Source organism: Crocodylus siamensis, chromosome 10 (assembly GCF_052110815.1).
Source record: "Crocodylus siamensis isolate JL-2025a chromosome 10, ASM5211081v1, whole genome shotgun sequence".
NCBI lineage: Eukaryota > Metazoa > Chordata > Crocodylia > Crocodylidae > Crocodylus > Crocodylus siamensis.
In genome coordinates this window covers 24445767-24517855 of record NC_143404.1, presented here as the reverse complement: position 1 = coordinate 24517855, position 72089 = coordinate 24445767, and positions in this window count along the sequence as shown.

The following is a 72089-nucleotide window of genomic DNA, read 5'->3' as shown; positions in this document are numbered from 1 at the left end:
TGTTTGAAGTAGTAAACTAAGTTTTGATCATGACCAAGAAAAAGATACATCTCTTGCTTAGAAGTCTCCAAGAAGGCCAGGGGGAAACTTTGAGACTGAGGAAATATAGAAGCAGTGTTTCAAAGGTCTTAGAGATTTTACTAGTCTGGAAACTAGAACCACAGATTTTTCTTTTGCACATTCTGTGTAAGGGTTGGATGGAATCACAGCTTCTACAATTTGGAATTGCTTAGTTCCCCATCCTTCTTTCAATAAGCATACATAATACAAGAAGGAAGAAATAAGCAGGAACTTACTTACCACATTCCCAAAGGCCTAGTCAGTAAAACTAGTCACCTGGGTGAATAAGCTTCATGCACTTGAAGAGAGGAGTAAAAGTAGATTCTGTACTCTGTAGCTTATTCTGTGGAACTGACTTTCCGTATTACCACTTTGTCAAATTGCATCTAAAATGGTGCATCCCTCTCAGATTATAATCTCAGATTTCAGACTGTGTTTTCCTTTGTGCTGTGTACAATGTTAAGTTCTCACCATTACTCAGTTTGTTACATAATTAGCGTCCATTTATTCTCGGTGTGTTTATGAGAGATCACAGGCAGAGAAATATCTTCTACTATTCCAGATGACTACCGAATTCTGTAAATTAATTTCCCATAAATTCATGCAAATGGTAGATGCACTCCATTTGGTATTACACTCACTTTCTTAACTGAAAGCATCTGCTTCTCTGAGTATAAAATAAAGGGAAAATTCATGGAAAAATCCTATATACTTTAATAACTCTCCACTTGAAAATAGTACATAGCAGACTTGCTATTCTAAAATTATCTTATGTCTTAAAAATTCAATAGAAAGTATAGCACCCTTTTAAAAAAAATTAAGATTTTGAGTGATTTTATAGACCTCTATGGTTAAGAAAATATTGCATTTGCTAGCTCTTCCCCATACAAGGAAAAATACCTGAAAACAGGAATAATGGTATTGCCTATCAAAATATTAATGGAAACAATCTGAACACATACTAACATTACTTAAATTATTCTCTTAAAGATACTCAGTTGAACTTTTCAAAAAAGTTAAGCATTCAACTTGTATTGAACTTCAGTGGGCTATGGATACCTTACTGAATCAGGCTGTCTGGAAATCTGAACCCTAAAGTGCATAGAAAGAAAAATACAATAAGGACTTGAATTTACTTTATCTGTTTTCCACTAGCTAGAGAAATTGTTTTGTGTCCTTTTGGAGTTATTTTTTTTTAAAAGATAGTGTGTAAACATTATGTTTACACAAACTCCTGTATAGTAGCCACTCCAATGGCACAAATAAATCACAATTCCAGATTTCAACAATATCTTAAAAGCAGTCCTTTAAGTGAAGCTAGCAAGGTTATGGCCATTAAAAGGGAAGAGCAATTGAAAGGAGGCATTAGAAAGACCAAACATTGCTTGAAGATAAAACAGTGAACTGCCAAATTGATGCTGCTGGCAATGTTTTGTGTTTAAGAAAGCCAGTATGTGTAGAAAAGTTTGTTTCTAAAGAATGTAATTGAATGTAAGGGTAAATATCGATCCTGAATCCTAAAAGGCATTTCAAATATAAAAGCATTTTTATTCAAAAAGCCCTATATAACTAAGAGATTTTAAAGGCAAAAAAAAATAAAAAAAATCCTACTGTCGAAACCTCTCTTGAAAACAATAGAATTGATAATGCTATCCTTTCCTTAAAGTTTTATTATAATTATATTTTAAAACATCCCATAGAAAGAATATAACCTTATGATTGGCTGTATAATACTTTTGCATAAAAGACAATCATTGAACATGAAAGACTGGCAAGAATTTAATTATAATGGGAATTAACTATATTAGCACACAATAGTTATGAATCTAGGTTAAAAAGCAAGGCTCTCCTAATACATTTAGCTTGCATACTGATTTTCTGATACATGAGAACTCTTTACTTCTTCATTGACGGTGATCAAATAATACAATCCTCGCTCAGGCAAAATATAAAGCTTTCTTCATGCAAGTACCATCAGATTTTCCTTCAATAAGGTCTCACCAAGGGCTGTTGGATTTTACTCTAAGAGAATAATTTGGGTCCTTTAAAAAGCTGTTTTACAGTCTCTGGCTACCCATCAACAAGACAAAGAAAGGACAGGAGACTCATTTTACTGACACCGTGGGGTCAAACTCCAATAACAAATAAACCCATTTTAAGGTTTGTTTACAGGTTTAGCCATAGAAAACTTGGCTGACTGTTCCCCACTGTTGAAACAGATAATAGAAGTGGGCACATAGGAATTCTAAAGATATTACTCTTCAACCTGACTTAGCATTAAAAAGGTTAGATTTCTATATAGACAAATTTGGTATCTACCAGCCACTATTATACCGGGTGCACTACATTTTTTTTTTCTTTCATCTTTGGATCTGTTTGGGTCAGTTTTAATTTACATGCAATTTTCCATAGTCTAGTTTCTAATGCTACTTGTTGCAAGTATAATGAGTAATGTGTGAATGTAATCAGTAATGCGTGTAACAGCAGATGGAACCAAGGTAAGGTTTCTGGAGCTGTGATGACTGCTAAGTTGGACTACAAGTCCCAGAAAACTGTGATGACTATTAATTTAGATGACAACCCCTAGAAACCTTCAGGGAATGGGGACAGGACAGGGGGGAAAGGAAGAGAAAGCAAGCAGGAGAGGAAGTTGCAGTCGGAGTGAAAAACAAGCGAACAAAAAAAACTTTTGCAGCCCTGTGCATGGCAGTCAGTCAGTCCGACACTGGGTGAGTGCACAGTGGAAGTGGGGATCCAACTGGCGTGGTCATGCAGGACTGTATGAACTGCAGGACCTGGATTCGGATTTAGGGGTAACTACAGACTGATGCTGCTTGAGCACCCTGAAGGTAAAGGCTCGTTTGACAACACCTCCAGAGGCGTGGGGAGAAATTAAGGCACTGAGTATACATGACCATGGTTGTTGATGTTTCTTTATTAATCTATTTCCTTCCTTTGGCCTGTTGGTTTGTGACTCTTACCCCTATGATTTTCTGTATAAAAGTGGGAACTCCCCCCGTTTGTTGTGCCAAATTCTGGGGCTTTGAGGGTAGCACAAAGGGAGCACTGAGCAAGGAAACAACGCAAGCCTGCAGTAAAGGTATAAGACGGGTCCCTTTTTTTTCTTTAAGGAAACATTGTGCAGTTCAGAAGTTGTTATTTAAGGCAAAATACAGCTGTTTAGAAAATGTTTATTCTGAAACAATAATAGAGATTTTCAATAAAATAGTGGCTAAAACGGTAAATATTTTAATTTGAAATGCTTTAGTGGTCCTCATGCTCCCATTTGTGTCAGTAGGCCATGTCACCTACTTGGGCTACATGCTTCACCATGACAGAAGTTGTGGATTATTGATTCCCTGGCTATGGCACAACATAAACAGTTGTTGTCTTGTAAGCACAATGTAAAGAGGAGAAAGTGATATGAGGCAACAGAAGTATATGTCTCATGATGTATTTTGCCTACAAATTTGCATCAACGCAAAGAAGACACTTTTGACAACAGCTAAAACTAATATTTAAATATTTAATTGAACAACACTCAATGGAAAAATGTGGAGCCATTTTACATTTGACATGCATTAAGACTATATACTAACTTCAAGCACATATGCAATATGTATGCTTTTTCCCAATTTCAGCTATTCATTGGTAGACTTTCTCCCATGTATGCCCCTCCTCTTGCAATATGAACAGGCAATTCATTGGGCATATCCACTTTTAGCTGTGCTCAAGGATATTTTTTCTATTACAACAGAGGTCACTGGTCATTCACATGTCCAAATTTAAAGCTATAGACTACAAAACCCTATACTTTGTAACAGTGATATTTTCAAAAGAGCCTTCACTCCTGGGTATTATTAGTGCTTTGCCACTTTTTGCAGCTAATTGTACTTACAAGAAATGACACATTTCATAATTTAAGACACTTAGAAGGTTTCCACTGAACAACACATTGGATGTAGTACATTATGTAAATCTTGTAGCTGTCCAACTGATCCATCACCCTGTCTATTTCAGTATTAGGTGAGTACTGGTGCAGAGCGGGCTGTCAGGTACTCCTCAAGAGACAGTTATCCATTTAATGTTTTTGGCTCCAAATTATATCTGATATTTAATTTAGCACCTCAGATATCTTCATTTAAGAAAACTCTGTCAAGCTAATTGGAATTAAACAGCAGGGTATTCATTCATTTCTCTACTACAAACAGTCAATTTAGAGTTGAGGTGAGAAATGGCAGCTAACAACCTTTCAAGAAACAGAAGAAAAATAACAAGTATCATAACTCTGAATGTGATAGCTATTTTTTCTTCTTCTGCTCTCAACACCTGGTTTGTTTAGCACCAGTAGCCATAGCAACTCTTTCAGATTGCCAAGACTGTGACACTGCTCTAAGGTTCCCCTTTAGCAGAGCTCTGACAGTGTTGGCTATTGTGCAGGTTTGATACCAAAGCCATTTGCATTTGTAAAACACTAGCTTACTCCAAATGACCCCCTGCCTCTATCTGCAATCATAGAACATTATTTTTCTTAACCCCCCCCCCCACACACACACAAACAAAACCCCTCAAAAAACCAAACCCAAACAAACAGGTTAGTAGAAAGTCAAATACTCATAAACATAAAGATAGCACAACTTTTTCTCAATCACCACATGGAAATCTCACTTTTCTTCCTAGAATTTATAAGGCTAAGTGTTGAAGCTTAAGCCTCAGAGACATTTATCAGAAGGAACAGACTCACAGAGAGAGGGAAAAGAGAAATGACAGACGTCTGAAGTCTTTTGCACATGTCAGAAGCAATCAACTTCAGTTTAGGATCCCATAAAATATACTTTAGCTTTACTACAAACTTCCAGTAATGAGACAATAAGTCATATGAACTGGCTGCTCCTGCATAAAAAACCCACCAAAAAAGAAAGGGAACAGCCAGCCAATCTTTAGAGATTTGTCTAAATCAGCTCTAAACCCTGGACTGAGCTCCTAGAGCCTTGGAATTATTTTAAATATCCCCTACTTCCCCTTCTTGCTTTACTCCAAACAGTACCCTCTACTTATTTCATTTTTTTCTTTACCTAAACTCTTTCCATGTTATTTGTGTGTGTATGTATGTTCACACATGAAGATATAATCCCTATTAAAGCTCCTTCTAATTTATTAAAGCTCTTTCCACATTATTTCCTCTGGCTAGGAGAAATCATCAATCCCTGAAAAATACACTATTCCCCCGACCCACAAAGCCCAAACCAGAAATAAAACAAATCATGTTACAAGAATTAACTAAGATGACCAATCAGTTTTCTTTTTCGAAGTAAATATTATTCCCATTAAACAAATACAAATTTAAGCAGAGAGAATAAGTGACATACCCAAGGCCCAAGAGATTGGGCAGCTCAAAGCTGACATTTAAAGACAGAGCACAGCTGTGCTGCATACTTAGACCAATAGGTCATGCTCTCTTTAACATCAGTGGGTGCTTATATATGTGCTCCAAACGAGGGTGTGGAGGGGGCCACTGGAGCCACTCTGATTGATGCACCCAGACTGCCTCAAGTATCAGCATTCCCATGCTTAAAAATGGCAGCTAGGGCACTTTATCTAAATCTCATTCGATGACTTTTAAATAAAGTGCACCCACCACTATTTTTAATTGAGAGTACACTGATACACAAGGCATTGGAGTCTTCTGGAGTGCGGTAATTACCACGCTCCAGCAGACTTGATTAATCAGGTCTGTTCTGATGCACTGTAATTACAGTGCATTGGAGCAGCCTCGCTGCTCGTGTATAGATGCCCAGTGGGCTATTTTTCCTTATGGCCAATGGCCAAAACAGATGATTAGCAATGTAGCCAGCTCAGAAGCTAGTATTTGACAAGTGACCATTATAGAGCTTATAGCAGCTTTACCACCACCACTGGGAAATAAGTTAGCATTCCCTTCCCCAGGATTTTGCATTTCAACTCTGAAAAGTACAAGGTATTTATGGACCTGACAGCCAGCATAAGCTGTAAGTTGAAAGAAAATAAAATACTGTATTGTTCAGTTTGTAATTCTACTCTGCATATAATTCAACTGCTCATTATTCAGATTCAGTTTTAGGAACAGCAGCTTTTGCTGCCAGTATAAATTGATAACTACAGATAACATCTTTGAATTGCTAATGTTTTTCCAAAATCCAGTAAGAGATTCAAACAAGGGGCCAAAGGTTAAGTGCCTGAAAAATACATTTTTTAAATCAAAGATAATTTTGCCCCTTACTTATCATGTTATCCTCAACCTAATATCCCCTGACAATAAATATCAAGGCAACTATTTTTCAGTAAAAGGAGAATGTTTACCAGTATAAACCAAAACAAGCCTTTATTAGAAGGCCATATTTTAATTATGGTTGTGTAGCCAAACTTCACTGACATGTAGATCCAGAATATTGGATCCAAGCCTCCCTGGTTTTAGGGATTCAAAATCCAAACTTTCCTAATTTTTGAGGGATATGCAGGAGGAGACACTAAGCTGTTCTACAGAATTTTTTTTATTTTATTTTTTTATATGCTATTTTGTTGATTTCTAAATGTTTCACTATTTCATTTTATTTTTTTATATGCTATTTTGTTGATTTCTAAATGTTTCACTAGTAATTTTGACCAACTTCTATGGAAGGTTCTGTGGCTTCATTAGCTATCTGTCACATGGACTCCAGAGCTGGGGCCACAGGAGGTGCAGACAGAAGTGACAATTTTCACCTGATCTGGCCACAGAATTTGGTTTATAGCTGTGACCAAACACAAGTGCATGGCTGCAGACGATGTCAAAATTTGCCGATGAGTGATCAGATGAAGACATTACAAAACAGTGTCTTCTGTAACTTCTGTCTGTACTGCCTGCCAGCTTTGAGCAGTTTTCAAAATGGGACAGGGGAAAGGGAGCAGAGCAAGTTTGGTCTGGAGTTTTTTCAGCCCCTGCTGGAAGGTGGGGGGCTTCAGTACACACATGTGACCTTCCAGCATTGGCTAGGAAACCCCTAGAATGAGCTTCCTCTGCTCCCTTTCCCCACTCCCATTCTCAAATTGGAACAGACTGGGAGAGAGGAGGGGCTGTTGCTAGGGGAAGCCAGCTACAGTCTCCCAGACCACAGAGAGGTTTTGCTTCCCCCTGGAACCAGCAGAGAACTTCTGTTTGGTCCTGGGGTTGTTGCAGCTCAGAACATTTCCTGCAAAGTGTTCTCAGCTACAGCAGGGAGCTTCAGTTCTATCTGAAATGGAGTCAAGGACCTGGAAGTCTTAATTTGATATAGGGCTATTAGGGTATATGATCACCTCCTTTCATGATGTAGGATAAAGGTCTGCTTCCTTCTGCAGTGGAACATACCAGAGAGATCTCCAGCAACTGTGAGGTAGTGACAGTCAGAAGCATCCAGATATCGTGGCTCTCCTACAGCTACCATAATGGAGAAGATGTGTTAACTTTAAGGCTTACTATGGTACAGAGAAGATGATCCTGTATGGAAATTATAAGTTATTTTGGCCCTTAAGACAGTTTTGCTAGACCATCTGCTCTGTATAGTTCCTATTAGAGTTTGGCTTTACATATGAATCGGGGGGGGGGCGGGGTGAGGAAAAAAGTATCAACCTATAGTCAGAACAATGTAGTAACTCATGGAATGAAATAAAATTTCAGCTGTCATAATTGAGTCACACTCTTCCAATAAAAAGGATATAGACTTCTTGTTTTTAACATAGAAGTGGAAATTGGAATTAACGATGACATGCATGAGGTTACAAAATGGATAAGAGGGGCACAGCCAAAGACAGCAAAAGCCAATTCTGTGGAAGTGATTAGGATGACACATATTCAGCCTTAAGACTTCACAACAAAATCAAGTCAGAAAAGCAGATGGACCCTGAGATACATACTCTATTTCTTAAAAATGAGAATATTCAGCAATTAGCAAAATTGCCCAAGGGATTATTAAAATATGCAGAGCTGGTCTCATAAATTTGAAGACATGCAAGAATTTCCTACAGGGCATCAAGTTGTTGGCAAAGCATCCCATAACAGGATTTGTTTTTGACAAGAACAGTGGTGTAGGTAGGCAAGCAACTTACTGTCCTACATATGAACAAAAGTAACTACAATTGACAGAATAAAAGCTAAAGTTTGATAAGCAGGAAATCTGAAACTTCAGTAATTCACAGGTTATGTGCTAAAATACTGTAATATACGTGTTTCAGAGGATCTTTAAAAAAATCTTTAAAGGTACTTTTATAGTTAAACTCCATGCAGTAGAATAGCCAGACCACCGTGTAAATAAACATTAAGACCTACTTAAGAGTATGAACTTTTCCCAAAATACATAGAATGTAAACAGAGTTGGCATTTCTCCCAGGAGAAAGCTGTTTGTCCTGGGATCCTTCAGATTTACAAGTCAAACAGCTGGCTTGTAAAAACTAGGGAGAGGCAAATGGCATAGCCTGAAGCAGGCTGCATCAGTCAGAAAATTGCTAAAATTTACCATTTTGATACAATTTACGTATGTTGACAAAGCATGAAAATTGTTCTGCATTGTTGCAGCAGTGTGGTATTTCCAAAATGCATTCTGACACTTTGTATTTCTTTGTTTTGCACCAGTTGTATTAGCTAGATCATCAATATCAAGTTATTCAACACTTACAAAACACCCAAATGTCTGTATGAGCAGTTTAGATTTCATGCAGATTAAAAACAAGGCTGGTGATGCAGCTGGATCAATAACTAATAGATTTTTGGCTACTGCAATAGGCATTCTCACTTTGTGAATTAAAACAACTTAAAACATTAACAGCCCAAGCATTAATCAAGTGTAACTGTAACTGTAAACTAAATGTAACTGCAAATGAAAAGAGCAGTGGGACAATAATAAGTTTCCACCTGTTAACATATTAATAACAATGTTAAGAGTATGATGTTCCTGACTCAGTGCCTGAGGTTTATAAGCCTGTGCAATTTAACATCTGGCATGAAGGACTTTGCTTGTTAGCAGATGGCTGAAGTATCAAAAAGTGGAGGGAAGGAAGGAAGAGAAAATTTATTGCATAAAGGTTTGAATGAGGTTGAGGAAATCCAGTCACTTCACTCAGTCACTTACGAACAGGCTCCAATAATGCATTGGAGAACATACAGGAAATAACATTGCACTGGTAAGTGGGTTGGACTCAATGACCTCACAGATCGTTTCCATCTCTGATTTCTGTGATTAATATGACATATTCTGAAATGGAGATGATGAAGAAATAGGATGTTATCAAAGTACTGTAAAGAAATAATGGATAAGAGGATGGAAGAAAATAATTAGATAATGCCAACAGAGACAATTAAGCTGGTATAATAAGCAGGACATACTGTAGGGCATCATGATAAAATGACAGAAACCCAAGTCAGTGATGGCAAATGTAAAATTGTTTGATGTATAGAACTGAAGAAGAAAGTACTGCAGGTTGTGTAAGCTCAGTAAGTAAATCACAGTGAATAACTGACCTTCCATTTTGCTCACAAACATCCCCAGACTGTTTACAATTTTTTCAAAACTCCTTAAGTTTAAATTTATCTAATAGTGTTTTATATTAATGCTTCTTCACTTTTATGTAATCAGTGAACTCTGAGTACTGTATACACACTATATAAAGCTTGCACTGTTTGTTTGGATTAAATGAACAGGTCATAAATTCACAACATATTTTTTAATTCCTGAATTAAGGGAGTGTGACCTTCACGCAAATGTGCATGTGAAATTTTTACAAAATGAATAAGGGTCACATACTTATTTAATTTTGTTGCATCTTTACCAGTGTTCCAGAGCAGGTTTTGGAAATCCTGTTGCATCGTAGCATAAGAACTGCCATTTCCTGGGTATGGCCATTCATTCACCCAATCCAACAATCCTGTTTCATAGCGGCAAAGAATGGATGCTGAGGTGGAGGGTGAACCAGAATTTCCTACTCCTTGCTTCTCCCTTACTATGGTTTCCAACATTCAGAGGTGCAGGAAGTTCTGAGTCAGGGGCTGCATCCCTATTATTATGTTCAATACTAACAAAACCTTGTTTTCCTGCTTATCAAGCAATGCCCCATCTCATGAAAAAATAAACATTTTGCAGCATTTCTTTGTGGAAGCTTCTAAGTGATGTCTTGTGAGCATTCATCTGAGCAAGACTCCTCCCTCAAAAAGTCATAAAAAGAATACATACAAATATATACAAGGGGCACTAGCACTACCAGAGTAACTTCGTTTTTTATATTCAACCCAATGAGGATGGGAAATGCTGTGAAATTTGTGCACATCTATGTTGTGTGCAAAGGAAGGAATGGGGAAAATTAGGAAAAATTACGAAAGAGGTCAGTAGAAAAAGCAGAATGTAGCAATATGAAAACTAAGGCTAAGTCATGTGTCAGCTGCACACTGACTTTGTGTGTGCCACTGGGCACCTGGAGGACCAATTTGATTATTCATTCAGCAAAGCCTCCTCTAATAACTGCTTGTTAAATGACACTTAACATGGACATCTTTTCCCTTTGTACAGTACAAGATCATCTTGACTCCAGCGTTTCACAAGGAGAAGGTGAGAGGGGGCAAGACATTTAAGAGATTTAAAAAAATCAAAAGAATGTTCAGCCTAACAGAAGTATAAGGGGACAAGATACCTTTTTGGATAGCAGATAATTTCCACCTGATCACAATGGCACTGTAAAACATACAACACTGAGTAACAATTTTTTGTGCTTTACAGCAATTATAGCAAAAAAGACACACTTCAGGAAAACAAGTTGAGCAAAATTTGATCATATTCAGTACAACTCAGTCTTAAAGAGATGCAGGTCTAGCAAGGTCAGCAAAGTGACAGAGTTGACAGCCCTGGGTCACATGCACTGACTCATTCAGGGAAACACCACACTCCTTTTCACATAGTGTGCAAGTCCTACCCTCGATCATTTTCCTGACATGGTTTGCCCTGTCAACTGTTAAAGCCACCTCAGCTGGGAGTCTCCGTTAAAAGAGTCACCAGTTCAACTCTACTATCAGTACTGTGAACAAGGTCAAGCCTGGGAGACAGCAAATAATTGCAGATCTTTTATTTTCAATGCCTTAATCCTAGCTTTGTTCCTTGCCGTCAACACCATTGTGTTTTAACTAGGGATTTGGGGGAAGAAATATAGATCACCTTGCAAAAAAAAAAAAAAAAAAGACTAGTTATCCTTTGCCAAAAATGTCCATTTTTATCACTATGCTATAAACCTTCCAAAATACAAATACATTTTGGTTATAGTTTGTCTGTCCCAGTGGCAACATGTAGGGGATGCATGGGGGTGCACGTGCAGCCCCTGAGAGCACCGGTGCACTCCCTGAACAGGCTGCACTCCCCACTTCAGCAACAGGTGAGGGGGCAGGCAGGAGCACAGGTACCCCCCGAGAGCACTGGCCGGAGAGCACCAGATGAAACACCATGGCCACTTCTGGGAGTGCCACGGCTGCTTCCTGGTCAGCGAGATTGGCCATGGGAGGACCCCCCCAGTCGGCAAGATGGGACTGCCCCCCAGTTGCTGACTGGTTGTTGTGGGGGGATGTGCCCCCCTGACAAAGGTAGCACCAGTCATGCTCTGTCCAGTTTTGTCACTTAAAGTAAAATTCATTGAAATCCACAGATCATGACTGCATAATCCATTGGTCAATATATGTTACGTGCATCTCTCTGCTCAGTCCACACAACATGAGAATTTTGTTCCACCCCTTAGTTGTGGAGAGGAACCTGATCTCCTGCTGTAGAGGTTTGAGCTTTTAGGTCTGGAATCCCCTACTGTGATTCTTACTGTGAAATCCTATCACGGCCATAATGGTCATCACTGCATGCATTTTAGTTATGCCACTTAAGCAGCACATAATGAATTATTAAAAAATACTTTTTTAGCTTTCATGTTCTTGGCTACTTAGTTCGGGCACTAACGAATGTGCAGCTCCTCACTGTAGCTCATGAGTTACAGCATCCCTCCTGACCTAACAAATGTTCTTTGTTGGGTCCGGGGGTTGAGGGATCAAGCTTCAGTGGCTGCGTGGCTGCAGCTGGTCTCCCTGGCCCTGGCTTTGCCCCCTCCTGCCTCCCAGCTCCAGTGCTGTCTTCAGAAGCCTGTGCCGGAGGGTGGGGCAGGTGGATTGGAGCCCCCACACCCCACCCTCCAGCACAGGCTGGTCAAACCCCAAGGGGAACTTCCTCCCTTCCCTTGCCCCCCTCCCATTCTGAAGAGAGAACTGCGAGCCTCCTCCTAGAGTATGCTGTCAGATGTTAATGAAGATGCTCTGCTTTGGAGGGTTCAGATTGTCATTCAATTGGGCACTTTCAAAGCACTCTACAGTCATGCACGTCTGTAAGGGCATGTCTGTAAAGGCACTTATAGAGCACTTTCAAGGGGCCAAATGCACAACAAATGTATCTTCTGTCTTCAGCTTATTAAAAATGATTATCTGTCTTATTATCTGTCTTAGCTGATTAAAAATGTCCTCTGGTTTACATGATACACTTGATGTGCCAGTATGTTCCATAAACAACTACAGGTTTCCCTCACTTTATGCTGTATATGCATGCGTTCCTGGAAAATGGTGCATAATTGGAATATGCATAAAGGAAACCCACTTTACAATGTAACAAATAGGGATACGTTCCAAGATCTCAACTGTACTGACCCCAGACCCATTTCTACCGCTTTTACAAGAAAATTTTGCTACTCACCAACAGCAGACAGTACACGCAAGCACAGTGGTGGTGAATGTTACCATAATGGAGATGGCAACTACAGAAACACATGTCACAGACAACAAGCGAGGAGCACAGATCCACAAGGAGACTATATTTTGGTACGCATCTCAGCCTCTCATCATAAGGTCTGTTTTTCTGACCTCTGATAATGTGCATGGCTCTCCTCTGCACCCTCTCAAGCTTCTCCGCATCCTTTTTGAATTGTGGAGCCCAAAACTGGATGCAGTACTCCAGCTGCGGCCTCACCAAGGCTGAGTACAAGGGGAGAGTGATGTCCCTGGATCTGCTTGAGAAGCATCTATTGAGGCAAGCCAGCATTTTGGTCACTTTACTAGCCACAGCATCACACTGAAGGCTCATGTTCATCTTGTGGTCAACCATGACCTCCAAGTCCCTTTCATCTGTAGTGCTAACCAGTGTAGCACTACTGAGCCTATAAGCATGGTGCAGGTTTTTCCTCCCAAGGTGGAGAACCTTGCATTTTTCAGTGCTGAACACCATCAGGTTCTCATCCACCCATTTCATGAGTCTGTCCAGATCCCTCTGGATCATCCTCCTATCCTCAGGTGTGGATGCTTTACCACAGAGTTTCATGTCATCAGCGAACTTGGCCAGTCCACTTCTGACATCAATTCGATGAGTTTATTTACATCTACAGGTAAAAGCTATTTCAACAGACAATCGAGAAAATTATTTCACATTGAATTACAATAATGAACACCTTGTACTTAAAACTTTAAAGTTGTGAGATTAAAGGCAAGTATCAATATCCTTATCTAATATATATGAAACAAAGGTATAGAGAGATGGCATGACTTTCTGAAAGCCACAGAACAAGTCAACAGGGAAGTCTGTAGTTTGTAATAAGCAAAAAAAGGAACGGAAGAAAAACTATAGGCTTCTCAGTGACCATGGGCATCCTGAGAAAAATGACATGATACCCTTGCCCACCCACATAGTGAAACATTAGCAGTCAAGTAGACTCAAAGGGTTGCATCATAAACACAAAATATAACTAGGATAAAAGTTCTTATTCAGTTCAGAAGCTGTTATATGGTACCACCGTTTATTTTTTGGCTGCAGGTTTCTCAGGAATTTTCATAGTAGAGACCACCTTCTTTCAAGGAGATTTCACTGAAATTTGTCATAATTTAAAAAAGCAAAACCAGAAATAAGGTTCAGTTTTTTCTTTTAGATTTTTGTAAATTCACTCTATTGTACTCCAGAGACTTGAGGAACAACAGTTTATTTTTTGTCATGACTACAATTCTATGCATATAGAAAAGAACAGTTTTTAAACCTTGTTGAATCTGAGCAGACACTTCAAAAACATAAGCACATACTGTAAGAGGTTATGGTGATAGAGCCTCTTATGAGTATTAATGACCAAATGTGGTTTGAAGTGTCATCTCCCATATTCGGTCGATAAACTTGTGATAAATCAAGGTGAATACATTTTACCACCTGCCATATTTGCAAAAAGATCCTTCAGTCTAGGAATTGGATATTGATCCATGTCTAAACATCAACTAATGGTCAATTTATAGTCACCACATACTTCCACTACACTATTGTACTCAGGTCCTATACAAAGAAAAATAAGTCTTTTCATACATATCAAAACAGATTCCTATTTTATTATAGGTGCATCTAAAACAATTATTTTAATACTGAAGGCAAAAAAATAGGATTTTTTTAATTGTCATAGTCAGCTACAGCTTAGTTTTTGTGCATTGAATTATCTAATCTTCTGACACTGAAACTGCATTAAGGACCATATGAAAGTAGCAGTGACCCAGTTAAAGTTTTCCTTAGGAAATATTTTTCTTTCAATGAAAGGTTGTTTAAAATCAACAAACTTAAGTCAAACCTTGACATCATGTGCCAGAATCTAGCCCCTTGCCCCCAGTTACACTGAGCAGAATTTCACTCTATAAGCACTCCTGTTTATGTCAGTATGGCGTATTTTGCAGTAGGGTACTTACTATTCAGTATGAAGGCCTTAAACCTGGCATTAAATCACAAGCAGTTTACATATTGCTTCAAATAAAGTCCAGATGAATGTTTAACAATCCAGGCACTGATCAGAAGTATCCAAGTCTCTAGGGCTGAAGAACTCTTATGAAGACATGGTCTCTTCTGAAATTTCAAAGTGTATCATGGTTTCAGAAACCAGAAGCAACCTGAACCACTCTTTATTTTGATATTTTGCAATTATTTTTCCTGTTTAGGCAACTACCAGGGAAGGCAGAACTTGAAAAATAAGTGTGCTGTTCAAAGTTAAAAATAAAATAGAATTTGAGATTAGATATGTGGTCTAGATGATTAGGATAAAGCAGTCAGAGCTGGGGTCTGTTCCTTGCTAAATAATACATTTTCTGCCTGCCTTTGGTAGATATCATTTAATGCTTCCTGTGTTTCAATTTCCTCCATCTGTATGATATGGATAATAATCACTTATCTGTCTTGCAATAGGGGTAATTACCACATACCTGTCTTGCAGGGGTGGTGAAATTTAAATCATTAATGTCCATGTGACACTACCATGTCATTTTGTGACAACTGCTACAGAAGTTTTACTTCAAATGATTTGGGTCTTAGTTTTATTGGTGTGTTATGTAAAAGATTTCTGCTTAAGTTTACAATTGTATGCTACTACACAATAGTTTTCTGCAACATTCCCGAAGTTTGTGAATCATTAATGCCATAGGGTACAACTCAGGGATATCCTTTATCTATTAGCTTTGCCATGTGTGCAAACCTTGCTGTCTCAGTCTTAATCTGCATTACTGCACAGTCTTGCAATGTACCTTATCAAATTTTGTTAGATCTTTTAGGTTTCAATGAATAACTGTAACAATGGGGGGAAAAATCTCATTTTAGAATTTCAACTGCGTTTGAGTCACATTTGACAGCCTCATTCCCTTTGACCTCTGTATACCTGGGAGCTAGTGTTGGCAGCTTTAGTTCTAGTTTGAGCTTAGGTGTTACCCTTTGACTCTAGATGTCAGATGTTCCCTGTGCACATTCTTTGTCCATTCGAAGAATGAATCAATATCTATGGCTAAGGACAAAGTCAAGTTGATCAAATGTGTGCTGCATATAATAGTTTTCTCTCTAAGGTTTTGGCTTTGGGCACAACATACTAATCATTTTCAGTTACTGCACATCATCCAGAAATTGACTGCATTTTCAGCTTCAGTATTTGCGTTAGCTTGCAACTGAAATAAACATTATACTGTTCATTTAACAGATAAGGAGCACCAAATTCATATTGCTCTATTTAAAAAATGAATTTTTAGTCCAAGGCATCTACATAAGTGTGAATGAAAGATTTAAAATACTATTTATATGTAAGCTTGCTGCAGTCTACAAAAACACTGTGGATCTGTGCAGCAAACATCATCAGAAATATGACTGTCAGGTTAATATTTTTCTAATGTAAATTGCAATAAATGAATGTTCTGACTGGTTCAGGTTTAGTTTCAAGCTCTTTTTTAATTTATTAAAAGTGACCAAATATTTTAAGCTTAACATTTTTGGCTTCCAATTTCTTTCTTCTGCACCTGATTACTAATTTAATTTAAACTACTGACATGTCTTTAGTGCCACAGTTAATGGATGCACACTACGTTATTTCTATATTACTTTGGAGGTTTGTTAAACATCTCCAGGTATGGCAATTGAAATATAAGGAGAAATAACTTTATCTCTACTCCATAGGAAGAACATGATAGTAATTTGAATGGATTATATTTAGAAGAAGTATCTCTCTCAGCCGTCATCACACAGAACTGAGGCCTATATTTGTGCAACAACCATCATTGCTCTGTATTTCCTTTTATGATACAGAATATCTTATACAATTAGATACTAGACTTTATAGAGTCCCACAGAATTGTTTTCTTGGTTCTAATAAAATATATACTGGGTGAGTCTACATGTGCATTTGTTCTGAAATCGGTTTACTCGCAAGTAAACTACTTGCAGTTAACACTCCCATAGGACAAGCATCTACACATGCAGAGATGTGGCAGCAGATTTGCTGCTCAAAGCACCAAACTGCTGCCACTTCCTACAGCCTTGCAGTCAGCCTCTGCCACCACTGGGGGGTGGAGCTCAAGGCTCCAGTTGCAGCCACCAGCAGCCACCAGCCATCTTGAAAAGGTAGCCCTACTGTCTGCTTCCTGGCCAGCCACTTCCCTGGCCAGGAGCAGCATGCACAGCAGAGGGGCAACATGCAGTAGCTCTCCTGACCACCTTTGCCTCCCCACACTATGGTTGCTCCAGCCACTGCCCCTGATAGCAATGACCAATGCTCTAGACTCCTGCTGGGCATTGTAAAGGCCCTGCTAGCCCACTGAGTTGACTACTGGCTGGCCAACAGCCATCTGGGCCCTCCCGGCTGCCCTATGCACAGTGACTGCCTGCCTGGCCACAATACTGTCCTAGGGCTGATGCCACAACACGGCTGCTGCTTGGACTCTGTACAGCTTGGACTCTGTACAGCTGGCTGGACCCCAGAAGAGATACTAATGATGGGCAGCTGGACACGACCACCAGAGATGTCCTTTCCCTCCTGAGCCACCAGCCCCACCACCTCCAGGCCTGCTGAGCCAACCAGAGCTGGTACCTGGTGCACATTGTTCCCAGGCCTCCCCTACCAGTCACCTGTGGTCAGTGATTATAACCCAGTATGCCCACAAGGCCTTGACCTGTATGCAGCACTTCCTTGCCTACTGGTTGTGCCCATGCTCCCACATCCAGCCTGATAGCCCCTCATAGACATGGGCATTGGAGCACCCAACAACCTGTGAAAACTGGTTATATACCTCTGCCTCACTCCGCAGCACCTCAAAGTTGCCAATCTCCTGCATGAACCAGTTAGGGCCCCAGGTGGTGGGCACTGGGATGGGTGAGGGCAAAGTCATTGGGTTTCCAGTGCCAGCTCTCTGGGCCTCTGCACAGCTGTCCCTGTGCTGCCAGGCTTGGGCATCTGACTGCAGTGCCCAGTGCAGGGGCATGGCATGGGACTGGGAGCCACATAGTGAGGCAAAGCCCCACAACACCTGCAGGCTATGGACAGGCTTCTGGGGTGTGCTGCAGGCAGCTGGAGCTGGCCCTGTTGGCCTGGAGCTGGGTCTGGGTGCTGGCTGGCCTTGCAGGAGCCTGCATCACCCTGCAGGCCTGGACAGTGCAGATCTGGCAGCTGCATGGCACTGTGGTGTGAGGCAGCAGCACTGGGCTGCAAGCAGGCTGGTGCAGCTGACCTGTGACCTGAGGAGGAGGACACAGGGGCCTGGAGTGGCCTAAGGCTGTCCACATGTACCCTGGGGTTCAAAATCCCTGAAGTCTTTTTTAAGGACCTGAACCTGGGGCTGCCATAGAGGTGGCCCAGAAATGGGAAGGAGAGGCTCCCAGGACTGGAGCCCTGGGGCTGAACTCAGGCTGGCCCCTAGTGGTGGGGCTGGCTGGAAGCAAATCTGACTCCAGATGATGTCTACACATGAGTTTCTGTGCAGTAACTACTCACAAATACATTTGCTACTTCCATTTGCAGATACCAAATTTAGTCTTGAATAATACCATGTACTGAGCAGTAAGCATGTAGTAGACACATGCACTTACTGCACAATAAACTACGTGCCCACAATGCTTTACAAATCTAAATAAGAAATTTAAAATAATTCAGATGCTTCTTTTGATTTATTAGAGCTTACAGTAGGCAAATTGTTTTAAGATTCCCCATTCCTTAAAAAAGTTGCTGGTAGAAGAATAAGACCCCTGAGGTCTTAATTGTGCACAAGAACAGGAAGCTACTCAGAATCTCAACCCTTTCATGATCTCCTAGTTGGTCCCAAAGACTTTACACTATGTATCCTCTTTTTAGGGTTCTGAAGCATTGCTCTGGATTGAAGGGAGCTTCTAGGGAGAGAGATGTACCTCCTATCTGGGCAGGGTAAGAGCAGTTCCTGTGCTTTTCCTGATCAGAGAGAGTGTAAGTCATAAGCTACTTAAGCTTTTTCTATTTCCTGTATACCTGCACAAAGTCTAGGAACTGGCCAATAACTGGAAAATACCTGTGTCACCTGACCTTGTTCCCAAAATGCTGCACAATGCTTTTCTAACTTGTAATCAGAAACTCCGGAAGAAATTACAGCAGCTATGTGAACAACATTCACATCAGACTTTCCAGCTTGTGACACTTTCAGATGGGCTCTGTTAATATGCTTGGTTCCATGAATGCCAATGACTTGAGAGTTTTGGGAGTAGATATCACCACCTTCAAGAGAATTCTGGAAGTTGCCAACAGTAGCTGTAAACTTCTGTCAGAGTGCGACTGTGGTAGCAACCATGGAGTGAAATGTAGTACCAGCTGGGCAAGAAGGCTTTCCAGAATGTTCCAATATAACAGCACATTTCTTTGCCTAAATAGGATGCTTGCAGTATGTCTAACAGCTTGAATTCTGTTTTCTTGGCCTGAAAAAATTCTATGTCCTGCCAGGATACTTTGTTCACTCTGCAAAACTCTATCTCAGTCTTTCACTCGTTGCTTCCAAATTACTAATTTCTCTCAGTTCACTCTGCTTATTTTTTGGAGGATTCTGCATTTCCAACAGGGCTGGCAAAATTATGGAAAAGATTTTGCATTAAAACATCTAGCTTATTTGTTTCCTGTGGTTTCAGAACTGACAAAAGAGCTGCTTTTTGCAAAAAATTAGGTCTAGTTTTTTCTTTATTTAAACTTATTTTGAGAGATTGAATTGTAAAATCAATTTCCAGCATGAAATTTCATCATAGCATGTTCTGAGCATTAATTAATAAAGAACAATATTCAGACAGCTTGGGCAATTTTTAATTTTGTAGGAAAATCAAGAAGGGATAAGGTAACGCATACATATTTAGAGTCAATCTTGTTTACTCTGACTGAGCATTGAAAGACTATGGTAAAATCATGGATAATAAAGAATTATAGCACTTAGATATGATCTCATGTTAACTTATATAGCTAGAGATGATGCACCACCTGTGGCAATGCTAATATTTGAGATGCAGTACTGGGCCCTCTAACAGTTTCTTCTCTTTTCCTTGAAGTCCTTGGGATACAGGGGAAACTTAACATATGCCATATCATGCTGGAATTTTGGGCAAGGGAAACATACTTAAGGATTTTAAAGGAATTTGGGGCTATTGGTAGTTATGGAAACATTTAAATCATCCTCTTCCATACAAGGACCATGGGCTAATATTGTATTTACTCACTAACCTGTAAGTGAACATGGGAGATGGACTGTCATTCTCTGCTCTGGTATTGGCATCAGCACAGAGGGAGTTTCTGGCTATGCTGACTCTATCCCCTTCCCATACACCATGGGAACTACCATCTATATAAAAGATATCATAGATTTTGTAAAGAAGCTACATTTCATTGACAAGCTTCCAGCTACCATCATACTAGCTACTATGGATGTCACATTTCTATACCAACATCTTCCATGATGACAAATTATGAGCCATAACAAACATTATTCCCAGTGAGGACAGTAGTTCTGTTTCTGTTACACTTCTGAAGCACAGCTCTTACAAATCTGGGGACTCCTTTGACCTACAAATGAATGGCACTGCCATTGGCAAATGTATGCCTACCACCCCCCACTATATTTAGGAAAGATCATGAAGTCCACTTCCTACTTAGCTGCCCTCTCATTCTCCTGATAGTCTTAAGGTACATTTAGGACTTCATCATATTGACCTATAAGGAGGAATCTGTACAGATGTTCAACCAGGTGTTGAAGTTTCACCCCTCCTTCTAACTGACCCTGAACTACTCTTGGCACTGCTATGAAAGTCTGCAATGGCCATGTCACCACCACTAGATCACCACCACTATTTGTATCAGAGACCACTCAATTGGTAAAATTCCTTCCATGCTAACAGCTCTCATCTTAAGCACATCACTAGAGACATTGTATACAGACACGCTCTGCATTCCAAGCATATATGCGTTCTGACCATGATGCATACCCCAAGGCACTGGGGCAGGGATTCCTACACTGCAATGCCAACTCCAAGAGAAGAACAACAGAATCTCTTTGGTTTGTTATCAAGAGCTCCAAGCTTGACCACCTTGGACACAACTACTGAGCTCCAACCCCTCCTGGAAAATGACGATAGTCTCATGGCAACCATGGAGGACTAATCATGCTTATAGGCAGCCCCTCAACCTCAAATGATGTCTGTTCAGCAACAGATTACCTCATTCCTATTCTTACCAAGACACCAGCTGTGCCCCTGACCAACACAGACCACATAAGCACTGGACCAAACAACACAGATCGTAACATCCAAAATTAATTCACCTGCTCCTCTACCAATATCAGATACACTATCATAAGTTTACTCTGCTGCCTACAATGGACAGACAGGGCAATCCTTATTTAAAAGAATGAATGAATATTGAGTTGGCATCAATTACAGAAAGATACATCTGCCTGTCAAACATTTTAACCTCTCTCAACATTAATGCATTTCCCTCAGAGTAGGTGTTCATACACAACAAACCATTAAAAAATAACTTGAACAGGAAACTGTGGAACAAGAAATCATCCACCAGCTGGACAGTGTTAATTATGGTCTAAACCAGGGCTATCCAATTAGTGGCCTATAAGGGATTAAAGTGAGGCCCACGGTGCAGGCTCCCACCACTCACTGCATTGCTCCTGCTGCTGGGACAGGAGCTAAACTGTTGGGAGCAGCTAAGAATGGCAGGAGAGGCCCTGGTAAGCTTCCTGCCCATGTAACTCAGTGGTGGGGAGTAGGGCTTACACAGGAGCAGCAGCAATGGGGGCCAGGGGACCCATCCACACAGTGGCAGAAACAGGAGGGCACCTGCTGCTCACACAGTAGCAGTAGAGAGGGAAAGAGGCTCACTAGTGTGGTGGCAGCACAAGGGGGCTTGCATGGTGGGGACCTGCACATGCAGCCCATAAAATATGAGGCCTGTGGCCCACAACCAGCACACCATGAGTCTCCCAGCCTGTATGAAGTTGGACAGCCCAAGTCTAATCTAAAACTGAGGACTCATTTCCCATTACCTCGAGTAGCTTTTATAATCCTATGTCCCTCAATTATTTACTAGCTTTCCTTTTCTCTCTTCTACTGCCTTGCCTCTCAGCAGTGCCCCCTTTTTTTTCACCCATACTTACCCTTTCTATTTTAATCACTACTTTCTGTTTATAAGTGTTGCCTCCTGTAGTTTCTTAACAGCAGCTGGTGAAGTAAGCTGATGCTTACCAAAGCTTATGCATCTCTGATTTAGTTAGTCTACAAGTTGTACGTGTACACTGCCTTCTGCCATTCTCTGCTCTGTCAAAGAATTTCTGTACTATTGTAGGCAAGCTTTTTGAGCCTCATATCTCCATCTGTAAAATGGGGATACTATCATTTTTCTTTCCTGCCAGACACTTGTAAGGAGAAAAAAATATGATGAAGACTGTGAAGCACTTGTATACTATGTGTGATGGGGGATGTATAGATAGAAAGCCACAAACCACACATATAGGATGTTAAAATGTGCCCTGCACTGCAAAGTTGCAGCACAGGGGTAAAAGTTGCTACTAGGATATCCCAGCAGCAAAAAAAAATAAAAAAACCCATCACTGCATGTGCTATAATAACATGAGCTGGAACAAACACAGGTTTGGGCCTCCAGGGACATGCCCTGGTTGCTCCACTCCTCCATTTGTGTTCTGGCTACTCCAACATGCTGGGAGCTAGGAGGAGCTGGGCAAAGGCAGTTTACCCAAAATGGGAAACAGTGTCCCACAACAAAGTATACAGGCAGGGCTGTGAACTATGACACAAAGTAGCAACACAAATTTGCACCACTACTACTGGTTGTGCCAGTGCAGGCACACACCCCTGCACATCTGAATGCAGCCATAAGGATAGTTTGGCATTCATTTGTATAAGCCATTCCAATTGCTAAGTGGAATTCTTTGCAAATCCAATCATTCAGATGCTATCCATTCATTTTATACATTCCTTCTTCTCACCAAAACCAAATAAAATATGGTCTCCTGTTGTTTGCAAGGTGCCTTTTCACCATATTCATGAACCAATATAAATCAGAATGTATTGGCCTTAATCACTCCCCACTTTATTCACTTTTCTTCCATCTGTTAAATGTACTTTGTTTAGTTATAGTCACATTTTAACAGCATGTTTGTAGTGATCAACCAATAAAAAATTCAGATGGAAAAACTAATTCATAGTGAATCATTTATATAATGAGATAATCACTTAATTTTCCTAAGAATATCACCAAAAGGCCAGAAATTCCTCATGTTTATTCATTTTAATGAGTGATGGTTTGGATTTTAACTAAATTAAACAACTACAAATAATGGGCACTTTTGCATGTAATCTGGGGGGTGGGGGATGGTGCTTAGATTAGAGCCACTCCAAGAGCCACTCTAACTAAAGCACCACAGCATCTCATGTATAAGCATTCCTACACTTCAAAATGGCGGTAGGGTGGCTTGAACTAAATCTCATTCAACAAGCTTTAGTTAAAGTGTTCCCCCCACCCCCTGCTTGAAGTGTGGGGATGCTAATACGTGAGGCATGAAGGTTGGCTGGAGCATGTAATTACCATAGTCTGGCAGACTCAATTAATTGATTAATTGCGCTGTAATTACAATCCCAAAGCATGTGTACATGCTGTCCCAAAGCATGTGTACAGGCACCCAACATGAGTTTGGACTGTGTTGTCTAGCTATGATTGGTTGGATACATAGTTTTCTCAACCATAATTAGAAGGTTATATAAACTTTTCAGATGTGGATATTTGCAAGAACAATTTAATATTATCTTCTCACAGATATTTAGGCAGACAGCTTTGAAATTCACTTTCCATTAAGTTATTTCACTTATGCTACCCATTCAAATGTTTGTAGAAAAAGAGCATGCTGTTTACATCCTAAAATGTAACCAAATATTTGTGGACACATTTAAGAATTGATTCTGCACCTAATTTAGTCAATGGGAACTTTGCATTATTGATTTCAATACCAAGATGATTTTGGACCCTTAAAAAGTTTTTCTCCTTTATATGCATAATTCTTTTGTATATGTTATTTTCCATAAATGACAGAGGTCACCATCCAGAAAGGAAATCACTTATGCACAGGCCTAACTTCAGTCATATGCTCACATGCTCAGATTTACCCCAGCAGAACTACTCTTGTGAGTAAAAAAAAAAATTAAAAAAGAAAGAAAAAAGAAAGAATAAAGAAAAAAGTGAATCATAACAATCTGAACAGCCTACGAATCTGAGTTACATGATGTTTTCTCATGCACAACTATACATATAAAGAGTCAAAATGAATTAATGTACAAAAGTATTTGCAGAATTAGGTTCTTACATAATTAAATATAATATGCAGAAAAATGTGCACTAGAGAGGCTGCTAGTCACTATTTTAAATCCACATACATGATAATCTTTCTTCACTGATTAAAATGTTAATACAAATAAAAATTGCAATACATCATGTTTCATTTATTTCTTATTTCAATAGTATACACCTTGTTAAAAAACAGGGAGGAGGACCCACTAGAGACATTTCAGTGGTAATTTGTTCCAACTATACACTAAAAGCATTGTACAAACATATTCTCTCTCTCATAACAGCAGGAAGGCTCTCCATACTGCAAAAGTCAGAACAAGTTATTATGACTTGCTGAGGAAATGGAAGGATATTACAAAACAATCAGCTTCCTTTATTGATTTTACACTTTGCTATACACACACACACACCAGCAAATATTGGTAAAATCGAGTACACTTTTGTGACATCATTCTTCAGTGACAAATGCTTATTTCCTGAAAGGTCAACTCTATATTTCTATAGAAATATAGAGTCTAAGAATCTCTTTTGGAAAAAAAAAAATCTACCCAGTGCCGTTTGATACTATTGTAAAAATGCATTTCCACATATAGGATGACATTGAGTTTTAAGCTGTCTTTCTATTACTGGTTCAATGTAGTAGTAATTATTAACACTCAGATAAGTAGGCATTCATTCATGCTAAAGTACAATGGAATTCTATGGATATAAGATGTGACATACACTCGACTACTAGAATAATTCTGCATGATTAATGTTAATTCTGTGAATACTAAAAGAAGGAGTGATGATTTGTCACACATTGTAATGCTACTGTTATCTAGATCTCATGCCATTTATTTCTATGGCATTCATTCAAGGTTAGACATTAACCCCTTTTTGCCCAGGGATTATATGTCTAATAGAGTGGTTTATCTATACATTCATGAATTTCTCTAGTGATGCTTTATTTTCAGGCAGGTTTTTTTCACCTTTTGCTTTACCGGGACACCCTTGCATTTAAGGATTGATTATAATTTGGTAACAGAAGGTAAACCAAATTATGTATAAATGTACTTCTATTTTAATAAAATAGACTGACTTTTCTAGAAGACTGTTGTTGTTTGAAGGTGATGTCTAGTTAAGGAAGTGGTTGGAAAGCAGAGACCATCATCAAGGAGATAAATTCACCTTTCAGTTTTCTTGGTATAACTCCACTGAATTAAACAACAGAGGAAAATTTGGCTCAGCCTTCTTAATGTCATAGGCACACAAATTATTACCTTTGATGGCAATGGCATTATGCAGAGATTGCCAGCATTAGAACTTAAACTGCAAAAATCTAAGACTAGCCTCTTTCTTGCATTAAAAGTCCAGTTACTTCAAGGCAATGTATTTTTAGCTTTATCTCAAAAAAGGACAACCGAGCAGTTTCCTACTGCAGCATAAGCTTTACATAAAAATGATTCTATCTGTGAGTGCTAATCAAATGTCAGTTGTATATGATCAGAGGACATTATGAAGGCTTGCCTCTATGGAAACTGGGATCAGTTCTGTTATCTTCAAGCCATGGTTATGAATAATATATTGTCCCATGTGCATATAGTAGTGATTGATGCACTGATTAATCTGCTTCTCTTCTTATGCCATGAAAGACCAGAAACTTAAAATATACTCTAAAGGCCAGTTTTTCCATACAGTTAAGTAAATGTATTTTTCAGTTTTCATCCACAGAGATCTGTGCACTCATGATACAGATAAACAGCATCTGCTAAATTTTCACATTGAAAAAGGATACAAGAACAAGAGTAAATGGTCTTTAAAGCTGCTATTAAATATTAAAACCAAAACCTGCACTTCTTCCACATGCCAGTAGCATTGGTAAAGGTCTGTGGCAAAGACCTGTGTAGTGGGTCCTTTGCTATAGCTTGCCTACTGCTAACAGAGATTGCAGCAGGGGTAATGAGGGACAGCAATTCCTGAACATTTGAATAGCATAACAATTTAAAATGAACACACAGATTGACTTTGGCTTTCCAAGGTCAATCCAAAGAATCATCTGTTAAGCTCCTTTGTAGGTTCCAGTCCGTGAGCCCATTAGCACAAACTCTTGATTTATACTTTGCATACACTTTAAAGCCTGAAGTTGATACTTGCACCTTAGAGAAGGAGAGAGGTATTTAGAGAAGTTACTCTGACTTTAGGCAAAAGGTGAGGTAGGGTGGTACCTTAGGGTGCAAACAAGCATTAGCTCTACCCAGTCTAGGTTTAGGTGACTTTACTCTAGCTGCCTAAAGTTAGACTGGAAGAAGCAGATGGATATGCATCTGCATGCTGGGAATGAGGGAAAGCTCTGACTCGGCCATGGAGATTATGACACCACTTCACCCTTCCTCCATTACATGTAGTAACAGGAGTAATATAGTTACAACTTTTAACAAAACAGTACAATAAAATGAGCAACAAAACGATATATAAAATAAAACATCATTTTTATATACATAAATGTTTACACATCCATAGTAGGATTATCTGTTCTAGCAGCTTACACAAAATTAAAACAGGATATAGTGTGTGATGACATAAAAGAAAAGATAAAACAAAGCACAGTGGACAACAAAAATGCTAAACAAAAACAAAGCAGGAGGACTCTATTTGATTTTGGACCTTATTCTTTGTATAAATAACACAAATACACCTAAGGTGCATAAGACTGAAGTATTAAAAAAGAAGGCAGATTGTTTTGACTTCATTAGCTCAGTATTTAATATTTACTGTTAATGGAGAGATTCATTTTCCTCTTATTTTGTCAAGGAGAAACACCACCACAAATCTCATTCTTAGGGACCTACCAAATTCATGGCAAAAGTGGGGTGCTCTGTGGCTCTTTTAATCTTGCAGGTTCCCCCACACCCCTGCCTCCCCTCCCCCCCCCAAATTGGTGAAAAGGCCCCACTTACAGCTTACTCCTTATCAGTGGGGAGGCAAAAACTGTGGTTTTAAATATGGCATTGTTTCTACCTCCCATTAACCAAGGGGCCCCGGATGGCCCTGCTGATTGCTGCTGAATTGTGGGGAGGAAAAAACAGGGCCATGTTTAAAATTGTGGTTTTAGCTTCCCTGCTGATCAGGAGGAAACAGTGGGATCCTCTGCTAATCAGCAGGTGGGAGGAGGGGGAGGCAAGGTATACATGGGGGAACATGCAAGATTAAATGAGCTACTATGCACTCTACTTCCACCATGAACTTCGTAGGTCCTTGCTCATTCTTCTCACAACTTTGTATTCTGTCCAACTACGGGGTTTGAAACCATCTGCTCAAGACAACTGCAGATCTTATTGCAGTGAATCTCAGTCTCTTAGGCTAGGAACTGAAATAACACATAAACCAGTATAAGTGATTGGAAACCAGTTTAAACCTGTAACAGAACACGTGTGCAGAGCACATAGACCGGTTTCAAAATGGCCAAACTCAGTTCAAAACAGATCTAGATGAACATAATATCAAACTTAACTGATTTAGGTGAAACCAGTGTACTGAACACTTGTGGCAGATTGCCTCCTGACTCAAGTTAGGTCACAGTTCCCCAGCACCCCAGGATGACTTGCACCCCGCCCCCCCAACTCCTGTTCACAAGGTAGCAGGGCTAGCCTTAGATGTGCATTCTGTTCCAGCCAAACCTAATCAGCTCCAACCCTCAGGCTATCAAAGAACCTGAGGCACCAAAGCCTCCACTGTCCTGTCTTGCCTGTCAGCCCACTATGGTAAGGGGGAATCCTCCCCTAACCCTAGCCCTGCCACCAAGCTCCAGTCTTCCCAGCTGCCCACACCCCACCATGTTCAGCCTGTCCCTGCAGGTGGGAAGCTGTCCCTGTCCCAGTGCCAGGGGGGCTAGCCCATACAGGGGGAGCCACCTCAGGGATTTTCTCCCACTTTGCCTGGGGTCCCCTGAGCCCTGACCTCCCATGTCATGACAGCCTGGGAAGTTTCTTCCCACCCCTTCCCCATGCAGTCCAGCCACTGCTTGGGCAGCTCTGTCCCCACAGATAGCAGGAAGGAACAGTCTCCTATCCTAGTGCTGAGGGGGGCTGCCCATGTGGGCACCTCAGGAGGTTTTCTCTGACCAACTCAGGGTGGTCTCCCCTGCTATGGGAGCCTTGGGGATTTTTCCCCCCACTGCTTTCCCCATGTGATCCAGCTGCTGCTTGGCCAGCCCCATCTTGGTTCCAGGGGTTGTCTCAAGGGAGTTTCCCCCAGCTACCTAGGTTGGTCTCCCCTGCTGCTGGAGCTTTGGGGATTCCCCCTCCTCTCCCCAGATGGTCCAGCTGTTGCTTGGCCATCCCACAGGTATAAGGGAACAGTTCCCCTTCTTTGTACATGGCAGGCCTGCCCACTCAGGTGGAGCTGCTGCAGAGGGGTTCCCCTGGCCCACCCAGGGTCCTGCGAGCTCCAGCCTCCCCCATTGTGGGATCCTTGGGGATTTCTCACCACCCACTCCCCCACATGGTCCAACCAGTGCTCAGCCACCCCCACCCCTGGGAATAGTCCCCTGCCTCAGTGTTGAAGGGCTCCTCCAATGTGGGCAGCCACCTGTCCCTGTTCCCCCTCCCACCTGCACAGGTGGGGCTGGTCGAGCAGAAGCTGGACCACATTGAGGAGGAGGTGGGGAGGAACTCCCCAAGGTTTCTGTAGCAGGGAAGACCACCTTGTTCAGGCTGGAGGAAACCTCCTGAGGTAGCTCCCGCTGCATGGGCAGCCCACCAGCGCTGGGACAAGGGCTTCTCCCCTCATGTGGGGAATGGGGGCATGTGCTGGACAGCCAGTCAGAAATGGCCTTGGCTCAGCTGGGTTTTGCCTCACTCAGAAATGACCAGCAGACTGGGAGGCATGCTTTAGCACCCCTGTTTTCTGGCCTGGGCCAGCGTAGACATCTGGCTGCTTTTCTCAACTGAAAACTGAATGTGAATTTAATGCATTATTGGTTCAATCTATGCAGCTCAGAGAAACCTGCAGAGACTGAATAAATTCCTCCTCAGGCTTTTTGACTCTCTGTACTTAGCAATAATGGTCTCTCATTGCCTGTAGTTTTGCACCACAGACAGGTAGGTTTCTAGGGCAAAAGAGCAGTTCATTAATCTCAAACAAGAGAAAGTTTGAGACAGTCTCCCTTTCATCATATCCATCTGCACATTGGCATTTTAATTCTTAAAATTTATGTCTTGCTTAACATATAAAAGTATTGGGTCAGTGACTCTCAGTACATTTCTCAGGCCATTTGACTGGAAGAGAATATAGATATTATTTAACCACCCAAAAAAGGTTCATTTGGCAACAGCTTCTTAGGGTATCAGATGGATGTAAAATATCTAGTTTTTGAGTAATTTAGCTAAAGTGAGTTTTTGAGTAATGAGCTACGGTACTCATATTTATCAGTCCAGTTTCAAAGTGCATGAACCTCCTACTCTCACAAAATTAGGCAAATATAAAAATCACTTTAGAAAGTAATTAGTAATCTTTTTTTCATGGGCAATGGGGTCTGCTCCCCAGAGTTCTGCTCCAAACAATAACATAGAATCTGGTTCTCTAAACTGTTAATGCTTCCTGAAGTACTCTTCTGTTCATCTTCTTGTAAAAACAGATAAAACTCCACTCAAAGCTTGTTTTGCTCTTGTATTTACATTTTCAAAGTGCTTATTCCACCTCAGATTTTTGCTAAAGTAGCTTTCAAAGTATTGGTAGTTGATCAGTCTGGTAAGAATATATGCCTATTCATGTATGCAAATGCACTTATCTCAGCTGGTACCTTGTCTTCCCAGTCCACTTTTTGTTAGAATATTTACTTTGTGCATATTGTCTAAACCCCACATTATGAGCTATCTATTTAAAAAATGGATTTGTTTGTTTGTTTGTTTTTATGTCTTCTATTTGTAAAGTATCTAATACAAATGCACTCCCTACCATCTACAAAACAACTTAATAATACATCCTCGATATTCAGTATTCATTATTTTAAATCCACTATATTAAAAAATATCCTGATATATTCTCTAACTTTTCAAGTTTTTATTAAAGTTTGAACGTGATTTGAGTCAGATGGATACAATTCAACCTCTTGCTGCTCAACTGAAAACCATGGGCATTGAAAATACTTTAAAAATTCTTCTCAACTTGGATCAAAATGTATACAGAAAAAAGATGGCTTTATCATTAATTGTGACCTTTATTCAGGACAAGAATTAAATATTCTTTTGATCTTAAACTGCTAATGAAATCAATTAATTTATTTCTTTATCCTAAAAATGTTAAAGGATATAGATTTTGTCTTACAAAATTAATACTATATTCGGATTGTATATTAGTACTATATTCTGATTTCACTTTTATTGATTTCATAGTGATGTACCTTATTTTCCTCAGCAAAGCTATCCCAGCTTTACACCAAGTACAAGTGAGTTCAGAATCCGAACTTCAATTTTCCTCAGGGACCTGGGCTTGATTAGGTCTAGAGTTAATCCTTCCTAGCTAAAGAGCATAAAAAATACCATCATGTATCAAGAGTGCCATGACTGTCTAGACTGCAACAGTGTATTACCAAAGGTTTCCGTAAATAACAAAGTCTTGGACATAAAAGTCATATAATCATAATCCCACAGTGGGGAGGAGTAGACTTCTATTGCTAACGTTTGATGCCTGACAAAGTAAAAGGGGTTAACTGAGGTCAACTGAAGGAAGCATGTGGTGGACTTGAGGGTTGAACAGATAGCTGCTTGGGATAGACATTGTGCAGACTCTGAGAGATAAGCATCAGGAGCGATCAATACAGCAAAGCAAAACTGCAAGAGTTAAGAAATCATACAGGAGCAGCTTAAAAAAAAAAAAAAAATCAATCTTTTTTTTTCATCCAACAAACTACTTGCAAGATTATATTTGGGTCAATGTCACTCAGACTTTTTAAATCACTAAGGTTTCTTGGACCTTATATCATATCCATCTCTCTTGCTCCTGTTCACTCATCCCCTCCTCCCCCTCTCCTTCTAAAAATTAGGAAAACTAACAAGCCATAACAGAGTGTAACTCAGGTTTCTTCGCCTGTATTAAAAGTTTCACACTAGCCTTCACATAGCTTCCTCTCCGTGTAACATGCTATTTCAATGCTTAGACCCATTTTTTATACAGTCAGAACTGCAGAACAAACGTGTTTATCATTACCATTATTTTTTTTCCTTCAGCACTACCAGTGTGCTGAGTACAGGAGTAGACAAGCTGCTTTGTCCTGTGGATTTCATAGCCTACAACTGTGCAGGACTCCTTATAAGTTTGGGCTGAAATTTGGATGTGTCCTAAAACACAGAATGTAGGGGTTTGCCTGAATACGAAAACCAGGAGTATATTATCAAATCAGAAACTAACTTAAAGTTCATCTTCACCACGAATCACTTATTTTATCCCTTCTTTAACTTCTCCCATTTGTCCTTGCCTTACAGAGATGTAGTGAAAGCTATTAAAAAAATCATAGAACATTTAGAAATCACTAGATGAATGGGACTCTAGAAAAGTAAGGTTCAACAGTCAACTTACTGAAACTTACTGTCATTGCTTTGTAAAGGGATAACAGTGTAAATGAGAATTGTGCCCAGTGTGTCTGCAGTATTGAGCAAAATTGTGCCCAGTGTGTTTGCAAAAAGAAAGAAGCAAACCATATGATCTCCCAGAATGTTGCTCCTCTTTTCAAAGAGACCATATAACAAAATTCAGAATTAAATCCAATCATGAGAGCCACGCTTCAAACCATAATTGCATTTAATAGGTGAGGCTTTCCAAACTCTTGGTGAGAGTATTTGTAAAGGGGCTTATTTTAGTGGCTTTAGGATTAGAAGGGGAGCTTAGACAATAAAGGTTTTAAACCAGCATGGATTAGAAACTGACTGTTGTTGCAGGTGTAGGATACTCCTTGTCATCAATGAAAACTCAGTGCAGAGAGCATGCATAGCATATGGCCTTAAAAGTTGTAAAGCTGAATGCAGTGTGATTGATGTCGCAAATTTAATAAGAGTGCCAGTGAGACTCCAGCTGGGACAGAGCCATTTTATTGTGTTTTTCCACCCTATGTTATAGGTATTATATAGTTTATAATGTACCATGTGATTGTATGTAATAGCTCCCTGCAGCAAGACCTGCATGAGAGCAAGGTGGTTTGTCACCCTACCAGAGCTTCCCTGTGCAAAATGATTATATAAATAAAATAAAAATAAAGAAGATTAGGTTTCTAAACAAATGAAATAAAGGAGTTATAATGGGGCTTCTACCAGTGCATCGACACCACACTGAGCTGCCATTATCCAGTGTTCATTTTAAGGAAGCCCTAGAAACAAGTAGTTTAGAAGGTGGGGAAATTTAATACCCAGAACAAATGTTTTCCAGCCTTCAGATCCTTGTTTTCAGGCCTTTGCCTAGTCTAAATGAAAGACAGGAAACTTATTGCAAGAACAAGAAACAATATTGGAGTTAAAAAGTCAGCTTGGAAACCAAAAGGGTATTCAGTCTTTGCAGTGAACTGTCCCAAATATGCCATATTCTGCATATAAATAAAAATCCAGTTGTCTCTGTTTACTAGACCATTCATCTATCTTCTTTTGTTTGCTTCCCAATTGCTATCCAGGGCTCCTGACAGATGATTTGTAATGTGTAGAATTCCAGTTATTCATCTGATAGAGCACACTGTCTGCTTTCAGCTACTACATTATAGAAATGGTGATTTTCCTTTAAGCACACATAGCAAAAATCCTTTACATCATCATGCAGCCAGGCACTGGTTATATACCTTTCTGTAATATGTACCAGCTATCTTTTCATAGAGCTAGATTTTTTCTTTCCCATTTTCCTTTTCATGGTTACATTTCTGCTTCTGTCTTCACCTTAAATCCTTTCCATTACACTATTCTATCATCTAAACTAAATTCTGTCGTCACACTTTCACTTGAAATTCAAGTGAAATTCAATGCACACAGAACAAAGTTTGTGTTGTCAAGATTTTGAATGACACTTCTCTTGACGACAAAAAATGAGATGCATGCCATCATGATCACCTTGAAAGCATGATATCATTTTAAAACAGACCATAAAAGCTGTCTAGAGAGTTTGGGTTCCTAATTTCCTAATTTCCATAATTTTTAACATAAACTAGTAGGAATGTGTGAAACTTCTGTTGCTGATTAGATTTGGGGATGATTCGGCCCAATTCAGAGGTCGAATTGCTGAAATCAAATTGAATCAGGAGGAAAAACATTTCTGAATCAATTCAGAAAAGATTCAGAACAAGATTTGGAGATTCAGAAGGCAGTCTTTCAGGGGAACAGAAATGGAAAAGTGGGGAGAGAGAGCATGGGGGGAAAGACTGACATCTGTAGCTGGCCAGTGACTGTGATCTTTCCCTGAGTCTCCTTCCAATCACAGTGCTCTGGGGGAGGGATATAGAAACAGGATATAAACCTCTGTTTGCAGCCTTTTTGTCCCTTTTGTGAGCTCCTTCTGCCTGAGCAACAGCATCTGAAAGGTAGTGGACTGGTTTGGCTTCCTAGTCAGTCTCCTGCTAGTTTCTGTTCTTAGAAAGGATTGCATACAGCTTACTAATTACTCTTACCTAGAATCCCTCTACTTATCCCTATCCAATCCATTTCTTTCAACTTATTCTTCCCCAAAAAACTTCTTATTTATTCTTGTTATTTTTTTCCCTACACTTTTTAAAAATTAAATCTGTGTTTTCCCTAGCAGTGTGATCCATCATTGTGCAAGAAAGCACATACATTACTCACACTCACGCATACACAGAGAAGAAGTGATATTAATATTATTAATTATACACACATACAGTAAACACAATACAGAAGTTACACACATACAGTAATCAGAGAAGAAGAGATATTAGAGAAGGAGTTAGTTATACACACAGAGAGAAGAAGAGAAATTACAGCTGCACACACACACACACACACACACACACACACATTTTCCAGCACAGAAAGGTTAATATGAAGTGTGCTGGAAAGGCAGGTACCAGGTCTTCTGACAGGGGAGGAAAAGGGGTTAGAGGGGGTAGGGTGAGATCTAGAGCTGCAAGTCCCTTCCCTCCACCCCCAAATATAGATGAATCCTCTTTCCTGGCACTGAAGAGTCTTCTGCTGCCAGTGGGAGCAAGGAGGTGGGAGCAGTACCTATCCCTGCACCTGCACCACCTTCCCTAACACCAAAAATAACTACCAGCAGCAGAATGACAGTCTCTTCCACCCTAATTTTATCTCCCAGCATGAGCCTCCCAGTGCCAGAGGAGCAGCTGGATCAGGAAGCAAGGGACTACAGTGCTATAACAAAAGAAATTCTGGGGAATGAGGGGGAATCTGAGTTTGTGCTCCACACCTCTCAGAGCTCCCCCAGGGCCAGGTCTCCTTCTCCAAAATGCACCTCAGAGGAGGTTGTGGTTGAGGTTGTGGAGGTTCAGCTGCGTCAGCTCATCCTTTTGTTATGCCTCAGCCTGCTAAGGAGGGGGATAAGGCAAGATCCCCACCCTCAACCCAGAAGCAGATGGGATCATTTTGAGGTGGCAGATGATCCCAAGTATGCTATCTGCCAGCACTGCCAAAGGCATATCAGCCGGGGCAAGGAGATGAAACACTTCACCACTATGGCAATGCTGCTGCATCTCAGGAGGCAGCACCCTCTTGGCCTTGTTCCTCCTTAGCCTGGCACCAGTGGGAGTGTGCCCAAAGGTAAGTTCCCCTCTTGCTCCAAAGCCCCCAACCCAATGAAGCTGAGGCAGGCCACCCTGGACCAGTGACAGAAAGCTACAGACAAAGAGGGGTGCTTTGCAAGGGTGAGTGAGGTCACCCAGAGCATTGGGGAAATGCTTGCTTTGGGTGGCCAGCCCTTCTCCGTGGTTGAGTGGCCAGGGTTCATCCAGCTCATGGCCCCATCCTATCAAGTGCTCACATGCACCACCTTCAACAGGATGGTAGTGCCCTTCCTGGATGAGGTATGCAGGGAGCACTTGAAGGAGGAGTTGTGCAAGGCAGAGCCACAGGTATCCTTTGCACTTCACCTCAGACATCTGGAGCAGCTGGGGCGGACATGATGCACACCTTCCTCTCCCTCACAGGGCACTGGTGCAACCAGTCAGGCTGTCACTGGTGGGCTCTTCTTCAAGCCGAAGTGATGGATGAGTCCCACATGGCAAGGGAAGATCATGGTGGCCATGAACCACATGCTGCAGGGGTGGCTCATTGGGCAGGACGAGATCACCTGTGGGTTCATTATCACCTACAATGGATGACAATATAGTCAAGGTGGTCCATGATGCCAACTTTTTTGTCAACCACTGTGTGGCACACAAGCTGCACCTCATAGTCAGAGATACCTTGGAAGGGGACAGGATTGCTGAACGGTGCCGCACCATCACTACCACCCAGCTGATTTAAAAATGCAGAAAGGTGGTGGGCTACCTCCACTGCAGTTACTTGCAGCATCCAAGGGGGGCCATGATGCTGCAGGAGAAACAGGCAGAGCTGAACATCCCACAGCACACAATAATGCAGGATGTAGAGACTCAGTAGAACTCCACATACCTGATGCTAGAAGAGGCTGGTGGAGCAACAGAAGGCCATCCATGAGATGGCCTTGCTTCAGAGAGACTGGGATCAGCAGCCCCCTTAACAAAGCAGAGTAGGGTACCATCTCCAAATCTTGGATGGTCCTCAAGCCATTCCTCAAAGCAACCAAGACCCTCAGCACTGGCGATGTCCTTCCTTAGCCAGGTGATCTACGTAGTGAAGTAGCTTGAGAACCAAATGGAGAAGTTCCAAGGGATCAGCGTTCCTGGCTGGGGCAAGCCGTTTTGACACCAGACAAGCAGGCACTGGTGAGAAGTTGCTGAAGGAAGAGCATCAAAAGACAGCTCGATCCATTTGTGATCCAGTACAGTCCACATGCCACTGGGCAAGCATGTGCAACCCAAGGGTGAAGGGGAGCATGTGCACTGGCAGCACCAAAACCCTCAATCACTGGACAGAGATGCTGGTGAACAGAGTTAGGGAGGCAGAAGGGCAGAGGCGAGGAGATGTGGGCGAGGGGGATGCACTTTCCCGTGCCAGCACTCCCAGCACCAGCACCAGCCAATCTCCTCCACACCAGCCAGTGCCAATGTGGGCCAAGGGCATGGCTTCAATGTTGGGGTCCAGATGCACCAGACCCCAGCCCCCGGCAGGTAGCAATGAGGCTTTGGTGGCTACCTATCTCACTAAGGACGTGGAGCCGCTGGACTGTGACCCCTTGGCCTATTGGGCAACCTGCACCCAAATGAGGCAGGATCTGTCCACAGTTGCCCAGGAACACCTGTCCTGTCTGCTCCTATTTCCTTCTTTTTTTTTTATTTCTTTTTTTTAAAAAAAACATTTAATGGCCTGCTCTCAGAGCTGGATGCAGCACTCACTGCATCACCAGCCAGCAGGGGAAGAACATGTCTCTGCTGAGCTCCTGTGTCAGGATGAACTTGGAGGTATGGGCTTAGGCTCTGGGAAAGGATGAGGCTCCAGGTCCTGGGCATGACCACTAATACTGCACCCTGCCAGGGTTGGGAGGCCTGAGTGAGACTGCCAGTGGCATGGCAGCCGCAGGAAATGTCAGGACTTAGGATCTCCCTGTAGTGAAAGGTGAGGTAGGAGGTGCCTTAAAACCTCCAGCCACCACATGCACATGCACAGTCCTGGCTGGGGAAAGCTCAGACCCATCATGATCTGTGACAGGCCTAATGCCTGCTGGTTGCAGTGGAGTTGTGAGGCTCCAGAGTGAGCTCAGCTTAGCTGCCTGGGATGCCATCTGCAAGGCATGGGCTTTCAGGTTTAAAACCCTTCATCAGGATGAGGAAGCATCTAGTTGGTATTTGTGTGCACTCTTCCTGGATGGAAGGAATAATAAAGAAGCCAGAGGCTGGCGTGCAATGCAGGCAAAAAAGCCAGTCAGTGAAAATGGAAACGGAGGCATCAGGAGGTGAGAGACAGGCTGGGGTAAGGAGGAATGAGGGTGCAACAGGTAAAAGTGGAGAGGTACCTGGGGAGTCAGATGTCAGGCAGGTTGTAGTGTGTCATAAATCCAATGTCTATATTGAGTCCATGAGTTTCTGTATCTAGGACATTGATAAAGTGAAGTTCATAGGCCCATCTGTGAAAAGTGCATAGTAGCACATTAAGGCCAAAGTCAACTAATCAGAATTTTTTTTTTCTGGGTTACAAGCGGCACATGGTGGCATTAACCAAGAATGGTACTGGTGAGAAACCACTACTTACTTGCATCTAGAATGCCTACTGGATGCAAGAGTATAAATCATAGCTTGTATGATTTGTTTGAGCACCAATATTTGGCTGTAGTACAGGTGCGGAGCTTTTCCTCACAAAACAGCAAGACCTACAACCACATTACGTGTTTGGTGAGAGATTGCTCTCTCCTCATATTCTGTAGGGGAACAAACCATCCCAAATAAGCTATGGCTGTCTCACACACGTGCTAATTTTATCATCTTGCAAAGTATACTCAGCAAGCAGTCCACAGCAGACTACATCATTCTACTAACTGGTTCCACCTCTTTATCCCCTCTTCTCCTGGTGAGCTCAGGGAGGAAACTCTGATCTGTACCACACTCAGTGCAAGCCAATGACTAAAAGTGGCATGGCTAAATCTCAGGATTGAAGAGATTGGGCTAGGTGACAGTTACCTGTGGAACTATCTAAAATTGCAACCAATAACATAACCACACTGCCCCATGGTTCAACAAGTTCTACACTCCACGAATAAGCATTATTCTCAAATAGGAATCAGATGTGTTACAGAAAATAAGACATGACATTTGCTAACATGGGTTTCTCAAAGTTAAAGCCTGATGAAGTATATTACAAAAAAGTACAAGCTTTAATCCATCTTTTGACAACACATGTATACCTTCCTAAATTCTATTAGGAAAGACCTGAAGGTACAAGGTAACACAGTTCCTGTGTCCTGAGTGCTTCATACCATAAATCCTAATCTGTATAGCGTACCAGGCCAAGGTGTGAAGTAGACTATATTTTGCATTGCTTTGGATATACTTCTGTCTAGCTTCTCCTAGAACACTGCAATATGCAATAGAGACAATAATGAAAACCTGTGGTCTTTTATTCTCTCTATACATCGTTAATATGCATCCTCCTTAAATTAGATTTCTCAACAAGGCTTTAGCTATAAGTATGTCATAGTATCTGGAAATAGCAACTGTGCCTGACGCACATTTGAAAGGATGATTTACTAATGCTATATCTGCTAATTTGCACAGCCAGTTCTGCAGTAAATATATAATATTAGGCTACACAGATATAACTATATATAAATACACACAAAAGAGGGAGGGGGATAAGGAGAAGAAGTGATTCTTTGGACATTTTAAACTTTTATTCCACAAATATTATTTTTAAAAATGGAAAAGGTGAAAGTGCAAAGGTATATGGCTCTCCCAGGGACCAAGCAAGAAACACCTGTCAAATACAAAAATCACCACATTACCAGAGACCGATACCCCCTCACCCATGGCCTTCATGGCATGTAGGATCAGGAGTTCATCTTCTACATTGCAGTGTCCCCTTGATGGACCAGTGCAACACAAACTGGTTCATATTTTCTTGCAAGGTACAGACGTAAAGACAAAAAGTAAAAGATTCCTCATGATACATTTCAGAAGAACACCAGTTGGCCCCAATATCCTTGGCTGCAACTAAACCTTGTTTAATATACAAAATAGCTATCACAGAAAGGTTTTCACATTTCACGTGTGGAGCAAAGTGTGAAACACTCTGCAATGGAATATGCCATGTATGTAATATAATGCCATTCTTTTGGATTGCCTATTTGGAGAAAAGCTATTTTTAAATTTGCAGTCTTCTCAATATAGCTCTAACAGAACTTACAGTAAGACTAATGTCAAGGTTACTGTTGATAATCTTACCTTGCAAAACAATTGACAATTTGTTTTAAAATACTCTGCTAATTATTTTTCCCCAAGTAATAAATGGATTGTGAAAACATCAAAAGATAATTTTATACATGTTCACTTAATAATTTCACAAATAAAGATTTTACCTCACTATTCAATTCTTTTAATTGCCTATTTAATTGTTCTGTTCTCCTCCCCTCCACTGTCCCATAATCATATCTTATATACTTATAAACAGAAAAGTGTCTCTGAACTCCGGCACAGACAAATGCATACTGCTATCTGGAAATCTATGACAGGTGAGAGAACTTCATTCCTTGTGATTATTAAAACTGTTTGTTTTTCTAGAGCTGGAATTCTCAGCTTTTCATTTCATAGAAAATGATCCTACAGAATTAAGGTTTATTATTTTCAGTGCTGAAGAAAGTCAATATTTTGACCTGTAAGTGCCAATTCTAGAGTTAATGCTTAGCTGGCGATATTAATAGTATTGGAGACAAAGCAGAAAATAGCTATACTCAGCTCTTTAGGGATTGCATCAGCAATGAAAGTACTTTTATTTGGTAAATACTGTAAGCAGTTTGGTCTTAGAAGGCTCAAAAAAGGCATTACACAAGTCTTCACACATTAGAAATGTATAATTTTCAAAATTACTTTCCTGACCAAAACTGTTACAAGTGATCTGCTATAAAAACAAACAAACATTACTTAAATTTATTTCTCTTTCCTTAAAGCAGTGGTCTCCAAAGTAGGGTGCGTTGCTTTGGATACACTTCTGTCTAGCAAGACAAAGATGATCCATTGGGGTGCAAAGAAAATATTAGAATTTGTATTTTTATTAATTTTTTATCTAAAAAATAAGAAAGAAATTAAGCTTTACTAATATTTAATATACAGATTGACACTGGCACCCTCACTCAGTCTGTATGTTGGATGGTGATGTGTCACGTACAATACATGAGGTATCCTGAGGGAAGAAGCGTTCATTCGCTTTCAGTGTATTGCAACGTATTGCAGTTTACGTGTGCCTGGTTAAGTGGATTTACGAATTATATTATCTAGTTTTAACTAAACTAACCCTCACAAAATGGACAAGTGGCTTAAAAAGATTCCTGCAAAGACACCGCAGATTGAAGATAATACTAATAATACGAGCCCAAGTGAACAGCAAGAAGATGGCAGAGCTGACACTTCTCCTACTCCTAGTACGAGCTCTTTGTCAGCCACATTACAAGGTAAAAACAATGACGATCTAATGAGATATGACAACAATTCGGCCAAAAAAATTCGAAATTATCAAGAAAACTATTTGAAATATGGATTTACATCCATTATTGTTAACAATGAACCTCGCCCTAAGTGTATATTGTGCCTTGAGATATTAGCAAATGATAGTATGAAACCATCACGATTAGCAAGACATTTAAAAACTAAGCATCCAGAAGATGAAGACAAACCTTTACAATTTTTTCAGTGATGTTTAAAGTCATGCAATACTCAATCCAGTACTTAACAAAATTTCACTAAACTTAATGATAAATGTTTAGAAGCCTCTTCCGAGCTTTCTTACTTAATAGCTAAAGTCAAAAATCCACATACCATTGGGGAAACGCTTGTTCTTCCTGCCGTGGTAAAAATGGCTGAAATAATATATGGAAAACAACATGGTGATAAACTAAAATGCATTCCTTTGTCAGCAAATACTGTTGGAAGATGCATAGAAAACATTGCTGAAGATTTGAAGAAACATGTATTAGAACAAATCATGCAGTGTGGGAAGTTTGCTATACAGTGGGATAAAAGTACAGATGTTTCTAACATGTCTCAATTTATGGTATTTGCTAGATTCTGTTTCAATAATGAAATAACGAAGAACTACTTTTTTGTGAGCCACTAAAGAAAAGATGTACCGGAGAAGGTATATTCTCAACAGTAAATGATTTATTTAAAAAAAACAATGTTTTATGGAAAAACTGTGTAAGTGTAACCACTGATGGAGTGGCTGCTTTGACTGGAATAAAAAAAGGATTCCGAGGTAAGGTTACGGAGATAGCACCACACATGAAATTCATTCACTGCATCATTCATAGGCAAGCTATTGCAACAAAGAAGTTGGAGCCAGGAGTGCACAAAGTGCTACAGGATGTTATCAATGTGGTTAAGTTTATAAAAACAAGACCTTTAAATAGTAGAACCTTTACAATACTTTGTAATGAGATGGGGAGTGACCATGAAAATCTTTTATACCACACAGAGGTTCGCTGGTTATTTCGTGGCAAAGTGCTTAAAAGACTTGTCGAACTTACAGATGAGTTATGCATTTTTCTTTTACAAAAAGACAAGTGTTCCAAATTTGCTGACCTTTTCTGTGATGACACATGGCTGTCAGAAGTATGCTACCTAGCAAACCTTTTCAAAAAAATAAAAACACTTAATCTGTCCCTTCAAGGTAAAGGTGATGTTTTAACAACGAGTGAGAAAGTAACTGTTTTTCAAAAGAAACTCATGCTATGGAGAGAGCATTTTGAAAATGGATGTTTGGAAACGTTTCCATCATTATGTGATTGTGCTGACGAAAATGATGTAAGTGTATAAAAACTCTCATATCTGCACACTTAAAAAACTTGGAAACAGAATTTTCTAACCTGTTTAAAATCTTCCAAATGAAGAGTTTCAGTGGATTTTGAACCCATTTGTTAAAAATATAAAAATGCAACACCTTCCAATTAGTTTGCAAGAACAGCTGATTGACATCAGGGAAGATGGAAATTTATTAGCCGAATTTCAACAAAAACCGTTGCATAATTTTCAGCTATGACAGCCATTAAAACCAAGTATCGAAATAAACTGAACTTAGACCCAGACCTTCGTATCGCTGTATCACAAAGTGTTAGACCAAGATTTTCAAAAATAATGAAGCATATTCAATCACATTGATCTCACTAAAAATACTATTACTAATAATATTTTTTTTAGTGAGAGCAAAAAGGTTTTTTGTACTGTTAATAAATAAAATAAAATAAATTTTAAAAATATTGTTTATTTCATCTTTATCTTATCCTTTTTTAATTTCTATTTTTGTCTATGTTTTATAATGTACATAATGTATAAGTACATGAATAATAAATATACATATATTGGGGGGTTGTGGTCAAAAATTTTTTACTGATGGGGTGCATGATCAAAAAAGTTTGGAGATCACCGTCTTAAAGGACACCTTTCTTGTTTGAAAATTGATAAAACTGCTTTATTCTCAAAATCACTGTCTGTATATCTAAGTCTGCTTGTTTTGAACAGAAAATGGGATAAGACATCATATACCATACACTATTGGCCATAATATTAACAGATAAGGTCATTAAGCTACTTAAAGATGTTATCTCTTCCAGAGAAGGGGTGCATCTACACATGTGCTTTAATGCACATTAAGCATCACTTAAAACCTGTGGGTGCCTATATACAAGAACAAAGGCTGCCCCAACACACCGTAATTGTGGTGCATTGGAGCAGACTCAATTAATTCAGTGTACCATCGAGTGGTAATTTCTGTGTTCCAGCCAACCTTTGCATCCATGTATCAGTGTTCCCACACTTCAAATTAGTAGTGGGGGCACTTTATTTTAAGCTTATCAAACAAGCTTTAGATAAAGCTCCCCTGTGACCATTTTGAAGTGTCAGGATGCTGACATGTTATGGCACTTTAATTAGAGCTCCAAGAGCTGCTTTAATTAAAACATGCCCCACCACCCCGAAAGCACATGTATAAAAACACCCTGTGCTCTTTAGTTAATGCTGATTAAGACAGGCTAATGTTCATTTTTTTAGTACCTCAGAATGGAGGTATTAGCTTTAATGTGCATTAACTAAAGTGCATTAATGCACGTGTAGACATGTCACAGGGATCCCCTCTCATTAGGTGTATACTTGCTTTTATGCAGTGTGGACATTTAAACCCTAGCATATAAATAGCCCTAGCGTATAAATAAATTATAATAATATAAACTTATATCCATCTAGAATCTGGCTATCTGTTTTTAATATAAGCCATACATTCTAAAATGACAAAAACAGCATAATAAAACTTTACAACAGAGCTTATTGGATTAAACACAGAATGCAAGGAAAGCATTATTCAGTTTGTTCTTTAGATTAAAATTCCATTCTGCCAACAAGCTAAGCAAACATCTATAGTCCCAAACATGGACTCTCTTTTTCAGTAATAACATGAGGCCTTTTAAGGTTCTGTTATCTTGGGCAAGAGGAATGTGCATGGATTTACAGTACACGGAAATACCACAGGCATTTACTTGGCACATACAGGAACTTTATAGCAAAATGTAAAATTACTTGAAATTTAAAATTGGTTACAATCAGTTGCAAACTCAAGAAATGAACTGGCATTCAAAAAAAATTATGTAATTTAACTGTGGATAGGTGTTATATTTGTAGTGCTAAACATGCTTTTGTAGTGCTACAAAACAAGAAAAGAGCCATTCAAGTTGTTTGTAGCACTACAAACATGCTTAAAAACCTACAGAATGTTAAAGGCAATGATTTTTGTAAGTGGTATCTTTCATTGAACCAACTATATTGGGAGAGAGAGACAAGCAAAATTCTGTGAAAGACAAAAATGAATGTGTAGTTTATAGATTAGTTATTTTAACAAGTTGCATTACTTATTTTGTTATTAGTTTTGAATTGGAATAATAAGCATTGCAAATTACAATTATTGCAGGAGCCCAATAAATAAAAAGCAATGATAATTTGAGAAACCATCCTAGAAATGGTAGTTGAGAGTACACTTCCAATAGGACTTAATCATTCCTTTGCCCCAAATCTTTTTTTTTTTAAGAAGCAGAGCCAAAGACAAAAGGTTGGTATCTACCCACTTTGCAAAGCATAGGCTACATTCCAGAGTTTAGTTTCATATCTTCTTCACTGAACATGCTTTAATGATTTGAATTAAATTTTCACATGCTTGCTGCTTATAATGGGCATTAAACATTAGTATCTGCATTCTCTAAATGTGTCAGAAGTAGCTATTGTACTTATTCCAAGAGATACTCAAAAATAATAGTGAATACGTTTAAGGCCTTGTTACACAGTAATTTTAGATGGCTTCTTGAGCTCTTAACCCCTGGACTTGCTGCACGTTAACACATTTAAGCAGTTTAAAGTTCTTGTTATTCACCTTAAATATATGCTACTTCAGGGCAGGATTATCTCTAATCCAAATAATCTTACTTCTGTTCCATTAAGGTGTTGTTAATGGAACAGGAACAAGGAACAGGAGCTGTGGTACTCGCAACAGATATTCCACCTAATTTGGCACCCTCCAATATCCTGGATGCTCTAGGGCTGCAGTGTTCACTCTCGCCAGCAGAAGAAGTGAGATGATCCAGGAGGCGGCCCCCCAGGTAATTCGAGGAGATCAAGAACCACAGCCTAGGAGCACTTGATGGTTACAGTGCTTCTGCCACTGTCCAGACTAGCTCACTATTCCTGCTGGGCAAAACCGGCACTGCAGCCTGTAAAGCTCAGCAGCCACAGTACTTCTCATGTGGTCCTTCCCCACAGTCAGCAACCCACCCATCCAGCCACAGGTACCTGACTGTGTGCATTGGGTCCTGGAATCACTGGGTATTGCTGGGGGTGCTTCAACCACATCTTACCCCCCTAGATTGAAAAGAGATTTAGGGAGTTTTAAATCACAGAAAAACACAAGGAAAATGATAGGAACACTGTGGGGGGCCACCTTCACTTGGGGCCATGCACAGCTCCAAGTCCTGCCCCTGCTCTACTGTCAAATCATAGCCGTAGTTTGACTTCTTCAGTAAGTCAAACAACACTAAGCCAATTAACATTTGTGCATCACAGCGTCAGGTGGACCAAGGCCCTTATGCCAACAGTGGCTGTTAATGCTGAGAACCTGAGAAAAATTCAGGTTACTTCCTCTGTTGCAGTGTAATGATAACTATTTATGACTGCATCAACACATGCTTTTTTCACCCAAATAATGCCGTATGGATCCCTAAAATGAAGCAAGATGCTCACCAAAGATGCAGAGCTTGACAAAGATATTGTTTTTGGATTTTCAAAAAAGGTCTTTGGATTTACTGCTGTTCTATTGTAATACATGGACTAAAAAGGCAGCCTGACACCTGATGCTGCTGACCTTCAGAATTGATCACCATAAGCACAGGAACTAGCAGACTCACTACTTCACTATACTGCAACAAAATAATACCAAGTTTCAAATTTGATAATGCTGTCAGTTTCTTTCCAGTGTTGCCAGTTCTAAAAAACCAGAGAGATCAGCAATAAAGGAAGAATGCAAATAGACAATTCTGCAAAAGTTTTCATGCTTAATAATTTTGGTTTAATTTCCTCAAGACTCAGTACAGAACTTCCACTGATAAAAATTATTAAGCTTAGATCGGGAAAGAGAGAAAAGCGAACAAAACACTGGATGGCATAGAACTGTGAATGTGTGGCCCTCAGCTTACTTGCGATAAAAGAAATAACTGTTCCAAGCACAGACTGGGCCAGGTAAAGGACATATTCCCTAACTTATAAGAGGTAGCTTAAAGTGGAAATCTTCCTCCCATGCCTTTTCTTCAACTCATATTTATTTGTATATTTGCCTATCCAAACGGCTCAGAGCAACTTATTATAAAAAAAGCAAGCCACAGAAAGGATTCCCTAAACAACACCCTAAAACTTGAGAACTCCAACTACTTCTGGCCCCCATCAACCACCCCCCTGCCAAGACCTCCAACACAAGAAACCCTTCAGCTAACCCCATCCATGACACCAAAACCTCCACTTGCATCCAGCTACAAGAAAACTTTTCCTACCCCCTGCTCACTCATTCCTACCAACCTGCCTCACACCCAAGGATTCTCCTTTCCTTGCATTCCACCTCCAAGTCTGCACCACCTCTCCAACAAAAGGACTGCAGCTGTCACTGTCTTCCCTTTCCTGCTCCACCACATAAAAGGAGTAGGAAATAAAACTATTTTGAAGGCTTCAAAAGAGATTTTTGTTTTGATTTGATTTTAGATTTTCTAAAACCAAAAACCTATCCAAACCAAAAAAACCCAGAGTTTTGCATGACACAAAGTTGGAATGAGTGCATTCAGTGGTTTATGTACTTTTATTTGATCATGGCACTAGCAGAGGATACCACACCTAGGGACAGAAGCTACACATAAACCAGTTTAAGCAATCATAAAATAGTTTAAACTTGTAACAGCACATAAGTTCAGTGCACATAAACCAGATTCACAGAAGCTTAGGGCTGGAAAGGACCTCTTGATACCAGTTTCAAAATGACTGAAACTGGTTTAAGATAAACCTGGCTGAATGTACTATAAGACTTAACTAAGCTGAGTCAAACCAGTTTTTGAAACTTGTGTCCCAGGCCCCTTTTTGGTTTAAGTTAAGTCAGAGTCCCCAGGATCCCAGATGCTTTGGAGCCCTGGGCTCAGCTGTCTGCTGGAGCAGAGCAGGGTTAGCCCCACCGCTGTCTTTCCTAGCCAGTGTACCATCATTGCTCCGGCAGGCTGAAGGACTGCAGGGACTCCTAGGCTTCCCCCTTCTCCCCACCTCCTGCTGGCTGCTCAAGCAGAGATCCCTCCTCCTCTCCGCTCCCTCTCCTCTCCCAGGGCAGGGACCTGGCATCTGGCCACTCCCGCTCCTCTCCCACATAGTAGCTAATGCTGACAGGGGTCTCTGTGGGTCTCTGATTTTGTTGGAACAAAGGACAGATAGCTAGTGGCTTGCAAATGCACCCAGAAGATAAGACCTTGAAACTCATGAGAGAGATATTTTCTTTTGTAGGGCCTGATGGACTGATAAACTACGTTCTGACAAGCAACCTGCTAGCTGTAATCTCTCACTCTTCAAGAGGGGACAGAGAAAAGCATTAGAAATTACCTGGTTTCCAGAGAGTATGAAGAAGCAAGAGAGGGAGATTGAAAAGCTCAGTATCATCAACAGATGCATGCACTGCATACCCCACTTTGCCTCAAAGTGGTAGCCAGAGGCTGGGCTCTGGCAACACTCCCACGCCTTGAGCAGCAAGCAGGGTGGGGTTTTATACCCCTCCTTAATCAGAGTATCCTGCCGGGGCCTGGCTATTCTCCCCCTCCCCTTCTACTGCCCTCAGCTCAACACTGTCAAAGGGAGGAGAGGGCTGCCCAAGTTCCCCCTGGTTTCTAGCCTGAGTCACTGCCTGCATTTCTGGAATGAAATGGGAATGTCTACTCACCTCTAAATTGGTTCAAGCTTTGCAGGTTAAACTACTGTAAGATGGAATCAATTCAGGCTCAGGTTCTTTGAATGTCTATTCCTAGCCCACAGGGCAAAGTCACAATTTGTAAACCATCCAAAACTACACTGTGGAAAAACAAAATTTAAATGATTTTATAAAAGAAGCAAAAACAAATCACAAAATTATCTAAAAAAAAAAATAAAATTCCAAAATATTTTCAAAAATATTTTTTGACAGTTCAAATCAAAATGTCTTTGGAACTGAAAAAAAATCCCCAAATTATTTGGTTCCCAAGCATATTCTAATTTTAATTTGTATCGTAATGGAATTCTATGCTATTTTTGCCTATATTTGAAACATACTGACAACTGAAAATGTACTCTTGTTCTGCTTTGACAGGGTATGTTTATATTAACTTTATTAAACTTTGGAACTTAAGTCTCATTTCATATTCTTGCTGCAAGAATCAAGAAATGAACAGTGCTTATATTACTGGTGAAAGTACTGCCCATATATTTGGCAGCTTTGCCATGGACACCAATGATTGAAGACATTTGAGATTCATTGGCCTCATCTACGTGAGATGCTGACGATGCAATTGTTACTTGTATAAATAAGTACTAAATGACTGTGCAGTAACTGGAATTACTGTGCAGTAGGAATGGCTATTTCATGATACTGACAGCACAGTAGCCTGAGACTACTGCACAGTAGTGTAACATTATGCTTTCTGCCGTGCAACGCAACTGCAGAGCAGTCAAAGGCCACGGAGCAGTCAGAGTCTTGTGTAGACGCGGCCACTAAGAGGTATTCCCAGTTGATCAGAGCTAAGGTGGACTGCTGGCTTTTGCTATCACACCTTCTTGTTCTTTGACTACAATCATCCATTCAAAAGTCACAATAAATACACACAAATTCCGGTTTTAAGATTAATTTATAGCAATGTTTGATCTTAATCAAAGAACTATCATATATTATATTAAACTAGAAGAACATAGGTTAGCTCAGTGCTCTAATTATTTTTGTATTTTATTTTCAAATTGAGGGAAAACTTTTTTTTCCATAATAATCTTGTCCATAAGGTAGTCAGAAAGGCAGTTCTCTTTGTCTTATTTTTCATTTTTAAATAGAGGTTTTTCACCAGATTGGTTAATTCCCAACTCTAATCATAACATCTACAGTTCAGAGGATAACATGAAGCTTCATCAGAATGGGATACCATGGAACTGCTTTGTACTTTTGCCACACATCAAATGCCATACATTGAGGAATCACATAAATATAGGAGTCTAGTAAACTACTAGAAAATGGCATGAAAACTGAAGGAAGGATCTGTTGCTAACTTCTTTTTGTGTGGCAGAATCCCCTTGCTCAGGCTGCTGTGCTAACAAGACTGTTACTTGTCATAGGATTCCCTCCCACCCCCCGAGTACATCAGATTTTCTCACTAAAATACTGGTAAAGGGCAAAAAGATTCATAACAAACCAGAGACCATCAACCAATTCTGTATAATAACAAGCTGAAATTTTTCCCCCAAAGCCAATGATTATTATTTACAGTGCATTCTAAAGCATCTAATTATTTTGATCCCAGTTTATACATCACCACATGTGAAGATCATAAGACATTCTGGGCTACAAACAGTAAAAGTGAGAACATGACCAGGGAACAATTGGGCAAATCTCTGCATACATATCTAATTGTATACACCATCCTGTAGGACTAGCAGTGCCACTACATCAACAAGAAAAGGCTGTCCACACTTATAACTCCTGTGCAGAGAGAAAAAAGGCATTGTCAAAAACAAAAAAAGGGGGTCCCATTCTCCCCCTGCCTCCTCCCCCCACACACAAACAGTAACTTTAATTATATTGTTTCCCGAAGCTGTAAGACTGAGATAGGTACTGGCAACCTGATCCTCATCTGATTTAAACTTGTCAGCTGAGTGTTGAGGTTTACTTAGGGGAAAATAAGTATAGGAAGTCTCCTATACTTGCAGACAAAGGGGAGCATGTATGTACTTATTAAGATGAAGGGATTAGTTTCCAAGTTAAAAAGCACATAATGAAAGTATCACTACCTCTGACCTCATGAAGTGATGGAAAATACACTAAGAGTTACCTGATTTTTGAGTTACTAGCTCTCTTAGCCACATATGATTCCATAACAAATATAAGCTTGGAGGAAGGACTGATGTGGACAAGGCTTTATTTTTTTTTTCTACACTGTGTTGGGAAAAAGAAAGTTGAATTTCCATCTGTCACTTAGAATCTGTCTCTGTTTTGGATCAAATCAGATCCTTGAATATATTACTGTAATGTGTTTGTGGCGATATGCCTAGATATAACATAGTTATCTGAAAGGACAAAATCTGAATCTTCAGAAGCAAAATATTGTAGGCTTTAAGCTAAAAGAATACCTTATCCTCACGGAGGAAGCCTGTGGAAGAAGACACGGGCATATGCAGTTAGGCAGTGTTACATGATAACCCATTTACTAAGAATACTCCTGAGCTTCTTGGGCTCATAACAGTCTGTATCCCACCTGTGGTACCAGTTTGTAATTAAACAATGATTTGTTTCTTAAAGCTCAAACTCCAGAAATAAGGGAGTTGCATGAGAATCTCAGCTTACCTTATTTTCTAAGTAAGTGTTTGCCCTTTGTGATGATAAAAAAAAGCTTTAAAATGTGACCCAAATTCATCTTAAAGTCTTAGAGCAGAAGACAAATACAAAGTGTTCAACAATTTTAATCTTGAATAATCTTTGAATTGGAGGTCTTATTCATGCTTTTTAAATGTCTGTAGCCAGCAACACCACACAGCATGAGTAGTCAGCAGGGATAACTCAAGTGATTGTGCTTTTGAGTTTTCTTGAGGTATGTAGCATAGGATTATAACATTACCATCCTATGCCAGGAATGCACCTTTTTTGTGGAAAATCAAAGCAATGCCCACTTCGAATTGATAATCCAGCCATAGGGAAGTAACATGTGATGGTTTCTGCAATTGTAAGTTTTACTCCACCATTAGAAATCAACAGACTTAGAGAAACTAAGTGCACAGAACTACAAAGGAAAAATATTCAGTCCATGTCAACTAATTGTGTATCTTGAGTGAACTACTGTACTTAGAGGAGACAGTTCATCCTTACAAATCAAACATGCTCAAGGAAAACTCTTCCCAAACTAAAATTGGAAGCTGTATATTTTACATGATTAGGATTATTTAAAACGCACATGATTAAGAAAAGATGGAGGAGATACACAGTTACATTTCACTCCTTTCAGAATTAAGCAACCTTTCCCTTTTCATATTCTTATCATACTTCTTGATCATTCATTTATTAAAAGGACCATAAAAATGTATGTATGAAAGCACTTTCCTATAGAATCTATGGAAAATTAATCTATGAAGAATGTCTGTATAGAACCTATTGAATATTACAACTAAAGGCAACATCAACATTCGGTAGTCAAAAGAGCTTACCACACCCTTAAAAATAAATAGGATTCTCTCAGTTTTAAGAACTGTTGTTAGGAGAGCTAGTTAAATAAAAGCTTAGATCCACTGGTATGACCTGACCTTGGAAAGAGGACTTTTCATTTGAAGCAAGAGCTAGAGAAAATAATTCTGTAAGCCAGCACTACCGTCCTTGGGTTTGATAAGACACTCAAGTGGGAAGCAATTGCAGAAACACCTTCCTACATTCTGATTAGATAATACAAGCAGGAAAACCAGAATTTCTTCATTATTGTCCCCCCCTACATTTGAGCCTCAGATGGGGAGTTAATAACGGCAGCAAGCCAAAAAAGACTTCTGTGTCAATTTTTTTATACTGGTTCTGATAAGTCACAAAAGGCACCCTGATAAAAGAGAGAGTACATTTACGAATTCCTCTAATCTCTTTAAAGTTTTTCAATAGTTCTAAATTAAATCCCTTTCACCCTTATCTCTTTATCCATCAGAAAATCCGGAGGGTATTTGGATTCAGACATCCATTGCACCAAAGATCTTTCATTACAACACACAAACAAGCACTTTTATTGAACAAGAACCCAATTACTTAACCCAGCATCAGGTTTCATTCTACCCCGCTGCTTCCACCTTGACATGGACCTACTAATCTCTTCTGACGGGCATTGCTACATATCAGTTCTGATACACAGAGATGATTCCTAACCTCCCTTGCAGAAAGTTACTGATTAAATAAACCGAGATGCCCATCTCAGCTTCTTTGGACCAATGAATAACAATGAGGAAACAAAGTTAGCTGATACAGACCTTTCTCCAGTTAATAAGAACCATGTGCAAAAATGGAAGGAAAATTAGGGGAATTTATTTAGTGAGAGAAACAGGATGGGAGAGAGCTAAATGTCTTTAAACTGATTAATTTATTAGATCAGTTTTTATTCTTCCTTTCTTTTTTTATTCTGCTATAAGGTAGTAAACACTTTCCTCCTTGTTGTAAAGTACAAAGGGTGAACAAGTCATAACTTGAAAATACTTACCAGGCACAAAGATAGGAATATTAGAAGATGAAGACTTCAATCTGCTCTACTTAAGCCATGTAGAGAGATTACATTTCTACCAGAATCACAACTATCCTAGTAGAAACTACAAGCACAAATCATTCATTCAGTTTTTCCTCACGCAAATATGTCCCCTCTGGGATAAAGATCTTCCAGTTTTCAACAGGATCTTGGAAGATCATTCTTGTGAGAGAAACTCTTACATAAGAGTGAATATGTGTACACTACCCTCTCTCCCCTGGGTCTTGTCCAGCACCTGCTGTTTCCTGCTTTTTCCCCAAACTAGGGACACCCCAATATGGGAAATGGGCTGGAAGCATGCCCTGCTGCTCACCTCCACCCCCAGACTTGCTGGGAAGGGGAGACTAGGCAAGAAGTTGCTGCTACTACCCTCTCCCTGAACTGGAGACTGCCAGTTGGGCAGTAGGGACTGCAATGGCAGGGCAGGAACTGTGTACAGGAACTGTTCCCAAGCCCAATTCCAGCTCTGCCAGCTTTGAAATCACTGCCCAACTGTACAGCGGAAGTGGCAATGTGAAGCTGGCATAGGGAAGTGGACTTGGGAGGCAGGAGTAATAATTGAAAAATCCACGAAGGCAGGCAGCTTCTGCCCTACTTTCATGTGGCTGCCCCCGCCACCCCGCCGGGCACATGGGCAGGACTTTCAAAGCCCTCACAGTGGGGATCTATGGCCAGGAGCTGGGGTTGTGAAAGTTCTTCCAGCTCTAATTCCTGGCCCTGCAGGCTTTAAATGCCACACGTCACCAGCTGGCTGGCACATGCAGTGATTTAAAAGCTGGATGGCAGGGGGAGTTGCCTCTGAAAAGCATTCCTGTTTCCCAGGCAAGGGAGAAAACAGACTGTTAAGTAATGGGCTTTCCTAAAGGTGGGGGTGGCCCAGGGGGTAGGCTTCTAGTGCCATGCAAAGGAGAGGACAAGCTATCAAGCTACCAATGAGCACTCTTTAGGGGTACCCCCTGGCTGGACAGCTCACCAGCTAAAGGGACTTGGAACACTTGTAATGCTCCAGCTCCAGGGCAGTTTTTCCATTGCTGAGAATTTCAGAAAAAATCTTACCTGCGGGAAAGAATGCTTGTCCATGGCCTTTGAGTGGAGGGGTATCTCCATCTCTAAATGGTGAAAATAATTCTCTTTTCTAAGCATATTCTACCAAAACCCTAGACATTCAAACAGCCACTGATAACAGATGAATGGGGGGCGGGGAGAGAAATGAACGTAAAGAATCAAACTTTTTCTCCAAACATTGAGTTTGTTCTTAGAAAAATAGATTACTGCTTCATCTGATCTAAGCTCCCATTTACTTCAATATACTTTAGATCAGGCCCAAAAAGATACATTTGATATGGTATCCTTGGGGGGCAGGAGGTGGGGTAAGTAGCAGGCATTACACTTGTATCAAAGATAAAAGTAAAAAAGCAATTCTGAACTGATCTTACTTTCCTTTCATAGCAAGGAATGACTCAAAAGAGTAGTTTGCAATTCTGATTATACAGATATGGATAGAAAGACAAAGGCAAAAGAAGAAAAACTACAGTGAGATAAATGGTAAAATGACATATAATGACAAATAAAGGAGTCGTTCCACCAAAGTGAATATGTGAGAAGGTCTTACATATAATATGGGTCTGGTCCTCCATCTCTGAAGTCAATTAGGGTTTTGCTTGGCACAGAAACCGAAGTGTGATCAAAGCTTATATGATCAATTATCTTCAGATATGGTACGATTATGTTCTCTATTCCATTTCATTCTGGATAAGGGAGGATTGTTGTACTGAACTCTGACAAAGCATTCCTTACAACAACTTACAAAAAAGAATTAGCATCAAATCATTTGCTTAATTGGATAAATTCTTGGATTCTTTAACCAAGTTTTCCATTGCTTACATGTGTGATTATTTTTATTTATTTTATCTGTTAGTTTACATAGCAAGTGAAGAAGCAAGCTCTTGCTCATAAAAGCTTATACATCTGATTTAGTTACTCTATAAGGCGCATCCCTACCCTGCCTTCTGCCTGACACCAAATTAACATGGCTAAGCATCTCTCTCTGTTGTTATACTGTGTGGAATGGTTTTCTTCATGACCCTAAGTAGGAAACTCCCCCTCAACAACGTTAAAATGTTCGGTGGTTGCTTATTTCCTGCGAGGTAAAGTATTGGGTGGTTTTAGTGCTCTTGCCTACATTTGTCTGGCTTTTGACTCAGCTTTATTAAAAGCTTCTATTTTTATTTGTTGAGGTTGCTCTGGCTTTATAATGCCAAAACACGGCTTCAGCATGCTCCTATACAATGCATCGGTTACTATGGTCAAGAACAGGGTTTGCATTTCTTATTGTATTCCACTTGTACTTCAAAAGCAGTGAGAATCATTTTAAAAGATAGCTGGGGGCTGGGAGAGGGAGGAGAGGGAGGAAATTATTATTTTAATTTGTCAATGTTATGAAAGAGAAGGAGAATTTTTTTTAAGAGATCATAGACTATAAACCTGAAAATCATGTTCAGTTTTAAACTTGCCACTGGAAAATAAAACCCATTTTGCCAAAATGAAAATATCAAAGGCTAGGCACAGCCATTCAAAAAGCCCAAGGCAGAATCAATCTAAGTTAGGCGGTTTTCCATAAGTGTAGATTGGTAGCGGAACATATGTCCACCCTTTGATGGCGGAGGCAAACCTTAGACAGAGTTTTAAAACCATCGAATGTGTGCCAAACTTCAGTTCTATTCTGAGTGTAGACTATTGTTGTATGCCGAATTTCTGTTCTGTTATGGGTATACAATGGTTTCTAGTCACTTATAAAAATAACAGTGTAATTTATGTACCTGGCCTAAGTTTATCAACTTGAGGCCTAACTGTAGAGACCAGTGGAATGAGCTGGAAAAAGGTTTGAGGCACAGAAAGGGAACTAGGATGTCAGTTGTTAGAGAACCCCTTAGTGTGCTTACTGAACTGAACCTTCCAGAGAACTTGGCAACATAAGAGTCATATGGAATTGATCACTCATCTTCTAGTGGCTGCAAGAATTACAGTTGCAACAGCCTGCAAAAGAAGTGGCATCTCTAAAATTAAAAAAAAAAAAAATCAAAACGTTTGGGAAGTTTTAGTAATGGAGACATTGCCCTATGACACCCATGTTCTAGCGGGGGGGGGGGGGGGGGGGGGAAGATGCTTACTTAGAAATTTGGTGGACATTCTTGGAATTTGCCGGAGGGAAAAAACAGGGGGAAAAAAGTCTTTTTCTGGCTCCAAACCAGAAAGTTTGAGGGGTTGGGGGGGGGGGGCTCAGTTGAGTACTAAGGAGGGTGCAGAGTCTATGAGCTAACAAAAACAAATTTGTAAGGAATCTGAAATATAAAAAAAACATAGATGAGTAGAAGACAGTGAACCCTGTACAATGCAGAGCTGCAAGGAAAGAGAGGGGATTAATTATTAAGCAGGTTACCCATATAGAGGAAGAAACACAAAAGCTTAACACTGATCATGAAATGTAAAGGACCCACCAGAGACTGAAAGGAAGAGAAGACTCTTCTGTAAACACTGACTTGGTTATGGGATAAATATGTCTTTATGTATACTTTATGGGACTGAATACATCTTTCAGACTTGGGACAGACATTACACATAAACCAGTTTAAGTGATCAGAAACTGGTTTAAACCTGACATTCAGTGCACTAAAACAAGTTTCAAAATGGCCAAAACTGGTTTGAGATAAACCTGGTTGAATGTAGTATCAGACTTAACTGATTTGGCTCAAACCAGTTTATGCAACGTCTGCCCCAGACCCCTTGGTGGTTTAAGATAAACCAGACTCCCCCAGCATCCCAGCGTGCTCTCTGGACAGGGTGGGGTGCTCCTGCTCCAGCTGCAGGGCTGACCCCACCCCTATGCTCTCTAGCTGGAGCAGGGACCAGCCCTAGCAGAGACACCAGCCAGCATGGCCCCATCAAGGCAAAGTGGGCTGGGAGGGATTTAATTCTTCCATCCCTCTCTTCTTCCCCCACTGCAGCCAGGGTCAGCCTATCTGCCAGGGAGCGGAGGGGAGGGGCCTGTAGCAGTGGCTCCTGGAGCTGGCAGACCTCGGCTGAAGAGAAGGGATGGAGGGAGAAATTAACCCTTCTCCCTGCCCCCTTCACCTTAATGGGGCCTTGCTGGGTAGGTTGCCCCACAGGGTGAGGAGTGGGGCTCTGCCACCTGCTTCCCTGCAGAGTCCAGCATGAGGCTTCCCCCCTGTGAGCCTGGAGCCACAGAGGCCATGCAAAGCCATGACAGAGGCAGCCAGAGCTGTGCTGGGGGTGAGGAGCACAGCCCTGTGCAGTCTGCCCAACTATTTCAAACCCCAGGGCTCTGTACCGCATGTCTGCACTCATGGAGGGGAAGTCCCCATGTTGGACTCCACAAGGAAGTGGGGGGCAGGGCTCCCTCCAATCCCAGCAGAGTGCCTGGACCTGCACAGCAGGGAGTGGGGGAAGCAGCTGGCACCAGTGCAAGGCTTCCCCTGCTGTGAAGGCTGGAGCTGCAGGCTCAGGCTTAGAGACCAGAGTCATGGCAATAAGGCAGGCTCCATTCTCTTCCCCCTGCACAGCAGCAGCCAGAGCCATGCCAGCACCAGCCATGAGTGCCTTGGTCTCCCTGCCTGCTGCTGCTGTCGGGCAGCAGGGGCTTCATGCCATGGGGGGAGTGTGTGGGTTCCTACACACCCACACCCTCCCTCACACCTACACCCTGCCTAGCTGAGCTCTGCGCTCCCACTGCTCCTCTAGGGGAGGGGGGGGGAAAGAATTCCCCCCAGCCTGGAACAGAGCCTCCTCCTGCCCTGGGGGGGGGGGCAGGGGGAGGAGTGGGAGGAAGAGCCCCCCTCTGGGGCTGGACAGCATCATATATAGCCCTCCTTCCCCACCCCACGGCATTTGGGAAGAAGCAAGGGAAAGAGTCCCTCTCTGGGTCCAGACAGTCTTACAGGACCTCCCTCTCCACCCCACACAGGGACGAGGAGGAAGGAGAAGATACCCCCAGCACCGAACAGGGGCCCCCTCCTGGCCCAGTGGCTGTGGGGGAGAGGGAAGAAGAAGAGTTCCCCTCTGTGGCTGTACAGACCAGTGTGCCCGGATTGCTCCCCCTCCTAAGCTCAGCTTCCCTGTGGAAGGCAGGGCTGCTCTAGTGCTCCCAGGCTTCTGACTTGAGCTACTGCAGGCATGTGCTCAATGTCTATCCATTTGCAAACCACTTCACTCTCTGCAGGTTAGACTAACCTCCAAAGACTGAATCAATTCAGGCTCAGGCTTTTTGAATGTCTGTCCCAATCCTAAAAGTTACATTTTTTTACTTAAGTAACAAATTGGCTTACCTGAGCACTCATTAAGTTGGATTTGTTATCAAATAAACCGTAAAAAAGGTACACCAACTGAAGATTCAATGTTCCTCATAAACCTTTTCCTACTGTTGGTGTCACTGGGCATAACCCTGGGTAACTCAGAGGGATGGAAGACCATGAGCGTCGAGGAAGTCCTTCTGCTCTAGGCTCAGACGAGCCAAAACCCCCCCTTGCCCAACCTTTGTAACCCTTTCTATGGCGCCTGCAATCTCCTGTCCTTCTGGAAAGCAGGCGAGCTAAAACTGTTATCTGTGGAATGCAAGGGCACTGCTCGGAGAGAGAAAGGAGCAGGGAAAGGGGAGGTAGAGGGGGGCCAGCTGGTGGAAAATTACTGCCAGTGAAACTGACCGGGGTATAAAATCCCACTGTTGCAGGGTTACGTGCGCAGGATTTGAGACAATAGTCTCCCTGTGCCTTTTACTTGAGCTCAAATAAACTCTGTCTGTTTCTCCCCCCAGTGTGTTTATTTGGTGCGACGCACACCGGGCAACGAACCCAATTGTTGCCTCCCTCGGGCACCTTGTGCCGGCAACATTACTATCCTGCCCCACCTTTTTTTTTTTCACAAAACTGAATGGCAACTGTTAATCTCTTTCCCTCATTTCTTGGTGTATTTTCCTTTTATTTTACTCTCTTCTTTTGATAAATACACGCTAGTGCTGTTGGCAATAGTTTGGTTTACTGAAAAATAAAGTTTTATTTTCCTTATTCATAAGATAGTGTTTCTTTTTTCAGTCCTGTGTGATGTAGGATTTAATTTTTTTTATTGCTAGTATTAAATTTCCTGGTATTTGTACCTGATTATATAGAGTTATTTGCAGGACATACAAATGTATCAGATATTCAGCAAATAAATATCAATAAAGCTACACCAATTAACATCAGCTAAGGATTTGTCCCATAGAGATGAAAAACTCAGACTATTTTCCTGTATGTGCTGTTAATTGTCACAAAGTAGAATTTTTGGTTTCTTTCATTTCATTCACATTTATAGCAGAGCGCTTCCAGGGAAGAGTGTACTCATCAATGACCTGTATCAACTCATTTTCAAAGGTATTTTTAATCTTAACACTGCCTATAATCCCTCTACAAAGGGTCTATACTCGTTTCCAGGACCAGATTCACCACCTCGATTTGCTCACTTGTTTCAAGATTTTAAAAGTACTAAATAAAACTACAAAGGGGAAGTGAAGTCTTTGAGAACAGCCCTCTCACCTGCTATATGCTTTAGCTGAGCAACTTTTCAAAAGAACACCCTTTGGCTTTTATCACTGAGTAGAGATTTAGATTCTTTTAAATGTATTTCAGGGCATCTTGTGTTATCTGCAATGGTCTGGCCTTTTAAGAGGTGCCTAATATGACTATTGTGATGAGATAGTAAAATTAATTCTAACAGTTAGATTTCTTGCAGATTTAGTGGACGTCCACTACTGATCCTATTAATAAGAAATATGGGACTCCCCGCAGACAAAGTTGAAAGCTTCATGGATTAGTCACAGTGACATTAACGCAGACCTCTACTTAGACTATATTTTTAAAATCTATATTGCTTGAACTTTTCCCCCCTCAAATATCTCTTTGTCTAGTAGCCTTCTGCATCCTATCTTATAGCCAGCTTGAAATTCATGGCAAAATTCTACTCTTTTATCAGCACTACAGTTATGTACTATGTATTCTGCACACAGAATGAATGCAGAATTTAGAGTAGGAGAATAAGATAGAGGGACCATCAGAGGAAAATTTTTGCACTTGCTAAGTTTGCTGAAATATGCCCTTTTCTTTGCTAAAGGAAGCCATTTCAAATCAGAGCTATTATAACTGAGGCAGGTATATAAATATTAGGAGCTGTGACTTTACAAACATCATATACTATTGGGAAACTCCACTATCCTTGAAAACAGGTGCTGTGTCCTGGGCTTTGAGGCACAAAGTCAACAATAAATGTAATAATGGTTTTTTTTATATCCTACTACTATATATAGAACTGGTAAACTTCCTTTTGAACTTTCTACCCCACACCTCGCACATTCACAATTAGACACTGCACTTCTATTCATGCAACACTTTTTCCTGTTTCCTTTGTTACTGCAGTCAGAGTATGAGATCCTTTTATTTTTGGAAAAGTAAATTACAGAGGCTGATTACATTACTTAGATGGAGGTTGACTGATGTCGTCAGTGTGCAGATTAATTATGTCTAGTTAATGTGCTTGTGCCAAAGTATCTCAGCTAATAAAGCTATAGATAAATGAAGATGGCAGAAAGGATCATTTTCTTGTGTTCTCAAGGTCAAGATGCCAATAAAGTTTTGGCACCAATTTATTTAAAAATGTGATCTAGAAGGAGAAAATGAAGTTCTGGCCTAATCACATCTATTAAAAGGAAAAAATATTGGTATGAAATGTATTAACTACATTTTGGGTGGTATTCTTGATAAACAGATATTAAACAGGAACAGGAAATACCTGCTTGTTTTGGGTGGAAGAAAACTGTAGGTCTCTTCATACATTTACATGCAAAAAGCTGAAACTTGTTGGTATAATACCATACAGTATTCTCCTAGTAACTTGAAAGAATATGCTTGAACTTGTGTGGAAGACATTAGTCCAGTTCTTCATGTGCTTCTCAGTAGTTAAGATCTGAATTTTGTTTCATGAGACGTAAGAGACCCTTTGAACCACCCCATCTTTTTCCATACCTTAGATTTAATCAAACTTTGTGTCTTTATAAGTCAAATGATATTGTTTTAATGATAATTTAATATTCTCTGGGAAAGCCATATTTTTTTTTATTCTTTTCCCCTCAGTACTAAGGAGGACTTAGTAATCGGAACTCTTTGGGGATGAGGGGGAGTGCAGAAAAATACTTAGGGCTGATGCAGATAGGGCTGATTCACAGAAGAAACAGAGGTAAGCAGACACACATATATATGTGTGTAGACACACAGGGGGTGTCCAGAAGAGTCTGCACATACATGCTTCTTGCCGCATCTTAAAGCAGTTTAAGACATGGCAAGAGGCACGCTGGGAACAACAACAAAAAAAAGATCTCTATGCTGAATATTTGCAACATGGGCTCAAAATTTGCTACCTGGATATCCAGGTATTAAAGCCCATTCCTGGAAAAAACAGTAGGGCAAGGCAAAGTGATACAGGCTGCAGTGATCTGGACCCAGGCTCTGTTCCAGATAAATAGGGGTGTGAGGGGATGGAGGGGAGGGGCTGTAAGGGTGCAGGGGACCATGGAGGGGTGCAGCTTGGGAGTGATGAGTGGGTTTCCCGCCTCCCCCCACACGGCCCATATGCCTCACCCCCGCATGGCAGGAGCAGCAGCCATTGGGGGACTCAGGGCAGCACGACTCAACCCCAGCTGCCTGGCACCCAGCACTGCCTGTGCCATATCATGCAGGCCTGGCCTGGCTCAGCATGGGACTATGCACCTTCAGGCAGCTCTGGGCTACTTGAGCTGTCATCCAGGGCCCCATGCTGCTCACGGGGACCACCTGTCATGCTGAACAGGGTCTTGTGTCCATCGGCCCCATTTGCCATCAGGTCAGGCTGCTTCCATGAACACAGGACACAGCCCAGCATGACAGGCAGTCCCAGTGAGTGGTGCATGGCCCCAGGTGACAGCCAGAGTGGCCTAGACCTGCCCAAAAGTACACAGCAGTGTAGCGTGCTGGGCCTACACAATGAGGCCCTTTGCAGGGGCATGTGGGCTGTGCAGGGGTATTGGGCTGTGTGTGGGGCTGGGGCCATGTGGGCTGTGCAAGAGGACAGTCCATGTATTGTGTGTGGGGGCTGTGCCCTGTGGAAAGGCAGGACACCAACCCCTCCTGAGCATCACCCCACACAGTCCCCCCACACCTATCCACACACCTCATACCCCTCCCACATCCCTCCATACATCCACATCCTCCCATATCTCTTCCCACCCCCCTCCTGCAAACCCCACACCCCCACATCATACACCCAGTGTGCCCAGCTGCCAGACAAGATGAGACCTGTTAGCAAGTGCTGTGGCTGCAGGGGCAGCGGTTCCCACATCTTAGTTCGTGAAGAGGCCAGGGGAGCTCTAACTGTTCTATGATAAGAAAAACAAAAAACAATCTGCAAAGCATATAGTTATTTAGAATTTCTTATGATGATAGAGACACTGGTAAGCTTCCAAATTGATTTAACATTGTAAATATATGAATAAAACATTGCCCAATTGATCTCTAGATAGATAGATAGATAGGAGGTCTTTTGTTTTAATTGTGGAATAACATGGATTGTGGGGTATTTTTAAGAATGAATTTGTTTGTTTGTTTTTTATCAGAGATTTTGCACTTGTTACATAGGGGAGACTGGGATTCCTGCTAGTGAGGCAAGTGGCAGGACTCAAGGCAGAGAAGCCTGCTTAGGGCTGGCACCCCGGACCCAGCTTGGGATGGCTGACCTCCTGGCCACTTGAGTCAAGAAGGACATGCTTTGACAGTTCAAAGCAGGCCACCACACTGAGAATATCTTCTGGGTAATATCAGCCCAGATATGAGGGTTGCAGCATACATAGCAGTAGTGCCGCACAAAGTCCAACTGTACAGCCACAGCCTGCTGGCAGCTGGCCAAGAGGTACACATGCCTCTGCTGTGGCTATGCTGTCCCCATGTTGGTTTGGCAGATGTGCAGCCTTGGAGCTGCATGCTGTTGCAGGTGGCAGCAGGTCACAACAAGGCAACAGCCCCCACTGCCAGACTGCGATAGAGGGTGCCAGGATTTCTTGGTTAGGGCCACTTAAGCACTCCAGCTGGCACAAGGGGCTACTGTCCCTAGATACCAGTTGACCAGGCCCCAAAAGCTCCTGAGAGCAAGTAGCCCTGAGCTGCTTGCCAGGGCAGCTTTTATACCGCTGGGGCTTTCACAGGTGTTGGCCTCAGACTCTAGTTGCCCCCAACTGTAGATCCAAGAGGAGGCAGGCAGGGTTATTTTGCCTCAAGTGGCACAACTTGCCCCACACCAAAATGCATGTCCAGGTATGTGTGCTTAGGCAAAAATCTCTGGTTCAAATCTGTGCCACTCCTATTGAACTGCTGTAAGCACACGTGCCTGCATGTATGGACATGCTCAAAGAGTTTTTATGCTGAGAAAGAGGTGCTACCACCCCTGGGCAATCCAAGCATTATTTTCTCACCAATGCTGCACTTTTATTCTCTAAGCAACACATTCAAATTGTTCTCTGGTGTGATCCTTTTAGGAACCAATAATTCATGCAGGTATTTCTGTGTGCTACAGTTCTAAGATTATATGGCACTGAGAGTATATCTTAAAATATAAAATGGAAGGCAATAAAGCTATTAAAACTACAATATTTTGCTGCTTTATTTATAACTCCAAAGATATATTTGTATACATTAGATGCTATTCACAGCTAGTGTTATGAAGGTTTCCAGGAAATGGGAAGTTCTGGAAGAGTTTTATAAAAGGTAAAATCATTTCTTCCCTTATTTCCTTCTTTGAGCAGACAGACAGATAGATTTATGTATGCAAGAGGTATCTCAGAAAAGCGTACTACATATATCACTTCTCACAACATTCAGAAACTGCATTATCTTAGCCCCCTGGCTTGTTCCATCAGAACTCTGAAGTGAATGTGGGAGTCAGACATGAATAAAAGGGAGAAAATCAATTCAAAAGTATTCTTTCACTTTTGTATTTCCACTAACACTTTTTTAGTGTTACTACCTACAAGGCCATAATAGCATAAAGCAGTTTTGCCCAGACACTAACAAACTGAAAACACTTTTAATGTTTTTTTTTCTGAAGGTGCTTACCTCTTACAGAGAACCACTCAAAATTTTTCACCTCTTCAAGTAAGCTAAGGTATGGAAATACTGAACAATAGATATTCCATTCCTATCCCAGGTAATTTAAACCACAGGTAAAGCAAGGAATTCAAACTCTCATGCTATGGCCAGAGTTTCCATTTATTACCTGAAAAATTTACATTTGTTAGCTCTGTGCTTTGGGCATATGGTACCTATATACATGGAATACACAATGTTATGGTCATTTTTTTATTACAATTCTTTTCTTCACCTAGTAATGTACACTAAAACATTATTAGTTTGATATTTGGTAGTTAAATTGTTGAATACCTTAAAGCTATTTTTACCAGTCAAAAAGACGGGGTTTTATATGAAATACAATATTGGAATAGTTCTACTTTGAAATCTGAAGCTGTTTTCTGGTCCCTTGGACTCTAAAGAGTGTTTGGAAGCTTTTAGAGGGGACTATTGTGCCAAAGCAGGACATGGATCCAAGAACTTATGTACTTAGTTGGCATGCATACTTTCTCTCTCCCTAGCAGCATATTGGGAGTAAAGAATAACACAAACAGCTGAAATGAATAGTTTTCTTGTCCTGCAATTTTGTTTCTTAATCTGACTTTTTAATGTATAAATGGAAAATCAATGATATCATTTGCAAGCTGTAATTGTTAACATTAATGCTAACAGGTAATCATCAAACAATGAAATATAACAAGCACCTGGCCAGGTAGAAAGTTGAGAAAACATTTACACTTCTACTGAGGTAATTGCGTTGATGACTGGCATTAAATGGTACCAACCACTGATGTTGGAAACTGAAAAAGTATGTATTCACCTTTGTTAGACCCCAGCTCCATGCTGCCATGAACATCTTTCCATATTTATAAACCTTGGTTTATGCTGATTAACTTTTACCCCGCCTTTGTCCCTCCTTTGTTCCACCCTTATTCCTTCCCATCTTAGGCTCCACCTCTGTTTACTGTTTATTTCATTAGCATGGAATTACCTATGCATTTCATTTATTTATGTGTCTTTTTGCTATGAGCGCATGCCTAAGACCCTGGCCCCTGCTTCTTTCAGTCACTTGTGGTCTTTTGCTGATTTCTTCACTGTCTCCAAGGTCTTGCTTCTGCTTTATCTCCTAATGATAGCCAGTGGTCTGCATCCTGTTTTTCTTATACAATGAGCTATATATCTTATAACACTACTATATTGTTAGGAAAATGCTTGCCTAAGTGTCTTGTAATGTTACTTTTAATATATCATTCTGCCTTGTGGTTAGCAGGTTTGCTAGGCCACAGGTTATTCAGCTGCAAATGCAATGCTCCCCAAGATCCAAACTCTGTCACCCTAATAATCCTCTTTATTTTTAGTTGCTACAGCACATAGCTTACTTTAAAACCAGCATTATAGTTAAGAATGCGTTGTTTTTTTCACTTCTTTTACAGCCACAGTTAACTAATTTTCAAGTTATTTCTGCAGGTCCACTTTGAAAGCCAAGGATTTTTCTCACTGTTAGGAGAAAAACGGTGGCATAAATTAGAACAATCAGGGCCAAACTTTTTGGCAGGCATGTCACAAGTTCTCCTCCACAAATGCTACTCCTATCCCCTGCTCTGCCAGATCTGTTGCCCTATATTCTGCTCCCAGCCCTGTGCTCGCTGCCTGATCTCTTCTGCTTTCTGCTTCATTCTCTGTGCTCTCTGCCTGATTTGCTGCTTTATTTTCTGCTTCCTGCCCTATCTGCTGTAGTGCTGTCTGTCCCCTCCTCAATCTGCTGTGTGCTACACACAGAAGATGCCTACTTATGGTACGTGTGAAGTTGAACATACCTCCCCCTTCCTAAGGATTCAAAGCTGTTTAAAAATATTAAATCACAGAACATCCTCCATGGTGGACAATGATTATAACTATAATTATGATAATTATGTAACTGAATAAAACAGTGACTGGTGATGGCCTCAGTGCTCATTGATGGACTTAGATCCATGGACTTCATTGATTATGTATTAATTTATTGTAGTTAAGGCGCTGGTGGAAAGTATGTTAATGACTTGCATGAAGCAATAGAGCTAGATAGCACATAAAGACGACAAGATGTCTGAGCTGGTAAATGCAGCTTGCAGTTTCAGATTATTTGAGTATCCTTATATCCCTAGTCCCTTCTCTGCATCCATTTCAAATGGCTATATTTCCAACAACTTTGTTACTCTGATAATAGTAAGCCTTTGTGTTCCAAAATTTAGAGAAATCATATTGTGTGGAAGCAAAGCATCCTTCTAATACTATACACCCAACAAATGAACATTTTTGCATTGTCTTTTTAATATGCATATACAGGTTGGGATTTTCAAAAGCACTCAGTTCTGGAATATTTCTTCTGCCTAAAGGCAAAACTTCCACTAACTTTTATGTTGATACAGTTGCACCAAGACTGAGTGCTTTCAAAAAACAAGCATGCATATGTATCAGGAGTAAAAAAAAGAAATCTAATCTTACTTTTTTTTATTAAGATCAACGTTAGGGTTCAGATAAGTGAAAACTAGCCCTAGCATGATCTACAAATAAAGACAGGATTAACTTTGTATCCTTTCTTACTTCTTAACAACATATGAAGTTCACATTCTTTACAAAGCCATGAATGAAATGAAAAGCAAAAATTGAATGATTTGCAATAAAAAACATTTTAGCTAGACTGTTTGAAATGATTTATTCAGTGAATGCATGACTAAATTTGGAGAAAGGAAGACTTTGTTTAAGCAATTCTCATGTATTTTGAGAACTTATGATTTTTTTTTAAGTTGCCTAATACAATGATTCACTAAACTCTTCTAAAAGGAGTAAATTAATGTTCGCTGGGTTTATTTTTGCTTTTGCTATATAGAAAATCACAAATAAATCAGACCTCCAATCTGAAGCTAGATTTGTAATGGAATTTTCTCTCTCTCCCCCCTGTTATGTCTAATTTGTTTTATTAGAACAAATTTCCCCTATAAACGATTGCTTATGCAGAAAAATGGTCCACCACATGAACAGATGCACAATGCAGTTGATGCAGAAACAGTTGCAAAAGAGCCGTGGGATTTTGCCATGTAAATAACCAAACAATAGAGAAATCACTGGTGATTGGAGGCCCTTAGACTGTTCAGAAGTCTAGCTAGAATTAGCATCCAGATGACTCAGATCTCATTACCTTGAAGTGTGCAGAATTTGTAGCTTTCTTTTGTTCCTGAAGCGCTCCTCCTAATTTTGGACTGCCTTTGTCATGGAAATTTTTCCACTTATAGTCTCACAAACCAGAAAACCTAATCTCAGAGAGGTTAGGTTTTCTGTGGTTTGAGCTTTCAGCAAAAGTTCATGATGATCCTTTCACTGCAATTATTGGTGGGGGTATGTACATCTTCAAAGATCTGCCTTGCAAGCAAACTGAGTTTCTGGGGGGAGTTCCCCCTCTACTTTCTTTCTCTTCCTCCCTGGAGAAGGCTTCTCAAGCCTTATTGATGTTAATAGAGAAATTAAAAGCTCAATGAGAGGGAGACTTCTCTCTCTCTGTGCTGCTATCATTCTGTTATGTTGCGAAGGCAGGATTATGATTTTATCACATAGAAAAACAAGGGGAGAAAGTGGATTATGAGGAGAGCTGTGAAAAACCCTCCTGGCAAGTAAGTTCTCGTCTAATGAAATGCTGTTGAACTTAATTAAGTCAATGGAGAAATTAATTGGGGGAAGGGGAATAACCTAGAATGGGTCCTAATTCCATTTATATACCTACAAAACTGTCTGTAGCCTTTACCCACAGAAAGCACCAGCACCATTCCTACCTCACAGCTTGCTTTACCTCGCTTCATAACTTTGCATTCACTGCCCTCCCCTTTTTATAGGCTTGGAAAATGTTCATGCTGCAGCTCATAAACTACAATGATGCTGCAGCTAATAGTAATGGTAACAAATACCCTACATAAATGACCATTGTGCAAATGCCTCAGATGTGCTGATCTGTTATGAACCATTATCATACCTTTTCACAGTTCCCTTTTTATCAGCTCTCACAGGAGTGGTCTCCCAATAATCTCGTGTGTGAAGTGCATAGCTCTAAGGTTCATTGCTAACTTTAGCTTTTATAATCCTCACTATATTATAAAGAAAAAAAACTCACCCTTCCCTGCCCAAACAAATGCACATTTTTGTTACCTTGAATTGTCCCATAAAAATAAGGAGCACACAACATTAAGAAATATTTCTAGAAACTACTCTTTAATAGGTATCAACTATGTCATATATAAGAGAGATCTTGAAGTGAGGTCAATAACAATAATTGTAAGGACAAGATTTTCCAAGAGAGCTTAACAGGCTTTTGAAATAAGTCCCATTCAAAGTCAGGCACCTTTAGTGATTTATAATGTCAGCCATTATGTTGACACTTAGGTGTCTTAGGGCTCCTATACACATGTGCAGAGCCTACTCTGACATGCAGGAAATTCAGTGCCTTAGAGCAGACTCGATTAATTGAGTCTGCTGGAGCACAGAAATTGATGATCTCTGACAGCCTTCCACATCATATGTATCAGTGTCCCAGCATGTCTCCACACTGAAAAATGGAGGCAGGGTGCTTTGAAATAAAACACATTTGATAAGTGATAGCTCAAAGCACCTCACCCCCATTTGTTCAGCATAGGGATGCTGATACACATGACCTGTGGGTCTTTTAAGTAGTTCAGCTTGCTAATTAAAGTGCCCAGTGCTGCGTCCTGCAGCACATGTGAAAATGCCCGTAGACTTTAAGTTCACTATATTAAACACAGAAAATGACTTACCTACTAATAAAACAAATGTGCAAACATATGCTAAAAACAAAAGCAAAATAGCATTATGTTTGCTTCAAGTAATGATTAGAAATGGGTGGGAAACAGTTTTCCAGTCCTTCAAAATTTTTCATTATTTCAAAAACAGAAAAATATGATGGTGGTTAGAACAGTCACACAGGATATGGGACATCCTGATCTGTCAGGTTCCCCGCATCTCAGGCAGATACACTTTTAGGCTGAAATGATTCTTTTCCAATGTTAGCTGTTGTACCTGTTTCAATTTTATTTTTAAATCCAGTTCTCTTACAACCCAGATGAAAGACCAAATCACTGATATCAGTCTTTCTGGGCTGATGAACCTGTAAAGTAGAATGGCTTCAACAGCAGATATTAAGAAAAAACATGCAAAACAACCAGCAGCTGGCCACTAACATGGGAGATGGGCCACCAGTACTTAAGTCCCTGCCCTTCATGGGCACATCCAGATGAGTGTGCATGTACGTTTCCTGAGGGACGAACAGCAGCAGCACGTAGTTGTGCCACTGCTATTTGTCCCTGGGGAATGCTGATGCACACATGCTCTGTAGTGGGTTAGGGGCTGGCCCAGCAGCCTTACCTGGGGTCCTCCCAGGGTTTCTGCGGCAGAGATACGGGTGCAGAGACCCTGGAAGGAAGCCGGAGAGGGCCAGGCTCCAGTTTGGGTGGCATATGCTGGCACCACATTTACTGCCCCCCTTTTTTTCTGCCTCATGTTTTTTTGACACCAGGATCTGTTAGTGTTAAAAAATCCACCATGCTGCAAATTAGCAATGCAGCGAATGCCTGCAAGTGTTGCGTATGGGGTTTGTGATGGTACAGGCAGGTCTGCAGTGCTGCAAACTGCATGCATGCACTCATCTGGAAATGCCTCATGATACCCAACAGGGACTTCAACCTAGGTCTTTAAAATTCCATGCAAGAGCCCCAACCAGTAGGCTATTTGCTATTCTGATTAGAAATTATTTCCCAGTGTTTTTAGCAAATATTTTAGTATTTTGAAAATCCTATCATGTCTTTGTAAAAAAAACCCCCAAACTATCAATTCAAGGATAAGCCTATAAACAGCTAATTTATGTATATAAAAGAAATGTAAATACATTGGTCTAAGAAACATCTTTTTATCTACCAACTATTCATTCTGCTATTTTTCTTCCACATTATGCCAAACACCTATTGAAAGGTTTAAATCACAACAGAATAAAATGTCATCTGCTGATAATTATTCTGCATGATTCTACCTTACATTTCAAAAGACTTCTTCATCCTAAAATACTTGACTGCCTCTAGCCATACCATCTTGAGCTGTGGTTCTGTCAAATCTTATAAGTTCATCTTAATCAGTATTTGGAAAGACCTCCCAGCAATGCTTAAGTAACAGAGAAAGAGGCATGAGTGATTTAGCAGGTGGTATTTTACTCAACACAGGAACACCAGTAGAAGGCTAAGTATTTGGGTTAGGGTGAGGCACAAAATGAAATATTTATTCCTGAGGGTCACTAGAATTCCCATAGTGCATTCAGCATATTGGACAAATGCTAACGTATATTCTTCTATTGTTAAATTCCAGCTGTTTTCCATTCCAAAAGTGGTTTCATTTCAGTACCGTATGAATGACCCTTGCATAATTCTTAGATACCTCCCAGAGAGGCTGATTTGAGACTTAGTGAATTAATTACTTCTCATGTTTGAGCTTTCCGGATAGATATTACATCAGTACAAACAACAATTATAAATGCATCCTGCCAGGATTATATGTAGCTACAGCATCCCCATTGAAATGTAGTCAGTTTGGAGAAGAGGCTAAGGACACATATGCCATCATTTAAAAACAAAACAAACAAACAAAAATGGTACACAGCACCAGAACTACATGAAGTTGGACAGTCACTAGTATCTCAGTATATTTGATGCAGTTACCAGACATGGAAACCAGCTGTAATAGCAGGAATTAATAATACCTCGACTTGTGTATATGCAATAGCCTTTTCCAATCTCAAAAAACAACAAAAAAGTAGTATTAGAAAAAGTCAAGTGCTGCACTCAATTCAAAATAGTAAGACCTCCAGTTCTACAACATCCTGCCCAGGCACTGATTAAGCATGGCCTGAATGTGAAAAATTCAGTTATCTGAGCTACTAACACCATTTCCTGTAGCACTCTGGCATTTCGTTGTTTTTAAATCATTCCCTTCTTGGGTGATCTAAGCATACCACAATTGAGGGTTGCACGGCTGCAGGTAAACTGTTTATTAAAATCAAAGTTCCTAGGACTGCACTTATAAATGCCATACAAATTATCTCGTACAATAATCTCTAAACACCCATGTATGCCACAAAACTGCTTTTAGTTAAAGAAAACAGTTTAAATGAAACCAAAAGCGGTTTTTACCAATAAGCAGCAGGCATTCAAGTCAACAAACAGATCCTCCATCAGTGATTAAATGTTAACTCTTAGAATGTCGAATTTGAAAAATAAATGAATGAAATGGAGCAAGTAAAGCCAGTGGTCTGCCATTATCAACTTACCAAAAAAAAAAATCACATAAAAAGGTTATCTTCCAGATAAAGGAAATAATTTTTGGTTATATATAAGAAACGTGTATACACACACACACACACACACACACACACACACGGATGGGATTTGATAGATTTGTATCCCTTCTAATTCTTGTATTGTGGAGTTTATAGGTAGCTGATAATGAAAAAGTGAATCCATGACAAGCTCCATCAATACCTAAAGTGAAAGAGTTGGATTGCACACTATGATTGTTATGCTGACTGTACTAACTAAACAAGTGAGTAAAATCATCTCTCTTTCCTTTTAGATAATGCTAAAAAAGAGTAAGTGCTGTTTTTTGGCTGGGAGAAGGGGTGTGTGTGTGGAAAGGATGGAGACCCAATAGCTCAGACAACTGACAACAGAATTTAGAGCATGTCACTTCCAGACATTTCATACCCAACTCGCATCAGTTGTTAATTCCCTAATCATAAATTTGATGGCATTTGGCCTCTCAGGATATATAAACATATAAGGGAAAAACATCATCATTATTGACAGTTACAGATGAAAGGCTGATGGCTGTGATTTCCTATGGGGCCTCTGAGCGTAAACTTCACAGTGGTAGTTAAGGTTAAGGACACACAGGTAGGACAACATGAAGAAAGCCTGTGCTGCTGTTTTGCATGTTGTACCATTCCACTGATAAGCACAACACTTAGTTCTTCAGAGCTAAGGATGCCCACCAAGCATCCAAGTGCTAAATTCATATGATTTCTGTTGTTGCTAATATAATACTTGTACATGAATTAGGCTCTTGCTGGGTTTGGATTTGGGCCGTCTTCAACAGACTTACTAGAATACAGGCAGGGTGAGAGTCCTGACTGGTTTTAAATTAGGGCTATTCACCCACACCTGCATGTAGTTGACTCACTAACTCTATCCTCAGAAAGCCAAGTGAGAACTTCCATTTTGTTACACTACTGTAGCAGGAGAGAAAATTATGTTTGGGTAATCGGATCTGCTTGCTGAGCCATATTTGACAAGCTCAGAATAATATTGGTGCCAGTATTGTACCACAAATAAAAATCTAAGTGATGACTAGTACCATATAGCAACAAAAGAATGAAAAAAAGTGTAAGGAAAGTTAATGTTTGTGCAGAGGAGGATTTTCTAGGATTCCCTTTCCAGAAACATGTTAAACAATTCCTTCATAGAGATCTAAGAAGATTCAAAATGCATTTGGAGATCAGACATCAGAGCTATCACTTCCATCTGCATTTTTATACTCCAGCTGTGGTAATACACTAACTGTTCCTTATTTCCACGCATATGCATAGCACACTATTTTTGTCAAAGCTCTTCATTAGGCATGATCTATCATCCTTCTCTATTCTTCTCCCTAACTCATAGTCAATTTTACTGCTATGTCAAAACTATATACTTCTTAGATGAGCTTCTGATACAAGTTTATAATTTCTACCTTGCAATTACTTTGCAAAAACCTTAA